At 43.1% G+C, this 56,075-nt stretch overlaps 1 protein-coding gene across 2 annotated transcripts; it reads left to right on the plus strand.

Moving 5' to 3' along the window:
• The first annotated feature begins 3,166 nt into the window (after window positions 1-3,166).
• NFKB2 (nuclear factor kappa B subunit 2) lies at window positions 3,167-54,953 on the plus strand. 2 transcript variants are annotated; one of them, XM_075258173.1, is made up of 22 exons: window positions 3,167-3,489; window positions 17,144-17,225; window positions 20,055-20,095; window positions 20,872-20,970; window positions 21,239-21,390; window positions 22,495-22,607; window positions 23,477-23,635; window positions 28,037-28,141; window positions 28,726-28,811; window positions 29,992-30,130; window positions 30,796-30,912; window positions 32,312-32,536; window positions 32,636-32,777; window positions 32,867-32,981; window positions 33,924-34,131; window positions 34,350-34,519; window positions 35,826-35,928; window positions 36,462-36,703; window positions 39,497-39,563; window positions 51,949-52,121; window positions 52,427-52,538; window positions 54,262-54,953. In XM_075258173.1, the coding sequence occupies exons 1-22, from the start codon at window positions 3,457-3,459 to the stop codon at window positions 54,420-54,422; spliced, it is 2,844 nt and encodes a 947-aa protein (XP_075114274.1). In that variant the 5' UTR covers window positions 3,167-3,456; the 3' UTR covers window positions 54,423-54,953. The 2 variants fall into 2 exon arrangements, with proteins under 2 accessions (XP_075114274.1, XP_075114275.1); XM_075258174.1 differs by having other exon boundaries at window positions 17,147-17,225.
• The last annotated feature ends 1,122 nt before the right edge of the window (window positions 54,954-56,075 follow it).

A 56,075-nucleotide genomic window follows, 5' to 3' on the forward strand; every position in this document is an offset into this window, starting at 1 on the left:
GGACGGCATGACACTGGGGGCAGATGAAGGAGTGGACGGCATGACACTGGGGGCAGAGATGGGGGGACATGAATCTGGGGGCAGAGATGGAGGGACATGAATCTGGGGGCAGAGATGGAGGGACATGAATCTGGGGGCAGAGATGGAGGGACATGAATCTGGGGGCAGAGATGGAGGGACATGAATCTAGGGGCAGAGATGGGGGCATGATACTGGGAGCAGAGATGTGGAGACATGAATCTGGGGGCAGAGATGGGGGGACATGAATCTGGGGGCAGAGATGGAGGGGACATGAATCTGGGGGCAGAGATGGAGGGGACATGAATCTGGGGGCAGAGATGGAGGGGACATAAATCCGGTGGCAGAGATGGAGGGGACATGAATCTGGGGGCAGAGATGGAGGGGGGACATGAAACCGGGGGCAGAGATGGAGGAGGGACATGAAACTGGGGGCAGATGAAGGGTGTATATGTAAACAGATAATTTTCTTTTGTGAAACTAACAAAATCTCAGAGAACAAGGCTGACTGATCACCACTTATCATCTAAAAAAATTTAAAAAAATTATAACAAATAAATGTTTAGTTTTTAATTGCTGTATTTTTGTTAAATATATTAGTTGCTGTTACATATTACTACTTCATATCTTGTTTTCATGACTGCTGTTAAAATACGTGTGTGACATTAGCTGCTGTGTGCGGCCCTCGCAACAACCTCTTGTTAATCATGTGGCCCTCGGGGTACCCTGAGTTTGACATGCCTGATGTACACAATGGACTCGGGGTTATCTGTGTCTTTATATAAATAGATACTTTTCTGACAGGCAAAAAACGTTCCATCAGTCAGATAACACATTATCACCCATTGACTGTCACAATAAACAAACCCAGTTTTTTTTTGTCATCTTTCAGATGGGCATAATAGTGCTTGGTTTTTTCATCCGTAGTAGAGACAAAACACCTGGACATGCAGTAGTCCCCAGATCTAGAATTATAGCTCAATAACTGCAGCAATGATGAACCACAGGAACTTCAGATATTGCATCCAGTGCCGCACCTCCCATGAGGCGACCTGACGTGACCGCTTCAGGCAGTGCTATACCAGGGCCACGGGAAGGGCGGCATTTTTGCTGACCCAAGCCAGTCCAGGACAAGCTGTCCTGGACTGTCTTAGGGTCACCGTCACTGAGCGGTGGGTTGGGGAGGCCGCTGGGGCAGCGCTGCTCCAGTGGCCACCCCTCACGCTCAGGCAGAGAGCAGGTCCTCTCTCTGCCTGCACTCTGCCTGCTAAAGACGATCGCTCCATTCGGCCCCGCCCCTTCCACTCGGCCCGCCCTGCCCCCTTGGATCCGGAGGGGGGGGGGGGGCGGTTATCTGACATCCGCTCCAGGCGGCGGGGGGGCTTTCTGACGTCCGCTTCGGGGGGGGGGGGCTTTCTGACGTCCACTTCAGGGGGGGGAAGGGCGGCTTTCTGACGTCCGCTTCAGGCGGCAGAAAGCCATGGTTCACCCCTGGTTGCGTCCATTACTTTTTTCACAACTAATATAATTTTATGTGCATTTTCTTTTACTATAAAACATGCAATTAAAATTGCATGAAGGTGCCTGTTTTTATACAGTGCCAAATGGCATTTTGCCAATGTTGCAGGTGTCTGCTTTCAGAAAATATATATGTATGGGGGGGTTAGTATGATTTTAGGTTTTAATTCAATTATCTCAAAGGTGTGAAAATTGTGCAAAATATCTGAAAACCCTTGGCAGCAAAGGGGTTAAAGGGGTGTCCTACAATCATGACTTATGACATAATCACAGGACAGGTTATAGTAATCTGATGGATGGGTATCCCATACTTCTGTCATTGGTTTTTAATGGGTGTGTGACTGTCCTGAGACTCAGGACTCCCCTTCTTATGACTGGTGATAGCCCAATGTAGCCCCATGTATCTATACTGTACATGGATGATCATCTGTGGTTATGGGAAGCCCCTTTTACTTGCAGCTGTGTCATTTCAGCTCTTCATGATGGTGGAGGAGTTCCAGCATGGTGGTCATGTACGTCAGTCAGTCTGCTTTCCCAGAAACAGATGTATGTGCTGGGAATGGCTGAGGAACATGAAGTGATGTTCCTTATTAATAGTAGTGATTCCGCCTGGAGCCCTGACAGCTATACAACAACAGTGTATATGACAACAGTGTATATAACTGTGTATCTGACAGATCTATGACAGTGTATATAACTGTGTATATGATGAGCAACACGGTGGCTCAGTGGTTAGCACTGCAGCCTTGCAGCACTGGACAGGGTTCGAATCCTTCCAGAACAACATCTGCAGAGAGTTTGTATGTTCTCCCTGTGTTTGTGTGGATTTCCTTCCTTTCTACAAAGACATACTGATAGGGGGGAAAAAAGTATGTTGTGATCCTTATATGGGGCTCACAGTCTACACAAAATAAGTAAGCATAATCAAAAAAAACAAAAACAAAAAAAACTGTGTATGTTAGTGTATGTGACTGTGTGTATGATATTGTATATGACAGTTTATGGCAGTATTGACAGACACTGTGTGACAGTATATATGACACTGTGTATATGACAGTGTGTGACAGTATAGATGACACTGTGTATATGACAGTATATGACAGTGTGTGACAGTATATATGACACTGTGTATATGACAGTATAGATGACACTGTGTATATGACAGTCTATGACAGACACTGTGTATATGACAGTCTATGACACTGTGTGACAGTATAGATGACACTGTGTGACAGTATAGATGACACTGTGTATATGACAGTATATGACAGTGTGTGACAGTATATATGACACTGTGTATATGACAGTATAGATGACACTGTGTATGTGACAGTATAGATGACACTGTGTATATGACAGTATATGACACTATGTGACAGTATATATGACACTGTGTATATGACAGTATATGACACTGTGACAGTATATATGACACTGTGTATATGACAGTATATGACACTATGTGACAGTATATATGACACTGTGTATATGACAGTATATGACACTATGTGACAGTATATATGACACTGTGTATATGACAGTCTATGACAGACACTGTGTGACGCCGCTCTCTGCTTCCTGCTCTGGGTGGATGCTGTGAGGGGCGGTCACGTGACCCGCCTACGTCACTTCTCAGAGATCTGGTATTTTAGGGACTTTCCTGAGGCTCCAACTTTTCCTCTCCCCTCCCCCTCTCGCTTTTCCCCGCTGTTCACATTGCCCTTTTACTCCTCTCTCGCAGTTGTTTTTCCCCTGTAATTTTCTTCAGAAACCCGTTGTGGCTGCTGTCCTGTCACGGAGGATCGTCATTGTTAGTCGGGCTCTTACACTGGCACACTGGAGGACGCACTCGGCTCTGGGAGACTACTACGCGAATAGTGCCCTGTACCTGTACACTGGAAGGGGGAAAGGAATTGCCTCATGTCTGTCTTTAAAATGGAGCCCTATGACCCCGTGAGTACTGGAAGAACATGGTTTCCGTATGGTGGATTAGGGGGTAACCGGCTGTGTGAGGCACTACGACTCCTTCAGCAGCAGCCATTGTGGGGGCAACAACTCTGTGCAGTAGTAACTGTGGGGGCAACAACTCTGTGCAGTAGTAACTGTGGGGGCAACAAGTCTGTGCAGTAGTAACTGTGGGGGCAACAACTCTGTGCAGTAGTAACTGTGGGGGCAACAAGTCTGTGCAGTAGTAACTGTGGGGGCAACAAGTCTGTGCAGTAGTAACTGTGGGGGCAACAAGTCTGTGCAGTAGTAACAGTGGGGGCAACAACTCTGTGCAGTAGTAACTGTGGGGGCAACAAGTCTGTGCAGTAGTAACTGTGGGGGCAACAACTCTGTGCAGTAGTAACTGTGGGGGCAACAACTCTGTGCAGTAGTAACTGTGGGGGCAACAAGTCTGTGCAGTAGTAACTGTGGGGGCAACAAGTCTGTGCAGTAGTAACTGTGGGGGCAACAAGTCTGTGCAGTAGTAACTGGGCAACAACTCTGTGCAGTAGTAAACTGTGGGGGCAACAAGTCTGTGCAGTAGTAACTGTGGAGGCAACAACTCTGTGCAGTAGTAACTGTGGGGGCAACAAGTCTGTGCAGTAGTAACTGTGGGGGCAACAAGTCTGTGCAGTAGTAACTGTGGGGGCAACAAGTCTGTGCAGTAGTAACTGTGGGGGCAACAAGTCTGTGCAGTAGTAACTGTGGGGGCAACAACTCTGTGCAGTAGTAACTGTGGGGGCAACAAGTCTGTGCAGTAGTAACTGTGGGGGCAACAAGTCTGTGCAGTAGTAACTGTGGGGGCAACAAGTCTGTGCAGTAGTAACTGTGGGGGCAACAAGTCTGTGCAGTAGTAACTGTGGGGGCAACAAGTCTGTGCAGTAGTAACTGTGGGGGCAACAAGTCTGTGCAGTAGTAACTGTGGGGGCAACAAGTCTGTGCAGTAGTAACTGTGGGGGCAACAAGTCTGTGCAGTAGTAACTGTGGGGGCAACAAGTCTGTGCAGTAGTAACTGTGGGGGCAACAAGTCTGTGCAGTAGTAACTGTGGGGGCAACAAGTCTGTGCAGTAGTAACTGGGCAACAACTCTGTGCAGTAGTAAACTGTGGGGGCAACAAGTCTGTGCAGTAGTAACTGTGGGGGCAACAAGTCTGTGCAGAAGTAACTGGGGGCAACAAGTCTGTGCAGAAGTAACTGTGGGGGCAACAAGTCTGTGCAGTAGCAACTGTGGGGGCAACAACTCTGTGCAGTAGTAACTGTGGGGGCAACAACTCTGTGCAGTAGTAACTGTGGGGGCAACAACTCTGTGCAGTAGTAACTGTGGGGGCAACAAGTCTGTGCAGAAGTAACTGTGGGGGCAACAAGTCTGTGCAGAAGTAACTGTGGGGGCAACAACTCTGTGCAGTAGTAACTGTGGGGGCAACAAGTCTGTGCAGAAGTAACTGTGGGGGCAACAAGTCTGTGCAGTAGTAACTGTGGGGGCAACAAGTCTGTGCAGTAGTAACTGTGGGGGCAACAAGTCTGTGCAGTAGTAACTGTGGGGGCAACAACTCTGTGCAGTAGTAACTGTGGGGGCAACAACTCTGTGCAGTAGTAACTGTGGGGGCAACAAGTCTGTGCAGAAGTAACTGTGGGGGCAACAAGTCTGTGCAGAAGTAACTGTGGGGGCAACAAGTCTGTGCAGTAGTAACTGTGGGGGCAACAAGTCTGTGCAGTAGTAACTGTGGGGGCAACAAGTCTGTGCAGTAGTAACTGTGGGGGCAACAAGTCTGTGCAGTAGTAACTGTGGGGGCAACAAGTCTGTGCAGTAGTAACTGGGGGCAACAAGTCTGTGCAGTAGTAACTGGGGGCAACAACTCTGTGCAGTAGTAACAGTGGGGGCAACAACTCTGTGCAGTAGTAACAGTGGGAGGCAAAGGCCTCCTCAGAATCCGGTCCAAAAAACGGCTAGCTGGGATTTGATGCCGCTGTAGTACATACAGTGCATCGACATCCAGTTGCGGCAGTCCGCTCCGGTTAGGCCCCAATGAATGGGCCTAGTCGGGAGGGAGTGTTTGCACTGCGTGAAGAAAAAGGGCATGTCACTTTTCTGCTTGCGGAAAAAGGAACCCATTGAATTCAATGGGAGGCGGTTATTTGAGCCGGATTTTGACTTGGATTCCGCCTCAAAATCCTGACTAAAAAACCCAGTGTGAACCCAGCTTTAAGGGTGTGAAGAACACAGCCAGATGCTAAACATTTGTTAACACCTTTTTATTACTAAAGGTCAACTCCTTTACATATCTGTGCCAGGCTACCTGCAGGACATGCTGGATATAATGTTATTAGTTTTGTTTTTTTTTTGTCTATCCAGCCATAGTTGACACTAGGAAAAAACATAATGAGAGAAAATGAGGGTGTCCTCCCCCTCACAAGCGAATGCTTACCGTCTGCACATATAGGAGGTTTACCCTTAAACTTACCCCCACCGCATGTCAATTATTACTGTAGATTTGGCCTTTGTGCAGTTGAAAAACTACTGCATGTCTCTCTGGACATTTGGTAGCATTTTTTCTGTGTGTAGCTTAGGCTTTGTTAACATATCTGTGTTGGAGTCGCAGATTCCACCGAAAATTGACAGAGAGAGAAGTCCTGCACAGAGAACTTTTTTCAGTATGAAAACAGCGGAAACCCGACTGACACCAGACGGACTCCTGTGGTTCAGTGCTGTTTTAGAAGACTGTCTCGCCGTCGTTCCGGTCCAATGGTGGATACGAGAGCATGGCACAAGTGTGAACCTAACCTTAGCCTCAAGGGATTTTCCAGCTTTAGGCGAAAAATAAAAAAAATAAAACAGATTTGGGGAAAGTCCCCTTACGCTTATGTGCATATGAGTATCTGGAGAGATCTGGTTGTTTCCATATCTCCCATACAATATAATGGAGAGTCCCTGCATATGCCCAGGCAGCTCTCCCCTGATAAGAAGGAAACAATCTTATAATCAGAATGGGGAAATCCCATCTAATCACTGTGTAATGAAATATCCTGCAGCTTTCTAATATTGTCTGTTTTTGATTTTTAGCTGCTACTTGTATTTTTTTTTTTATCAAAATGCAGAAAATCTAGCACAGGCCAGCTGCTTTATTAAGGGCTAGTTCACACGTGAACTGCCCGCGCGGGTTTTGACACAGAGAGAGACGCGGCAAGCCGCGTCTCTCTCGTCAAAACCCGCCCGCCGCGACCATCGCTGTCGCGGCTTAACCCTCTGCTGTCGGCTCGAATGAGCCGACATAGGAGGGAGCTGCCAGGGGCGAAAGCGCGGCTTCCGCCTGAAGAAAGGACATGTCCTTTCTTTTCTCCGCTAGCAGCAGCTCGCCGCTAGCGGAGAACAGAAGCCCGGCGGTCTCCATAGACCACCATTATAAGGGGAGGTTTTGGACGCGAAATCCGCTGTCAAAAACCTCCCCTAAGGGTGAATTCACACTGAGTAAACGCTAGCTTATTCTGAACGTAAAACACGTTCAGAATAAGCGGCGTCTAAAGCAGCTCCATTCATTTCTATGGGAGCGGGGATACGAGCGCTCCCCATAGAAATGAATGGGCTGCTTCTTTCACTCCGTGCAGTCCCATTGAAGTGAATGGGGAGTGCCGGCGTGTACGCTCCGGCATGAGCAGAGCTTGCCGTATACGATCGGCGTATACGGCAAGCTCTGCTCATGCCGGAGCGTACACGCCGGCACTCCCCATTCACTTCAATGGGACTGCACGGAGTGAAAGAAGCAGCCCATTCATTTCTATGGGGAGCGCTCGTATCCCCGCTCCCATAGAAATGAATGGAGCTGCTTTAGACGCCGCTTATTCTGAACGTGTTTTACGTTCAGAATAAGCTAGCGTTTACTCAGTGTGAATTCACCCTTATACTCACGTGTGAACTAGCCCTAAGACCGTCATCTTGTGCAATGTTCTTAATCTGTTTCTCTCCCGGTGTGAGTTGCACCAGAATAAGGAGGAAAAATAAGTCCAGCAGTCCGTTGCGGTTTTGGAAATTGCAGCATGTCAATTACACATTCTGTTTCCCTATAGGTATAATTTTTTTGGTTGCAGCCCACTACATGGGGCCTTAGCCTTAAAGGGATTTGTTGACCCTAATGTGTGTTTCATACTGATGACCTATTGTGTTGATAGATCAACCATATCTGATCTGAAGAAGTCTTAACACCTAGACCCCACACAGATCAGCTGTGCTGGCTGTCTCCAGGTGCTGGAAGCTACTGCAGTGGACAGGGAGTGAATGCAACTCCTCTATTCCAATAATAGAAGTGCAACTGCAGTTCCCTCAGTGTTGCCTCAGCATTTTACAGTGGATGGGAGCTGCAGCTCTGGCTCCAATTACTTAAATAGAAGTGGAGCTGCTTCCGTTCCTTGTTCACTGCTGTAACTTCCAGTAGACTAATGGAACAGCTGATCTGTGCAGGGTCTGGGTGCTGGACCCACATAGATCACATAGTTATCTATGGTGTGGAGAGGTCATTAATATTAAACAGACATTAGGGGCTTGAAAAATCCCATTAAGTTAAGGCTCCGCAGAAAAAAGCGTTAGGGGAAAAACCACGGCAGCAACGGATCGTGATTTCCCCACAGCGCCATTCACAGAAAGTCTATAGAGTTTTCCTTTGTGGACTTTGTGCTTCCATCATATCTATAGAGAGAGCGTTTCCACAGGTATAATTGACATGCTGCACTTTTCTGCTGCACTTTTCTGCAATGTGTGGATTTATAGTGACTGTAAAACACTGCGGTTTTTGCTGCGGCGTTTATGCTACGTGGGGCCTGGCCTTAGGGTAAGCCCCAAGTGGCAGAAAACCTGCTTTTTTGTTGCAGACTTTGTTGTAGTTTTTTGAACCCAACCCAGGAGTGAGTTTAGCAGGAAAAGTATTAATACTTTCTTAATATTTCCCACTTCTCTTCAAGGTCTCTTGACTTTGTCTCAAGAAACTGCAGCAAAATCAGCAACCAATAAAAAGCAGCTTTTCTGCAATCTTAAGCATCTCAAGAACTGCATTGAGCTTTTAATTGCAGTAATGAGTAGCACGATATTCTACATTTAGGCCGGCGCCCCTCATTGTAGAAACGCCGCAGCAAATATTGCAGCGGGAAAGCTGCATTTTCAAAAACTCGTTTTTGAAAATTGCAGCAAGTCAATTATACCTTTAGGCCGGAAATGCCACGGGAAAAATCGCGGCGTTATACAGTAACAGCAAAGTGGATGGGATTCATGCGAATCCCATGTCCACTTTGCGTTTAAAATCTGCAGCGTGGCACGATTTTGGAAATCGCAGCATGTTTATTATATCTACGGAAACGCCGGCGGCATTCCCGTAGATATAATGGTAACAGAGAGTCCGCAGAGGAAAACTCTGTGAACTTTCTGTTCAAAGCGCTGCAGGAAGAACCGTTCCTGCCGCTGTTGTTCCCGCAGCGCTGTAGCGCTGCATTTCCGGCCTGTGGGGCCTTAGGAAACACTGGTGTTTTCCATATGGGTAAAATAGGGGCAGAAAGTCCTCAAAAGCAAACTCTGTGGACTTTCAGTTCAAACTGCTGTGAAAAAAGAACAAGTGTTTCCACCGTGGACATTTCTGCAGAATTTTTTTTTTTTTGTTGTTGCCACTCACTACAAGGGGCTGTAACCATAAGCAGAGTCGAATATTTGAGGGATGTTCTAAAAACCAACATGTTTTTATTGTATATTTTATAAAAAGTCCAATAGCTGTACAGTCCTATAGCTGTGCATGTGATGCTGTGCCATGGGGGATCATGGGATTAATGGCAGAGCACGGAGAAAGTGACATCACGTAACCAAATGAGGAGGAGAATCCCATAAATTGTCAGAAAGAATGGTGCATGGTGACCACTACCATCCCAGTTCAGTGCCCACAGGGGAAGCAGCCCAACAGAACCCCCGCTGCCAGATCACACTACTGGCATCCAATACTGATTCAATATCTATTGTCACAACTTATCTAGAACTCTATTTTTGCAGGACAGGTTGTAGATTTTTTTGATACCATTTTATGGTATGTACAACTTTTTGATCACTTTTTATTGCTTTTTTTTGTTGGAGAGGTGAGGTGGTCAAAACACATCATTTTGCACATTACAGTATTTTTTTTTTTACAACACAGCCACGTAATCCTACTATTATAAAGGTGAAAGTTTGTGTGTTTGGATGTTTGTTCCTCGATCGCAACCAAACGGCTGAATGGAACCGACATATTGCCCAGGAAGGAAGGATAGGCTACTCTAAATGTTGGTCACTCACCCCAAATCACCACCGCGACCCTCAAAAGTTCACTCTGGCTCTGCTGTAGGAGCTGGCATTACGCCAGCCCAGGTCTTTCCACACACCTCCTATTGGTGCCTGGCAGGGTGTGAGCGGGCTATGGAGCCAGCGCTGTGGCACCATACGTTGCCGGTGAAGTGTGGGTGGGGCAATTGACCGGGGAGATGGTAGTCAACATGGCGGCAGCCCACATGTTCTGGCCACCGTTGCCATCCCAGGCTGCCTACACACCGCCGGCATGCCGGACGGCTACACAGGACCGCTCATGCCGGCAGATATTGCGGCCTAGACAGCATGCAAAAGGTGAGTCCAGGGGTGTGGCCGGTGTCCGCAATGATCGGCCCTATTAACCCTAACGGCGCCTCAGTCACAGCTGACCGAGGCGCCATGACCTCCGCCGGCGCGTGGGCGCTGCAATGTTCTTTCTCTGCTATGTTCCTTCTCCATGCCGGCACCCAGACCAAGCTTTGTGGCTGGTGTCATGTTGCTATGGCAGCCAGGAGCGTTGCGTAGGGTCCCTGGCCTATTGGTCTTTTGCTCCTACTGCAGCCTATGCTACGTAGCCTGCAATAGAAGCGTTGGTATTATGCAATGCATAGCATAAAACCGGCACTTCTACTGCAGGCTACGTAGCATAGGCTGCAGTAGGAGCGAAAGACCGACAGGCTGGGGACCCTGTGCAACGCTCCCGGCTGCCATAGCAACGTGACGCCGGCCCCAGAGCTTGGCCTGGGTGGCGGCACGGAGACGGAACATAGCAGCACCCATGCGCCAGCGGAGGAAATGGCGCCGCGATCAGCTGTGACTGAGGCGCTGGAAGGGTTAATGTGGACGATCATTGCGCCCACCGACCGGTATTATGCAAAGCATAGCATAAAACCCACGGTTCTATTGCAGCCTATGCATTGCATAACATCGGCGCTTCTATTGCACCCTATGCTACGTAACTTGCAATAAAACCACGGTATTATGCTACGTAGTCTGCAATTGAAGCGCCAGTATTGTGTAATGCATGGCATAAAACCGGCACTTTTATTGCAGGATATGGTACATAGCCTGCAATCGAAGCGCCGGTATTATGCAATGCATTCCCATTGTAATGCATTGCATTACTAATCACACACCCTGGGGTTCGAGACCACTAGAGAGTGCAATAAATGCAGAACCTAAATTTACAAAAAAATGTCCAAAAATAAAAACCTCCCCCCCCCAAAAAAAAAAAACAAACAAAAACAAAACGCCACTTTCCCTAGAACACATCAAAAACTCATTACATACTGTGAAACACATATATCTTAGGTAGGGACTAAGGGCAGCGCGGACGAAGTCGCGGGTAATGCTAGTAACATTATATTTTCATAGTTTGGAATTGCGCACACAATGAAACCTAATATGTTTATTTAAAACCAGTAATTTTTTAAAATTTTTTTTTTTTTTTTGCTTGATCCTGTACAATAAACTGCATTACTAATGTATTGCAGTATAAAGTATATTATTGTCTGTGCATGGTAAAGAGACTTTATTGACCTCCTGGTTGTCTCACCCTGCCGTCTCATAGTCTAACCATTGATTTGTAGCATTTGATAGATTAATCTATCAAAGTCCTTCAGTTTAAAATCAATGGGGTAGGGGGTCCGTCGGGCTTCGTACATGTCCATTGCTCTTCTTCTCCTATGGACCAGAACAACAGACAGTCCAACACTAGTGTGAATCTAGCGCGAAAAATGGTGTTTCTATTCTCAGTAAATTAATTTCAGTAAAGTATCTAACAAAGTTGGCAAACTTTCCATTAATAAGTAGGTTTCATTTACACAAAACTGGAAAATCCCTTAAAAGATAGAAAGTTCTAAAGAAATAGAAAGTTCAGTAAGGGTGAATTCACACTGAGTAAACGCTAGCTTATTCTGAACGTAAAACACGTTCAGAATAAGCGGCGTCTAAAGCAGCTCCATTCATTTCTATGGGTGCGGGGATACGAGCGCTCCCCATAGAAATGAATGGGCTGCTTCTTTCACTCCGTGCAGTCCCATTGAAGTGAATGGGGAGTGCCGGCGTATACGGCAAGCTCTGCTCATGCCGGAGCGTACACGCCGGCACTCCCCATTCACTTCAATGGGACTGCACGGAGTGAAAGAAGCAGCCCATTCATTTCTATGGGGAGCGCTCGTATCCCCGCTCCCATAGAAATGAATGGAGCTGCTTTAGACGCCGCTTATTCTGAACGTGTTTTACGTTCAGAATAAGCTAGCGTTTACTCAGTGTGAATTCACCCTTAGAGTGTATTCCTCTGCTTTATCTGCTGATGGTATCCACTGTTATAAAAGACAAGGCTCTAGTCATACTGGCACAATATCTGTCTGCAGGAATGGGTTTGTCAGATATTTTGGAATCCTCTTAGACCCTATTAGTTGTATGTTCTGGAATTGGTTATAGCAATCATTATGGGGAGGAGAAGAATTGGGCAGCTGGATTGCAACATGCCCCATCTCCATGCCCCAAGTGACTGTCAGGGGTGTCTAGCAGAAGTTTACTGCAGTTTCCCCTTTAAGAGCACTTGCAGAGCATGTCTAGTAGGGTGAGGAGGTTTAGCCAAGAGTTATCTAACGTACATGGCCAAGCTTAGTGATAATGGTAAAGTCCATAGAGCCCGTAATTAAAACAAAATACTAGAAAGTCCCAATCCCAGTGGAGCACACAGTGTATACTTTTATTGTAGGGGTGGGGGGGAATGTTATTTCCATAGACTCATATAATGATCACTTCCTCCACAGCTGCATTTGAGGAAGTGAGATACAGGCTGACTGTATAGGTAGTGTTTATTTCTCTGCATGTACTATATGAATCTGTGTGGATTTAGGCCGTGTAGTAAGTACAAGTGAAGAACATAAAGCCATGTGCTTGCCATGTTACAGTAAAACATGTGGGCACCATTATTGCTGCGATACTTCAATTTGTCATGTCTCTAGATTCCCCCTAGTGCTGGTGTCTATTCCTCTGGTCTGTCAGATGAAGGGCTCATTGAATAATATGAATAATATGGGATCCTTTGGTAGGACAAGGAAGCTACATCACTGTATCTGACTCCTCCTCACTGTGACAGCTCATTTCTTATAGTTTCTTTTAGCAAAAGCAAAATTTTAGAATAACCCACAAACACGAAAAAAAAAGTGAGATTTTATTTTTAGGCACAATTGGCGAGCCCTGGTGTGTGTGTGGTCATGTATATGTAGCTTGTCCTCTGCTCTATAACCAGCCCTGGTGTGTGCGGTTATGTATATGTAGCTTGTCCTCTGCTCTCTAACAAGCCCTGGTGTGTGCGGTTATGTATATGTAGCTTGTCCTCTGCTCTCTAACAAGCCCTGGTGTGTGCGGTTATGTATATGTAGCTTGTTCTCTACTCTCTAACAAGCCCTGGTGTGTGTGGTCATGTATATGTAGCTTGTCCTCTGCTCTCTAACAAGCCCTGGTGTGTGTGTGTGTGTGTGTGTGTGTATGTGTGTGTGTGTGTGTGTTCATGTATATGTAGCTTGTCCTCTGCTCTCTAACCAGCCCTGGTGTGTGCGGTTATGTATATGTAGCTTGTCCTCTGCTCTCTAACAAGCCCTGGTGTGTGCGGTTATGTATATGTAGCTTGTCCTCTGCTCTCTAACAAGCCCTGGTGTGTGCGGTTATGTATATGTAGCTTGTTCTCTACTCTCTAACAAGCCCTGGTGTGTGTGGTCATGTATATGTAGCTTGTCCTCTGCTCTCTAACAAGCCCTGGTGTGTGTGTGTGTGTGTGTGTGTGTGTGTGTGTGTGTTCATGTATATGTAGCTTGTCCTCTGCTCTCTAACCAGCCCTGGTGTGTGTGGTCATGTATATGTAGCTTGTCCTCTGCTCTCTAACCATCCCTAGTGTGTGCGGTTATGTATATGTAGCTTGTCCTCTGCTCTCTAACCATCCCTAGTGTGTGCGGTCATGTATATGTAGCTTGGCCTCTGCACTGTTTGTTTCACCTCCATGTATTGCTGCTCCCATCTACATATCTTTATAGGGCTGACACTAGCCAGCATGGCTTCTCTCACATCCATGTCTCTGCTTCTGCTGCCCTTGTATATATGTACACTGACTTGGAGGTTGAGGTGAGCTTGATGGGCTGTTCACTCGTAGGAATTTGACACTAGGTTCACACCTGTGTTCAGTTTTGCATTCAGGGGTCCCGAACAGAAACCAAATCTGCTTAAGGCTAAGGCCACACATTGCGGAAATGCAGCTTTTTTTTGTTGCAGATTTTGTTGTGGTGTTTTGAGCCAAAGCCAAAAATGGCTACAGAAGGAATGGAGAATATATAGGAAGTTCTTATACTTTTCCCTTATACTCAATCCACTCCTGAGTTTGGCTCAAAAACCGCAACAAAATCTGCCACAAAAGAAGCTGCGTTTCTGCACTGTGGGGCCTCAGCCTTAAAAAAGTCATTATCCAAAAAGGGCAAAAAGTGCGTAGACAAAAGCATTGCTTGCAGCAGGTTCTGGGACGGAAACCCCGAACAGAGTTCAAGCGCTTGTGTGACCCCAGCCTAATTTGGGCTGGATTTCGCCCCCAAATCAGTGGCATATTACACCCAAACTCTGTGTCCCATTGTTTTTATCGCAGTAGGATGCAAATAATAAGCTTCCTGCTCAGTCTTGTCACGGATGCTGGGGCTGATCCAACTACCACGTCCACAGCCCGTGACTCCCAAGCGATTAGGCCTAACAGAAAGCCGTGATACAATGCATTCTGCTGTGGCTAACAGTCAGAAAATGAAGAGGAATTCCTATTTTTCTGCCGAGTGAACGGTCCCTTAGAACAGTTTCACACATTTTTTATATTTTTTGAAATTTTTTTTTTTTTTTTGCAAAAATCAGGAGGCTTCAAAGCTGTGCGTACGAAAAACTGTGGGTACAGGACGTTTTCGCCTGCCGATTTCAGGCAGACATTGCGACATATGAACTTAGCTTTCATATCACTGAAGGGCTTACAAGTAGTTATAGACATCCTGTTGTGTTGGGGAAGTCATATTACTAGGTATAGATCCTTGTACACATGAGAGTTCATCCTGTGCTGCTGCACCTCATTTTATAAGAATTTAAGTCATTCCTGATTGTTTTTTTTTTTTTTAATAACTGCTTTAATAAGAATACTGATCTTAGTCTCATGTCTTTATGTTGTTTTATGTCTATATGGTCATGCTCTCTCTGTTTTCTTGTATTGTTACTGGTGATTCCTGTAATTTGTTCCGCTCTGAATCACAGCTACAGAAATCCTTGGGCTGCACCCTTTCCCCTGCTCATATTACTGTACTGGAGATCTTTACTTGGAATGTTCCTCAAAGCTACACTTTCACTATTATCAGCTGGTTTCTTGTGTACTTTGGCTGAAAATATATTTTCTATTGTTTTTGTGTCCAAGCTTGCCAAGTGGAACTATTTCTGAGGCTGCACAAAACTAATGAGTCTTGTAATGCCCAATTCAATTCTGCGTTTGGGTTTCCGTTTGGGGAGCCCCTGAATGGAAACCTATCGGATAAAAAAAAGTGGTTACCTAAGGAAATCCGCGGACCCCATAGACTATAATGGGGTTCGTGTGGTTAGTGCTCCGGTTTCCGCATGAAAAACGTGGAGAGAAAAGTGCTGCTCGTAGGACTTTATTCTCTGCATATCTTATGTGGATAGGGGAACGGAATGGCCCGAATGCAGATGTGAATCGGGCCTAAGCAGCAAACGCCATGGGGAACCTGTCACGTTAAAAATGAAGTCAGGTTTGCGGGTAGCACGTTATAGAGCTGGAGGCCAGGAATGCAGTAAATCCCTGTTCTGGTCTTTAGGAGTCCAGTGGGCGCTCCTATTCAGGGATTGACAGCCTTTCCTGTATGAGTGTTCATAGAGCTAGATGCCAGTCACTGGATTGGACCAACCACTGGACACCTAAGCACAGAAGGAGCATGTATATAAATGAAGAAGTGACAGGTTATACTGGCCCTCCTCTGGGGATGACACTGGTTGTGTGAGCGGCTGCACACCAGGCTTAGCCTTGAGTTTGTGAATGATTAAGGCTGGTCTTACACCACCGTAATGATTCTACAGTCCGCATATTGCTGATCAGCAACATAGACTTCACAGACACCCATGAACTGCCGCACTGGCCCATAGAGTGCCATGAATTCACGGCCATTATGGACCTGCTCTATAAATTGCGGACCTCGGTCACGTCCCGACACACCACAGTTAAAATATCCGGTGGAAAACCCTCAATTGTGGACTTGCCGTGTCAGAGCAGCCTTATTACTTACCACTTGTGAGCCCTTACTAGCAGTATAGTAACCCACAAAACCATGCTGCTAATAACATGTCACAGGGAGTAACAAACAAGCCTTGCCCTAAGGTAAAACTAGCAGCCTGGCCCTGGCCTGTGTCTTTACATTAGCAAAACTAGATCTCAATCTGCCGTACTCCGGTTATATCCCATGCGTCCTGCAGATAGGACTTGCGTGTACAATCAGAACGGTTCCCTTCAAGCCTGTGGAATCTGAGTTGGGGCTTAATAAAAAGTTACCGGCTTCAAAATAAAAAAACTAATTATTGTAAATGATTGTATTAATGTTATTAGTGATATTGTCTAATATTAGATTAATACTTTGTTATATTATATATTTCATAAGAAAGCGTTCAGAAATTGAGGAGCTTTTCTGCTTATCTCTGACCATGACTGTCAGGCTATTCTGAAGGAATCTGAGCTTTGGCCTACTGACTCCACAGCTCCGTTCTCCACACCCACAATCCATGGCAGGTGCATAGCGCCCTCTAAGGAGGGCCTGTGCCGGTTTACATAGATGAGATCTACCAGCAGTGTCAGTGATCAGAGACAACACTTATCATGGACATTTAGGTCTCTTGTCTGCCGGGTCAAATCTGACCACACTAGTAAAGAGGTTGGCTTGAGAGGGTGAATGGCCAGCTGCATGGTCACACAAAATCACTGTTTTCACCACTTTGCCTAGCATAACATAAAGTAATAAAAAGTGCTAAATCCCTGTGTGCTTCCCAGAGTGGCATCAATAAAAATGTCAATTTGTCCTGCAAAAAGGGCCCTTACAGTGATGGATGTAAAAAGCAAATTGCTGTGTGAACAGAAAAATCTAATGGTTTTTGGAAAGTGGGGAGTAAAAAGCCAAAATGGAAAATGGCTTTGGCAGGAAGGGGTTAAATACAGTGGCTGGGAGGTAAACTTCATTTTTTTGTGATAATGTTGTGTATTTAATGTGCTCTGTTATGTCTCCCCAAGCAGCTCATTCTTAATGGGGATCTTGATGAAAATGGCTTTGGCTATTCACCAATAAACCACCATGATCCTGATTCGGAAATCCGTAAGTTACCCTGGGAAATTGTAATGCTATGAAATTGTTCTGCCTGCGTCTTCTTTATCGACTCTTGTCATGTTAGTCATAAAACGCCACCCAGCCTCCATAAGCGTGGCCCCAATTCCTGGACAACCCCTTTAACCAATTTCAGTTCACAGTTTATTCTTTCTTGAAATTGAAAATTCACACAATTTCCCATATCTGAATTGTATTCACTGTATATGTTACCTAAGTTATCAGAGATTGGATTAGAGAGAAACTGAAATTGGGTATGTCCACATTGGGCGGATACCTTGCAGATTTAGCATTTACGCTACCAGATGTTGTCCACGTACTGCAGAAAAGATCTGCCCAGAAGAAAGGGCAGGTCAGGTTTTTTTTTTTTCCGCTAGTGGGAACAAACCGATAGCAGTAAAAAGAATGCTAGCGGGTCATTCCATATCAAGTGATCCAAATAGGAATATTTTTTTACCTGACGTCTTTAGATTTTTTATTTTTTATGAAGTACAACTTAAGTTGATTACAAATAAAAAGTTTTGAATTTTTTTCTTCATCAGTTAATTTTTTATAGACTTCTAAAGTTTTGAAAAAGTGTGAATTTTGGCCTGGTATGGCTTTACATTTTTTTAACATATCTTGGGTTAGAATTAAGATAAATAGGTGGGAGAGGCATCATTTTTCTCAGAGCGGTACCGGCTTTCATTTGATATGTCGCAAGACGATGTTTGTTTATATTTTGTTTTGGAGAAATCAAATTCAAAATTTTGATGCGCAATTGTGAAAAAAACGTATGTTTTAAAATTGTAAAAAAAAATGCATTTGTGTTACTTGTGTTCTTGGTTATATTTGTACAGGTTTTCAACTTGGGCCCAAATTGGGATCAATTTTTTTTTTTTTTTTTTTTTTTTTTAAAGCCTTGAATCATCTTATTTTATGTTTGTGTGGCTTCTTCCTTTTTTCTTTTCAAATTACAACTTGCTGAATTCAACATTTATATGCAACAATAAAAAAAATAAAAAACAAATACTGTAAGTGCCAGAACAAATACATCTTATCATCAGAACACAGCTTGTTCAGCATTTTCAACCTGAATGCATTGAACAAACCGAAAGAAAAACGCTGCTCATATCCTCAAGTGCGATTTTCGAAATAGTCTCATGCTAATTATATGTTAACAAGAGTACAAGAACCAATATTCATAACACCTATTTCTACATGTAACAATTGTTCTTTATTATATCACTAAACATGTAATTTATTAAGAAAAATAGTCCAGTAGATAAATCCTCATTGTATAAAATATGAACTAATCAAACAATTAATAGGACATTTTTAAACTATTGGCCTTTTATCATCAATTTGTCCTTTCTAGTGAGTGAAATGTAATCTTGTCCATAAGCGCTTACTAGCAATGGCCATTTCCTTTTGTGTCAAAGAGTATGTACGGCCTGTCATGGTGTTCGGCTCCACCTGAGTTATCTAATTTTTGTTGACTTGTAAAATGTCTGGTTTTCGTGGATACACAAAGGATGGTGCTGGACCAGAAAGATGCAAAAAAGTCAATTTTATGTCTTCATTTTCACAATCTTTGGAGAGTACAGTAGCCGGCCACCAGCGCCGATCATATTCACAGGTCACATAACCAGTTATGTCATCCATTGCCAATCTTGTGCCGCCTTCTACCACTTCATGGACTTCACTGTCCACAGGCTGAACAGATCTGAATTCAAGATTTTCGGAATGACACTGTAATAGTTATAGTTTAAAATATTATCCCATCGCGATCCCAACTTGAATTTTGGTACAGATGTGGCTAAGGGCATAGCAGGCCCATGTGCATTTTTTTGAAATTTTTAAATAAAACGTTATTTTTTCGGAAATGCGTTTTAAAATTTTGCGTTTGCGTTCACATGGGTAAAATATTAACAAAGATACTCTTGTGACATATTTGGTGAAAGCCTGTATAGTTCTGAGTAGAATGGCGTTTATTTTGTTTCTCTATCTTTTTTCTAGCCTAAGTTATGAGGAGAAATGTAAAGGCAGGCAACACAGAAATTCGCACTTTTTCTGAACTTTGAAAATCAATAAAAAATCCAAAAAAAAATGCTAGAATTTTATCATAAATGCTAGAAAAAAAATCAATGGTTCACTTGACACTGAATGACCCTAGCGGTCTACATAGACCTGTATTATGAGGGGGTGGATTCCACACCAAAATCCGCCCCCTCTTGCCCCGTGTGAACTAGCCCTTATACACATCCAAGATGGTTCACACCTTACTTGTCTGACACAGAGGATCTTGTGTACAGTAATTCTATTTAGAAGTGGTTCTCGCTATCCACCCACTATCTATTCACACATCTAGTTCCAATGGCTCCCATGCTAGTCATCAGTATATGGGTCCCAGTGGATAGGTGATACATGTTTGTGGCTGGAATACCACTTTAAATTTCTTTTCCATCTTCTCCTTTATTGACACTCTGGCATCTAATATCCACCCACCAGCTTAGAAAGAAATGCCATCTACAGATAGTGTGCAGAGGGGAAAACTGCTAAATAGTATGAAATAGAAGCCATGTAATGGCCAGAAATATTCTTACTCCTCATGTGCACACTGTACTACGGTAGTCATATATATAAAGTGTGACAAGAGTTAGGTCTGCCTTTGGTTCCAAGCTAGTATACTATGAGTCAGGTATTGCCAGACAGCCTTATGGTTTTCTGAATATTTATCTCTACCATCTAGGTGACAAATGGCTTTACATTTACATTTGGAAGACAGTACATATTTTTTATACATTTGTGTGACTCATACGCCATCTTATGTCATTCCAGAAACTGGTCCATATTTGTCAATCATCGAACAACCCAAACAGGTAAGTACATTATATCCCAAACATGAATGGTGTTACAGGGGTTGGCCCACCGTAACTACTTCTTAGCTATCCATGGTATAGGTGATGTGTATGAACAGGGGGTGTCCAGCCCCCTCTGGTCCTGAGAATGGTGTCCTGTGTTCATTGTGTGAGTAAAGTGGCAGTCACACCTGCATTCTGCCAGTCCATTCACGTTTAGTGTAAGTTCACAAGGGGGATTTTTTGTCTGGATTTTGAGGCCGTATCTGCCTCAAAATCCTGACCAAAAAGGCGGCTCCCATTGAAATCAATGGGAGCCGCTCAGGTCTTTTTTCCGGGAGCCGGTTTGTTCCCGCACCCGGAAAAAGAGGGGAGCTGCTCATTCTTCAGGCCAAGTCTCCTTGCAATTTGGCCTGAAGACACTCCCTCGGAGGACTAGGCCCATTCATTGGTCTTAATCGGGAGCGGAGTGCCCAGCTGGAAGCTTTGTCATGGCTACCCAGTTTTTTGATTAAAAAACCCCGTATGAACTTACCCTTATGGGACTGCCAAAGAGAAGCCATGTACAGCAGTCTGCAATCTCCAGGGCTTCATTCACACAGGTGCACAGATCTATATTCTAGTCTTAGCTAGAGATCGGGACAATCAAGCTCTTCTCTCTTCATGGATGATGAGAAGAATTCATGATTTAGATTAATGCATTTCTCTATAATTAGTGGCTATTATATTATATTATATATTATTCATTCTCAGACATTCTATTGATTAATATTTTTTTTTTTTTTTTTATAAAACAGCGTGGCTTTCGCTTCCGCTATGTATGTGAGGGGCCTTCTCATGGAGGACTACCCGGAGCATCAAGTGAGAAGGGAAAGAAAACCTATCCTACTGTTAAAGTAAGTGCATTACAAGCTACTCTTGGTATGACATTATGAGCTTCGTGTTCAGTGCTTGTGATTTTAGTGATCTAATATTTAGTTTTTGTAATATTGATAAATAAAGTTAGAACATCTAACTAAAGATTTATCTGTGTAAGCCATTTTGTGATGCTCATTGTACCCGACTGGTCCTGTTTGTACACCAGATAACTTCATTCTGCAGACGTATACTATGTATTCTTTTTTTTTTGTTAATTTTGCAATACTGATGTATGTTTGATTTCAGATCTTCAATTATGTCGGTATGGCCAAAATCGAGGTAGATTTGGTAACTCACACTGACCCCCCTCGAGTCCACGCACACAGTTTGGTAGGAAAGCATGCCAGCGAAATGGGAAATTGTGTGGTGACTGTAGGACCTAAAGATATGACAGCTCAGTAAGTATTTTAGGATTGGGTTTTCCACTTGTATGTTGAAAACCGCATTAACAGAATTGGATGTGTATTGGATGTCTAAGCTCATATTCCTTCATCTCAGTGTCATATGAGCAGATGGCTAAAGGTAAATGCACACTACAAGCTACTGCATTAGTGTATAGTGTGTGATCAGGGCCCAAGTATGTTCTCCTTAGATATTGTCAGTCTCTGCTGTTTTTCTTTGGCACTATACATAAACCTATTACTATTCTTAGGGCTAGTTCACACGTGGGCAAAGGGGCGGATTTTGACTGCGGATTTTTCTTCAAAATCCGCCCCTTTACAATGGTGGTCTATGTAGACCGCCGGGCTTTTTTTTTCCGCTAGCGGCGGGCTGCCGCTAGCGGAGAAAAGAAGCGACCTGCGGCAGCACCCTCCTATGTCGGCTCATTCATTTGAGCCGACAGCGGAGGGGAAAGCCGCGACCGCGATGGTCGCGGCAGGCGGGTTTTGACAAGAGAGAGAAGCGGCTCGCCGCGTCTCTCTCGGTGTCAAAACCCATGCGGCCAGTTCACATGTGAACTGACCCTTAGGCTGTTTGTACTTGTATATTGTGTACTAGAACCTGCTTTTTTCCAGTGCACAATATAAATGTACAAACCAAAGGAGCTGAGACAGAGAGTAAGATAAACATTAGATACAAGCAGAGAAAGAAGGCAATGTGTGGGACCAAAATACCATCTTAATCTTTGGTGCAAATTTTTCCCCACGACTTTAGATTTTCTGACATTTCTGTCATTACATAAATGTAATCTACTTTAACTGCTTCCTGACATGTGCTGTGCTATTACGACAGATGCCAAATCTTTTAAGATGGACAGCTGAGACCTAGAGCTAATGAACTTTGATCACAGGCATTACTCTGCACTGTGTCCGTACGGTGAATGTAGCAGGGGAATTTTTCCAGCTTCCTAGTACATTGTACAGAATAATAAATGGTACCAATGGTACCCATTGATCTGATCCATCACAGAATGGCACTCTTTATTTTATTTTATTTTTTTTTTTTTTTTATTAAACACATTGTAGCATCTTTCAGTGTAACTATTTTTCTCATGTATTCAGATTTAATAACTTGGGCATTGTTCATGTCACGAAAAAGAGCCAAGTTGACATTTTAAAAGAGAAGATTAGACGGCAGCTACTGAGAAATTGCAGAGGGCCGCGCACACTCACAGGTGAGGTATAGCTCTGTCGAACTGGGGAAGCATTGTTTATTCTTATTCAGTTTTCCACTCCATGTTAGGCTCATTGACATACAACTGCTATAGGGTGCCAGGATAGCTCAAACATATCAATTGGCCCACAAAATAGGCCAAAACGGAGACCTTTTGTTGTTGTAAGGAACACTACAGTCTGCTATTATTTTCCATACAAAGACTTCCCACAGTATAAATGTATGTTTTGTTGTAGAAGTGAACTATTCTTACTCTGGGGTGGGTTTTGGGTGGAAGGTGGATGTCTTGTTGATTTAAGATGTTTCACCCTGGTGACAGACCCAGCTGGTTGCTGTTAGCAATGATCCAATTTGTTCTCCTGAGTCTCGCCTCTATAGATCAGAATAGATGAGCGGAGTAGCCTAAAGGTGTTGTCTCACCATATATATCTCTGCTACAGAGGAACCCACTTGTCCACCACGTGTCTGTTCTCTGAAACTATTAGAGTTCAGCAATTATCATCTGGGGAAGTTGGAGTAACCCATGTAATACACCCATGCAGTATAAGCCAGATCCTTCCAAGACTCTATAGATACATTTCACTGCATCCAAAAATGTAGATAGTAAAAATTTGCAGCAGAATTAGCGGAACATGTTAGTATTTCTTTAGATAACGTTGGAGTTACAGGTAACTTAGTTTCATTGGCTGCATTATTAGTTTGCTGGCAAATACATTGTCCCTAGGTCTCACCAGAACACCAAAGGGTTGTGTAACCCTGCGAAGACCCCATACTTACATAATAAATATATATGTCTGTGTGTGTGTGTGTGTGTGTGTGTGTATATGTAATATATATATAAAAAATACTGTTGTACTGTTCCCCCTTCAGAACACGACGAGAAGAAGATTGATGCAGATGTTAAGGAGCTGAAGAAAGTTACAGACTTAAGTATTGTACGCCTCCGCTTCACAGCCTATTTGCCGGATAGCACAGGAGCGTATACGCTGCCTTTAAAACCGGTTATTTCAGACCCCATTCATGACAGCAGTAAGTATACTCCTTATACAGGACTTATTTCACATTTATTGTACGATTTATTTAGCCTTTATTAGGTAAAACGAACAAAATTATAAATAATAAACTATGGTAGAACTAACAGGTTTTTGCACATTTCACCTAAACTAAATACAAATTTTATGTCAAATTTTGTCTATGAAAATAATATGCTAAACAAATAGACCCCGAAATGCAGACCCCCCCCCCCCCCAAAAAAAAAAAAAAGAACTAACGCAGCAAAATCAGCTAAAACATGACGGCTGGTTTAATGCAGTGATATATATGTTGTATAATTCTGCAATATTCTTTCTATTACAATACAAACCAGCGGTATATAGTGGGTTGTGATCTGAGGCTTACAAGGAAAGGTCCTATGAAATGATTGCAAGCAGAGTTGGGGGGATAATATTGTAAAAAGAAAAAGGCAATGACAGGAAAATCTTGGGAAAAAAAAAAAAAAAAAAAAGGACTTTAGATAAGTTTTGCTTTGAGAATGTGTTCTATGTAGTTGTTGAGTGTCGGGTGTGTGGTGAGCGATTCAGTGTCAGACATGATTTGATAGCGCCCTGTATAGTGAACAAGGAAGTCGTGTACTTTCCAATATAAAGCAGGGAATTACATTTTTGTTGAATGAGCTGGCAGGGAAGATTTCTCTTAAAGTGACGATGTTACCTTTTAATTTTACGCAGAGAAACAAATCTTCAGAAATTAGTCAGTGTTGTAGAAACGTCTTTGCTGACAGTAAGCTGCCCGAGATAAAAGAAACTGGTACGAATCACTTGCTGGGTTTTACATTATTTGTGTCTGGGTTTCTTTTTGACATGATAAATATCTTGTGCTTTGATGTTCTTGTTTTTGATATGTGTTTATTCTGAAATGAATAATGTATACTGTACATGGAAATCCAATTTCTGCACAAGAGAGGAAATTCACTTTGTGTATCAACTAAAAGAGGATGGATTCAAGAGTACACACAGTTTCTCTGTCCCCGTAGATGCCAAATAATGAGAATCTTACCTATCTAATGCTTTATGCTGAACTAGTTTATATGAAAGGATTCTCCACTCCTGGTAGGTTTGTGTTGGTTCTCCCTTTGAGGAGAGGCCCGTTAAATGTTGTTTTTTTTTTTTTTTTTAATCAGTACTGTAGAAAATGTATTAGAAATAACTAGTTTCTAAGAATAATATCCTACCACGTTGTGTGTACAGCTGTTCTACAAGCTAGTGTTTCTCTACGGTTATAGACACCCTGTGTGCAGTCACATATTGTAGTTATCTGACTTTTTTTTGTTTCCTCCTGATATCTTACAGACAGGGATTAGAGGTAAAACAACCTGCAGGATCACGTTACTTAGTGGGTTATTAGTCTGAAGTGATGGAGACCCGTTGGACTGTAACAGTACTGTGCACACAAAACTGTGCAAGGTTGCTTTATTTTGGTGTTATGAGATTCATCAGAGTGATAAAGAGAACCTGTCAGGTCAGTTTGGGCCACTAAACAATCCACATGTTCTTATGGACTAGGGAACAACCTTTATACTTATGAGGCTCATGGGATTCCTCTCTGGTGCCCCTGGCGTCTACACAGTTCTACAGTGTAGGCAGGGTCGTACACCCTGGTTTCTATGCACAAGTCCCAAAGTGTACGTTTCTGCTTTAGTGCCCCAGATCATCCTGATGGGTTCCCTTTAAGTGGTTGCAAAGGTATATGTACTCTTTAAAAGGAACCTGTCACTTCTGTAGTCAGAAGCCAGCAGGAGGAGCCCAGCAGATGAATGTATAGGTTTGTGGTGTAACTTGTCATTTATAAATAGAAACCTCTGCTCTTTCTTTTCTATTAGGTGGAGTAGGTGGTCCTATCAGTGACTGCCTGCTCTCTATGACAGTGCATACACAGAGAGCTGTCAATCCATGATAGGGCAACCTCATTGACTTACTAGGAAAGTCAGAGCAGAGGTTTAATGAATATGTTTTACTGATTTTTCCTACAATTTTCTGTCTTACACCGCACTGCTCCTCCTGTTCTATAACATACTGCTGGCAGATTGCACTCAATTTCCTGGTGTTTGGACACTTTTGAAATGGTCTAACAATGGGTTAAAAACACAAAAAATAGAAGCGCTTGCTCCATTGATCCCCTGCTGATCCCATTGTGACACTGGCCAGGTCCCTTGGTCTTTACTTTCTGGTTCCATTGTGATACCCTGGAAATGGCTGCTCATCCAGTCTCTGCCTAGAACAAGGCTCTGCTGACCATCACTAATAACACATAGACCTTTCTGGTAGGTGCAGGAGATCCGAGGACTAGAGGAGAGACTTTCCCCTGTCCTTGTGACACTTCTTAGGATATTGAATTCCCTGCCATTGGTTGGATGTGGCAGTGGATCAGTCGTCAATCAATAACTATGAAGCTCAGTTGACATTGATCTACACAACTAGACTGACTGCTATGTTTTGTGTTAGGAAGGAATTCCCCGACCCTCCTCCTTCCTTAAATTGACTGATGACTCACTGGGGTTTTTTGTTCTGCTTTATGCTAGTCATTGTAATAGTTTTCAGTTGTTCTCAGGAAAATGTTGAAGGACCTTTGTCTTGCGTAAGCTTTATTTCGTAACCGTATCCTACACATACGGCTGTGAGTAATATTCATGTTTGTGAGCACCTTCTATGGCATAAAATAAGGGATATTTCTTTCTACGTTGGCAAAAGAGTGTTTGGGCTGGAAGATTGCCACCATTGCAGGGTAACATTTTAGGGTGCTCTGTGTTGCCTTGTTTGCTTATTCTGCTGGCTGTTGTTTATTAATGTTGATATACAGCAATGTGCAGAGATGTCATAGGAAACCAGTTAAAGGGGTTGTCCGGGGTTAGGGATTATATGGTCTTTCCTTAGCATAGGCCATAAATACTTTGAGAAAATCCACCAAAGCACATAGAGAACATACAAACTGCACTCAGATGTCATCCTGAGCTACTGCACTGTTGCTTCTTTTCTTTATGCGCTTTCATATACCAAAGCGGTTCTCTAATGAATCAGTATAATAATAACAATAGTTTCATCTGAAAACTACTCTAAAAGGGGATTTCTATGTTCGAGACCTTTTTTTGATACCGATGACCTGTCCTGAGGATAGAATATGAGTGTGAAGTTGGTCCCTCCCAATCTGATGTTCCAGTCCTCTTGCAGCACCAGAACCTATAAAGGGAATGGAGCCATAGTGACTGTGCCGGAGTCCTGCAGCACTGCCCATGTTCCCTTAAGCCATGTCGCACTACTCCAGAATGGCTGCTACACTGGACAGAGTCTCCATGCCCTGTATAGGTTGTTGTGGTGCTGGAGGCTTCCTTGAAACAACTGCTCACCTTCACCACTTTGATAGTAATGACATTTTTTGAGGATAGGATATCAGCCTGGACACCTGATGGATGGCTGTGCCATGTATGAATGCAATGTAGTGCTTCCGCACTCATAAGGTCAATAAGGTTTCTCCAAGGAATTTCTGCCTTAAAAATAACCATGGTTATCTTAAATAAAGTCACATAATTTTGGAAATCCTTGTTTGTTTTGTGCCATGATAGAAATGAATCCTGTGCAGTCAGGGTCACTTATTGCTTTTGGTAACATAGTGATGAAAATAATCAATCAATGAAATGGTAAGGTCCATCAATTCGACCATTGTGTCACCCTTGTAATGTCGCATAAGGGGTAGAAGACTGCTGTAGTGAACTAGTGATAATCTTTCCTTATTGTAGATATAAGACATCCCGGGGCTTTAGGGTTAGCTCACACATAAATAACGTATGGCTTATTTTGGGCCAGGAAAAAAAGCTTCCTAATTATGAAGCTTTTTTTGGACCTTGGCAAGCTATTTTTTTTTTTTTTTTTTTAAACCAGCTTTAAAACAAACCCACCAAAAAAAACCAAGGCTGTTTTCCCCTCCTGTAAAATGAATGAGCTTAAAAACCGCGTTGCGGTTTTTTGTTTTTTTTTGGCCAAAAAACACGCGTTTTTTGCCTCCCATTCACTTCTATTGCTTTCTTCAGACGGCAAACGCCTGAAGAAAGGTCATGTCGCTTCTTTTTCTCTGCTAGCAGAAAAAAATAAGCTAGCAGTCTACATAGACTAACATTGTATGGAGGAGGATTATGACGTGGATTCCGCTGTCAAAATCCTCCTCCATGTCCCCTTGTGAACTAGCCCTTATATTGTTTTTACATGTCTGCCCTCTAGTGGCTGTTTAGGTTACAGCACCTTACTGCAGATTATTCTGTAAATCACACTCCGAAAAAATGTTACTGTAGTTGGAAATAAAGAGATTTGTATTTACATTTTTCAAACTGGTACTGCTTTTACCCTTGGACTGGATTATCCTCATGTTATTGATATTTGACAGAATCTCCCGGTGCCTCAAACCTGCGCATTTCCAGAATGGACAAAATCTCTGGTTCTGTACAAGGAGGAGATGAGGTGTACCTGCTGTGTGATAAAGTGCAAAAAGGTAAGTGGCTGTAACCAAGAAGGTTGATCTCCCTTTTTAGGATCATCTTGTCCTTAAACCTAACTAAGTTCTCGTCTAACCATCTTTATTGCAGTCTAAGCTCCGTTGTTCTGATACCGAGCTCCAAATCCCCTCGACCAGGGAATGAAGAGACTCGCATATTCTCTGTCCTCTCTTTCACTTGCAGCCATGAACTTATCTTATAGACATAGCCATAAAAGGCAATAAAAACAAACAAACCAAAAAAAAACTTTAACAATGGCCTGTATCTGCCACTAGTGGTCAGTGCAGGAGTCACCAGATGTCTTGTAAATGCATGTCTATGCAAGTGATGTTGCTCTCTGTATATGTATCCCAAAAAAGTTGAGTCCTGACCACTGTAGAGAAATATTAAGAAATTATTTACTATGGATCTGGACCATAACCCAGCATGAAGCTAAATCTGGGGATTTCCTCTAAAAGCTGTGCATAGACTATTGTGATGTTTAGTACATTTGTTTTTGCAGGGTGCTTGACATACATTAGGACATTTTGTGCATAGTGCGTTGTGTATATGTACTCTTATAACCTCCTGCCTGTTATAGATGACATAGAAGTGCGATTTTATGAAGATGACGAAAATGGATGGCAAGCCTTTGGGGATTTCTCACCTACAGATGTCCACAAACAGGTGAGAATGTCTGAATATATCTATATATATCTATATATCTATATATATATATATATATATATATAATATATATAATATATATCTCTCTCTCTCTCTCTCTCTCTCTCTCTCTCTCTCTCTCTCTCTCTCTCTCTCTCTATATATCTATATATATCTATATATATATATATATATATATATAATGTACATGTATATACACATATACAGTACATATATAACCTGATTACTTGCTGTAGGTATAGCGGATGAATGTAATTTTTGTTAAGTGTAATAGAACTAAAAATGGTTTGTAAAGCTTCCTATGTGGTCCTAGCTGCATGGAGCCATAGAAGTGTCTGTATAACTGATGGGTGTTCTGACACACATGTGGTTCTGCTGATATAGTTGCACAGCATCACAGGGATGTATTATGTTGTCAGTTCTGGTCAGTATACACACATTTGGGACTGGATGAATGTCTGTGTTCCAGATGATACAGGGGCGTTATGCTCTTCTATTAGAGGCCTTAGAGCAGGGGTGCTCACACTTTGTCTGCATGTGAGCTACTTTCTTACATGACAAGTCGAAAGATGTACTACCCACTTCTTGTGGGTGGGGCCAGGGCAGGCCTGTGGGCGGGGTGAGGCATGTCTGTGGGCGGGGCCAGGCATGTGGGCGGGGCTGTGTGGAGCAGGAGACAGCGGCATTCTGTGGCCGCCCAGGGATCCCCGCTGTCTGTCTGTTCACAGCGCAGGCTGAGAGTTATCTCTGGACACTGGCAGGCTGGGACTGTGGCAGCCCCGCCTGCCAGTGTCTGTAGATGACTCTCAGCCTGCACTGTGAACAAGCAGCACCCCGGCCCCCTCCATCCCTAAGAGTGGCCTGCAAGTGTCCGGAGTGCTTGTTCACAGCGCAGGCTGAGAGTCGACTTTCAGCCTGCACTGTGAACAAGCAGACACCGGGGATCCGCTGCATCCCGCGATTGACCCATATGTCCATTGCTATCAACCAAGTAGATCGCGATCGACCTATTGGGCACCCCTGCCTTAGAGTATCTATATGTTGCACAAGGGATTTGGCCTCTTGGGACCATAAAATCTGAGAGATCTTTATTGAGTAACCAACTTAGAAAATCTAATTTTGTATACATTGTAACATCATAATTTAGCCCGAGAATGACCAGTCCCTCTTATCCCTTCAGTACGCCATTGTTTTCCGGACTCCACCATACCACAATAAGAAAATTGATCGTCCAGTGACCGTGTTCTTGCAGCTGAAGAGGAAACGTGGCGGAGATGTCAGTGACTCCAAACAGTTTACTTACTACCCAGTGGAACAAGGTAGCGTGCTTTTATTTGTAATAGTCAATAGCAGTGGTTCTTAACCTTGTTTGAGGTACCGAACCCACCAGTTTCATATGCACATTCATTGAACCCTTCTTTAGTGATAAATCAAATATGATTTATTTCCAAATTCAAGACATAGGTATATATATATTTTGTGTTACTGGTACACAAAATGAACCGTGCATGGGGCCTAGGGTCCGATCGAACCCTGGTTAAGAACCACTGGCTTAAAGAGAATCAGTATTGGTAGTTCATTTGTAGCTCTGAATAAGATAATGTGGCTGGGTAAGGTTGCAGAGTTGGGGACAGCAGAGTTGATGACTGGCTCGGTGGGATTATGGGATACATGACTGCAGAACCAGGAAGTGCTTTCTATATTGACCTTCTGAACCTTCTGTGTGGCTGGTTTTTTGGTTATTTCCTGGTCCTTTTGTGTAGTGACAATGTGCCTGTGTCATCTGACCACTGCAGTAGTGACCTTTGTGGTCGAAATATCATTACTGGAGGCCAGCTTAGCTAAATTGGGAAGGGTGGAGGTCCATAAAGTGAGTGTACCAAATATTTATTGCTCATTGCCAATTCTTTTAGATTTGTAAAAATGGAGAACTATCGGAATCCTCAACATAGCCTCCAGTTGACTCTGTCTTGTTTATTTGCAGACAAAGAAGAAGTTGAAAGGAAACGAAGGAAAGACTTACCATCGCTCAATCATTATGGAGGTGGAGCACCCATGGGTGGCGCAGGAGGAGGATCAGGAGGATTTGGACATGGAGGCGGTAAGTGTACTTTTAGTGAATTAGGCCTCGTCTCTTCATAGTAACGGACATGTGTTATAGTTGTCTGTAAGCATGTGCAGACCTAGAAGCAGTTTTTGCTGTTTGTTTTATTCTGTTGACATATTACACTCATTGCCCTCCCAAAAAATTCACCAAGGAGGAGTTTTTAGAATAAGATGGAACTCTATAGGTGTGAGATGTAATGGTGATAAAGTTAAGTGGTCACAATATCAGGGCGAAAGGAGATGTGTATGTGGAACATTGTGCAATTGAAGGGAGGCCATAACACCCTGTTGGGCCACCTCTAGCCAGGATACAGGTTCAGTCTAGTATTTTGCAGCAGGTTTGCCTACACTTGTAGCTGGGCCTGAAGATCTTGCATACTGATGAGTTGTTGAAGCTGGCATCCCGGCTGTCACATAAATACTCAGTAGGCAATTAATCTGGCGACTGGGCAGGCCATGAAAGTGTTGCAATCTGGAAGTGACGTTCCTGGGAAACCCTTGCAGTGTGTGGGTGAGCATTATCCTGCTGAAAAATGGCATTTGAAAGCCCTGCCACGAGAGGAACAAGAGAAGAAGAAAAAGACGGCACCGAGCTGACCCTAGTGTAGTAAATTCAGCACAAGTATGAGTAAAGGTAAGCAAATGGAAAGCCGCTCACCTTAGGGGGTTGTGTAGGACACAACAACCCCAACATTTAAAAAGATGTTAGAAACCGAGAGGGAAGCAGCTGGAAGACACGTCACTGGGACGTAGAGGCATCGACAGACTGGGACCAAACTCTTCAGAAGGTTTGGGTGAGCGCTTCTCCTTGCCAAACCTGAAGATTTTGGTCCCAGTCTGTTGCTGCCATGAGAGGAGGCCTGCACAAATGGATGAAATGTTGATGTCCCTCGTATGAATGTTAGGGGCATCCAGCTGTCATACACGACGGCTCCCTAGATCATTACACCAGCCATCAGGGCAGCATGTCACGAGACCTCTCTACCATCATTGCATTCCAAACAGAACCTAGATTTATCACAATACACTTCCAGACCAGTTTTTCATTCACTTTACCTATTCAAAAGAAGATAACACCAAATTTCCTTCTGTTTAAGTGCCTTAATATAGGCTGGGCAGAGACAGAGAAGTGTGTAATGAAGGTGCATGGTGGACAAGGCAACGGTGGGAGCTTCTTGTGCCTGTCACCAGGAACTTGTCACACTGAAAATTTAGAACAGGAGGAGATGAGACTAACCTAGCTTTGTGGGAATAGATTGTGCATAAGTGATGTAATATTCATCCTGGGTTTCGGAGTCCCGTAGGCGGTCTTTCGCAGTGATTGACAGCTCTGTATCCATCCATATTACTGGCAGCCCTCCCTGTATAACATTATCTAATTGGTTACTTGCTAGGAAACAATATGAACTTTACCTATGGAGGAATGCACACTGGATTTTACACACCTTCTGGTGGGGTCTACCCGGGAGTAGGGTACACGGTGAGCAATGCACCATCTGACTCTTCTCCTCAATCACAACCATTACCAAACGTGAAGAAAGAAGAGCCCCCAGCCAGCCCATCACAAGAAGGCTCCACATCACAGTCCAGAGATTCTCAGAGGGGGGATGCACAGCAAGGTATGGCGTGGCGGCTAAGCTTTTACCATTAGTTGCTGCCTATGTTTAGCATTACTTTGCATTCCAGGAACTGATCGATTCACTGTTTTGCCTTCACAGCTCATATCTGCGACATAAGAATGCTGACGCTTGCGCAACGCACTTCCAAAGCCTTAATGGGCTATGCGATCACTGCAGACCCTCGCATGTTGTTGGCTATACAGAGACCCTTAGTGGCTACACGGGATCAGAATGGGGACACGTAAGAGTTTGACCGCACTTGTTTAAATACCACTCGACTGTTCTCCTGACTGTATGAAGAGTTAGTAACAACTCTATTACTTCTACCAGGCCGCTTCATCTAGCCATCATACATGGGCAGACCACAGTCATTCAGCAGCTGGTCGATGTCCTTCAAGACGTGCCAAATCAACACATCTTCAATCTATGTAACAACCTTCACCAGGTATTGTTTGTCTTTCCATATATTTTTATCTGAACTGTTCCTATTCCTGAACAAGAGAGGGGGGTGGTTTTAGAGATGAATTAAAATGCACCAGATTTATGAATGCAATGTGCAATATACTGGAATGCAGACTGGGATACAATATATTCCCAATCACCATATAGTAACACGTGCTCATGTGGTGTAATGGGTGGGTGATAGATGAATAAGTATGAGCCTATACCCAAATATCCATGTACAATAAATGTTAATATTTTAAGGCCAAATATGTTTGAATTTCGCATAGTTTATTAATACACCCATAAATCTCTGCATCACTTCATAAAAATGGGGTTAGTGATATAATGTGGATATTAGAGCAACCCTCAGCATTCCAGCTGTTGTATAACTACAACTCCCAGCATGGAAACCTGCTCTGCTGTTCTTGGAATTCCCATGGAAGAGAATGGAGCATGATGGGAGCTGTCCAGCAGCTGGTGGGCTTAAGGTTTGCGATCCCTGCGTATTAGAGTAAAAAGTAGCCAGTTAGTAAGTGATAGTAAGGCCTTATTCACACATGAGTATTGTGGTCAGTGTTTGGTTATACACCGTGTCACAGTACATTGTGGAAGGGATTTGATTATTTCCATCTATGCCTCTGTTATGCAGGTTTGAGAACCAATTTGAATGCTGTTCAGCACCTATACAAATGCGGCAGAAATGCTTTGGGGGCATCTTAGTACCTTGCCTCGGATTTTATATACGAGCATTGCACGTTTTTCTTGTTTATATATGATTGAAACGTCTGAACTTGTAATAGAATCTGTTTCTTTTACCATCTGCTAAATCCACCTTGGGAAAACCTTTAAATGTGTTCCAGATCTCGAGCTTCCATTTAATATAATGTATGTAATGGGATCGGGATACAGGAGTTTTATATATGTCCTATCTGTTGTTAAACAGACTCCTCTGCACCTCGGGGTGATCACTAAGCAGTACCAGACAGTTTGTCTTCTGCTAAGAGCCGGAGCGGACCCCACCATTCTTGATCGCTATGGGAACTCAGTGCTTCACCTGGCGGTTCAGACCGGAGATGTTAAAATGCTGGAAGTCCTCTTGGAATATACATATCCTAAATACCAGAATCTCCTCAACATGCCGGACTACAACGGTGAGCAGTGGAATCTGTGTCATTTGTCTATGTATGTCTTTATTAAAAGCTCTCAAATGTACCAAAATCTTACATCAGATATTTACATCAGCACGTGCTGGAATGTGTCATGAATCTCATCACATGCAGTACTAGTATCTATAGGGAATGTAAATATCCTAAAATCTGATCATACGGTATGGTGGCGCGCTTGGCATTAACCTCATATTTGCATTCAGGTTTATACCCAGTTCACTGGGCCGTAAAAGCTAAAAATGAGAAATGTCTGGAGCAGCTGGTGAGAAGCGGAGCCGATGTGAACGCTGCAGAACGCAAGAGCGGACGATCTCCCCTGCATATCGCTGTGGAGATGGACAACCTCAATATGGCCATTTCTCTAGTTAAGAAAGTAAGAATGAATGTTGTCTATTAATGGCATACATTTATCTTGCACCCTTTCCTTTTTGAGGTTTTCATGCTTGTGCATATACCTAGGATGTAGGCTCTGAACATGATGCAAAAGGGGGCCTAGCATATATTGTGAATCCCAAAATGTTTAAATATTAGTACTAGAGATGAGCGAGCAGTATTTGATGGAATACCTCCCCTGCATAGTTATTGGTGTAATCTGTCGAATACCATGTGGTAAACACAGTAAAAATGTGATGCCCCTCCCACCTTCCCTGGTGCTTTTTTACACCAATATCTATGCAGAGGAGGTATTTGAGCGAATACTACTCGCTCATCTCTAATTAGTACTAAGCGCTTATTCACACAACGGGCTTTCGTGGCCAGCAAATGGCCCCATCGCCAAAAATGGATTTATTGATATTGCCTGATGTGTTAAATAATGTAACTTGCTATTACTCAGACATTTTTCATGGATTCTTCGAGAGACAGAAATCTGAGGGATTCATGTAAATGGATTACCCTAGGATAACTTCACTTTTTCATGGCCGAGTGCATAGCCCTGTCTGAACTCTAACCATGACATTTTCCAGTGACACCCTCATGAGCCGGATCAGACGTCCTGTGACATAGTGTGCACACGGGGTTGTCTTTTCTGCACATCATCCCACAGTACTAATTGTCAATGCAGTGTTAAGTGTGACTCTCATAAAGGTTCCACTGTATATCTGAATATGATTGGTAAGAGTACTTGGCTGTGTCTAGTGATGTGGAGCCCTGCCTAGAGGGGCAATCTACTTAAAGAAAAGGGTAACCTTTGTTTAGAGTTTCTGTTCTTCCATTCTGGTGACTTCCAAGATCTCAGATTACTGCCTGGGAAGGAAACCGAGCTTGTTTACATCTAGAGACTGAAGCCCTCTGCAAATGTAACACCTGTAGGTGTAAGGTAGATAAAGTGAGCACACACATCTCTCCTGTCCTGATAGCTTACTGTAATGTGGATACAAGTTTTATAGGCCAAGTGTCAGGAAGGTAATGAAGAATAGCCCGGAGCTTTTCACGGTCTATTCTCATTTCTAAATGACACTTCACCATCCAATGATCACATGGATTTCCTAACTGTAGATAGGTTTTTAATGTGAAAATCCGATTTGAACACCGCTTTTAACTTGTCCTAATATTTTGGGGGTAGATGACACCTTACACCTTGTGTGCTGTCTTTTGATTATGATGGTATTGCAAGGCCCTGATACCTATAGTCACATGTAACATGGCGCTCCATTCATTCTTTATGTATGTTCTTTCAGCTGGGGGCAGATGTCAATGCTCAAACATTTGGAGGAAATACTCCTTTACATCTGGCTGCCAGTCTTGGGTCTCCAGTCCTTACAAGGATGCTTATCAATGCAGGTAATGACATTGTATTTAGTAGCGGATGAAGGCAATGAGACAGAACCTGCGCTATAACAGTATACGGGCTGCTTGATCTTCAGTGAACTTTGTTACGGTCCATACCATATGTCCACCTCTGGGCTTAGCTGATACAAATCCTTTTTATTCTGCTACTGTTGATATGATAAAAGTTAAGTTGTCTCAGCAGTTTACTTATGTGAAGTCTCAGCAGTTCCCCAAGTTAAACCCATTTGTGATTTAGCAGTTTACCCAACTCCTAGTTATTTGTCATGTCCCAGCAATTTAGCCAGGGGCAGGTTACCCAAAAGATGTCTGTGATGTCACAGGAGGTCACTTATAGGGAGACTCCATGAACAGAAGAGCCATTGCATTTGCCAGAAATGTGAAAAAAAACCCAACCCAACCAAACCAAAAACCATTGAGCCGGTTAAGCTTTATTTGTGTAATGTTTCCCATCTGGAAGTTCGTTGATGACGGTTTGCCTTCTGCTCTATGTGGTGTTTGAGTAAGTTCTTGTTTCTGGTTGTCAGGTGCAAATGCACTGTTGGAAAACGATGAACCTGTGCGTTCGGCGACAGCGGTGTACAGCGACAGCGACGATACAGACAACGATTCAGATGTGCAGATGGATATAGATTCTGACCAGCAGGGGGACAACAGTTCTGAAGAGGAAGAGACCATAGACACAGATCAAGATAACAGAAGAATATCCTGTGGTGTTAAGAGGCGGTATTCCGGCCACACACCGTTAGACTTAACCCAAAGTCAGAAGGTAAGAGTCTCTGAATGTCAGGAACAGTGAAATGATTGGTTAGCTGTAATAATTCTGGTCTGGACCACCCAGCGCATTTGCCTCATCACACCTCTTTTTCTATCAAATCTGCACTTTGGCTCAAATATCTGTTTGATAAGAATATAATGAATATGTTGAGGACTGGGTCCCATCTTGCAGGTTTCCAAAACCATACCCACTTGCAGCCCACTTTATATAGACTGTAAAACATGTGCACAGTTTTGTAGGTAATCCTACTAAAATCATCTAGGTCTGTTAAAGGGCTTCTCCAGAGTCTGTGAATATTATCTTCCTGCAAGGATTATAGGCACCCGGCTTCTGAGATGCTCCATCTTCTCTCCAGTGTTCACCGGTACCTCTTTACCTGCGCTATGGGGTTGGCCGAGTAGATTATTTTAATAATGAAGTCAGCCCTCGTATCTGCAGGTAAGTAGTAGTGAACATGGAGATGGGGTAATGTGAGGTTAGGACAAGACCTGAACCCATTTCTGTGGTGCCTAAAAGTGCTTTCCAGAGGATGTCAAAGTTTACATACACCCTGAAGAGCCTCTCTAACAGTGTATCAGAAAACTCTAACCAACCACTGCATGCTATATCATACTTTTAGTCCTAAATATATTTGAGCATGTGACTCACAGGTGGGCTTCATCTTCTGTCTGTGTCAACTATTTGTGTCATTATTTAGTGTCATGTATTGTGAAAGAGTTTGGATTGTGTCCCCCAACCTGTTAGTTACATGATGCAAGTCTGCTTTATGCAATCTGCTATTTGAATGGAAGGGCTCAGAAGGAAGTGTTGTGACCATGTAAATGGAATAGTACAGCTGAGTCTGCTTTATGTGCTTGGTTGTCACTGAAAGGAGTGAAGAAAATTGAACTTTTTATTTAAATAGGTGAAAAAAGTTTCAGCACTATGTTAATGTCACAAACAACCCAAAAATATATAAGATAAGATATGAAATCCTGTGGTGACATTAGCAGGCTTAGACTCTCTAGGTGTTTTAGCTAACCACACCCATAGCCTCCAGTCACTTAGGGTATGTTCACACATCAGTATGCCATCCGTCCGTTTGAATTCAGTTTGACACTTCAAAACGGACTGATACAAATACTGATTGTATACTGACACCTTTTTATGCTGATAGCAAACGTTCTCCATCCCCTAGAGGACAGATAAGGGGATTAAAAGTCGAAATTGTAAACAAAGTAGAGATAAGGAGGACACAGGGACATTTATTATATCTCCTTATCTTTACTTTGTTTACAATTGCTACTTTTAATCCCCTTATCTGTCCTCTAGGCGACGGACAGCGTTTGCTATCAGCATAAAAAGGTGTCAGTATACAATCAGTATGTGCATCAGTCCGTTTTGAAGTGTCAAACTGAATTCAAACTGACGGATGGCATACTGATGTGTGAACACAACATTACAGTGTATGATAGAAATCTGCTCAGAATTGTATTCAAACTCCCCTACTGTAAGTTGATAAGTAAAGGGAGGGGTTTGAGTTGGGACTATAGTATAGGGTAGCACTATATGCTATATATGATATGCTATATATGATATGATATCCTGACCTGTGCTGCTATACATAGTTATTGGGTGTAATACTCAGGTGTCAAGTATTGCAGGGATTCGGCAGAGTTGTGGTGTGATAGCCCTCCTATCATATTAGAGTATTGGAGCATTTCATTAGCCTTGATACTCGCAGTCCTGTTAATTCCCAACTATCCACTCCTCCTTTTATTTATCTACTTACAGTAGCGGGTTTGTGAGACCATTTTGAGCCGATTTCTATCATACATTGTGTAAGTGACTGGAGGCTACGGGTGTGGTTAGCTAACACACCTAGAGTGCCTGAGACTGCTAATGTCACCACTGGATTTTTTTTCTCCTATGTTTTTGTTTGGGGCATTAACCTAGTGCAGATATGTTTTGAGATATTGAAGTTTAAAGTTCTATTTCCATCCCTCCATTCAGTGACTAGTTTGTATTTGGGTGATGAGCCTTGTGTGAATTTGCTTTATGTGCTTAGAACAAATTGTGCCCTTGAAATCCTGGCATGCAGAGTCTGCTCAATGCTGAACATGGTAGTCACAGATAGGTACGCACCTGTTGGCTTCTTGCTATTCCCTTTCTCTGCAATGGGGCTTTTTTTCATTGAAGAGCTGCAGTAAAGAGTAACACGTGTACTACTGCAGAGTTTGTAGTGTAATGGTTGTTAGCATGTAGGTGAGATGTAGAGTAATGTGTATTAGGGATTACCATGTAGTAAAATGAAGCTCTGGTCTTATTCTGACGAAAACACTGGTACCAGCACCAAATGAAGATGAGAATCTTATTATAGATTAGGACATAACTTTTAATAAAGAATTCAAAACACATCATGTGTCCCCAAAAAAACAAAAAGAAAAGCAGCCTACATGTCTTGGGAGTAACCCTCTCTTACTCGTGGCATTTGGTATGGGGGTGATAACACTCACTTGTCAATCTATGTTATGTCTTGTGGAAGGGGATAAAAATATTCTGGAATGATTTGTTCATGGGACAAGTATTTTTTGAAAATGGACATCTTGGGATGGGTGATGGCTCCTCTCTGTAGAGTAAACTCCAAAATGACACACTTCCTAAACAACCAGTCTGTATTGTGTCTTGTAATTATTCTAGTTCTTACTAAGTTTTGATATAAACAAACCGTAATAATCAAATGGGCAATGCTGCAAATGTAGGCCAATATTTCTGATTGTTTCTCTGTATACCTTTGTGTTTCAGGTGAGAGATATCTTGTCTAAACATTCATCTGGAGGAATTGCAAGAAATCCAGCCAAACACGAGCCAGGTTAGTCTAGCACATGTGCTGCGGTTTATCTTGTTTCAATATATTGTCCATTACTTTAACCCATTCCTGACATCTACAGTAACAGTATAGTGGCTGCTCTATACAACCTGTAATACAAGTGTTGTCAGCTTATAGTGCATGAGTGATTGGAGCTCCTGGGGTTGCAGGCTCTGTCTAGGGGGTATGGTTATTATAATAAACCAAAGGTTTAAATACTGTATATACTAGAGAATATGCCGACTTTTTCCTGCTGAAAAAGGTCTTCTTGGCTTCTACATGAGTCAGGGTCCACGGAGCACCGAAAACTGGAAGGACCTGGAAGAGGGAGGTCCTTTTGGGCTACTGCTCTGTGATTGGCTTGTCATGAGGTCACATGAGTGTGATGTTTTCAAAGGTCCTGTAGCCAATGGTATGTACCATCTGCAGATAAGGTTGAGTCTAATAACATGGTCATGACGTGATAAGAGGTCCTTTAGTCCCCTAGGATTTTGCATCTACCCTGCACATGAGTGGGCAGGATTCATTGTGTCTTCTGGAAGATGTCTGTTGTATGGAGGAGATGAAGCTACTGTAAAGTGACACACACAGGTCCCTTCCTTTAGTTACTCTGCCTGTTAATGTCAGGCATTTGGGGTTATTAATTTAGTTTCAGTAACTCCTTGTGTCTCACATTAATAACAGTTAACACCCTCATACCCCTCATATTAACCCCTGTGTGCCCCATATAGGGGTTACTAATTTGTGAGACATGAGGGTACTAATGAAGGAACTTAATAATGAAGATACCTAATTATTACCTCCATATGTCCCACATATCAGTAACTCTTATGTGAGGCACACATGGGGTTAATGTGAGGGGCATGATGGGGTTAACTGCTATTACTATGATCCCCATGGAGTGATTAAGCTGCAATGCACATGACCAGACTTTTTATCTGCAATGGTGGATTTCCCCCTTGGCTTATACTTGAGTCAATAAGTTTTCTCAGTGTTTTTTGTGGTAAAATTCGGTGTCTGGGCTTATATTGAGGTCGGCTTAGACTCGAGTATATACGGTAATAAAAATAGTAACCAACCAACCAATCAACCGCCTGTGTGTGAAGATGCTTATTCTCCCAACTTGTAAAAATCTGTCTAAAGTGAACATTATATGAGGAAAAATTAAGTAGAGTGTTTCTGTGAATGTAAGTCTATGGCAGGTCTTACTGCTAAACAGTGTTTGGTAGATAACAAAGGGTCAGCCTCAAATTTATTTGGTTTAAATTCTGTGTCTGGAAAAAAAGAAGCACATGAATTAGGTTTTGAAATGAACACTTCTCTGGTTATCTGTTTGTCTGTCTATCCATCTATCTATCTGTCTGTCTTAATGTACATTTGTACATTTAATAATATAGTGTGAAGTTAGGTAGTCTCAAAATGTGCCATATCTATCACAGTGGCTGGTGATAAAGCAGTCTGTCTCGAGATACACAAGGTGTAAGTGTTTATCATGTATTTGTCTTAGTTTGGTTATTTCGTGCCACAGTTTAAAGCTGGGTGTGGTTCCTCCCTGTCAGGAGCTCTGAGACACCTGCTTCCTTTTCTTGCCATCTTTGTTGGTCTAATGTAATTTTATTGTATTTTGATTAAGTTTTCGAAGGCATTTGGGTAAATTTTTCAATATTGTCTATGTATCTTTGCAGTGAAACTATGAATCCTATGTGTAGTATTTATTAGACATATTTATGAATGCGTTAGAGACCTTCTTAAATATGGAGTATTTGAGGTTTCAAAAAGGAGACTGACCATGAAATATTTGGTGTCCAAATGGAGGCAGTTTTTTGTTGGCTAAGATGCCATGTAGCTGAAACACTTAACTTGCAGGCTGTTTGTTTGAAATGTGGCCAATTTGTGTGTATGTGGCGTCTTGTATTGTTTGCTTTTCAGATCAGATCCTTCCATGTTTCTGATTGTTTTTCCATGTTTTGCCTCCAACCCATTGACAACTGTTCAACATTGTGCTGTGATTAGGGCAGGAAGTAAGTCTAAATGTAAGCGAGACAAGGGCAGTTCTGGCCTTGGTCTGTGTGATGTTGAAAGTGTGACACAAAGAATTAGGACAGAAGGGGAACAGCCACAATACTTAACTTCATGTAGAAAAAAACAAGCACTATACTAGGAAACCCAATATTGCTAAAAGAAACTCCAAAGAAGCCAGCCTAAACAATAACTACTAACAAGCTAAAGAAACATTTTGAACACTCGCTCCCAAACCTCCTCAGGATTAAAGCTACATGCCTTGCAACAACAAACCAAAAAGCCAAAAAGAATAGCAAACAAGATAAAGGTCTCACCATCCTCCTGACAACTGTTGTTTTGAAACATTCTACAAATGCACCTGCTCCCGTCCTTGTCCAGACATTACCAAGAGCTTCATCAACCATTTCACCACCTGCCTCACACACTTCCTATCTACAACAACACTATCATATGTCAATTCAATATCCCCAACAACAAAAACCAGCCCTCCACTTCCAGACTTCTGTCCTCCTACTTTCATATCTCTCAACAATCCCCCTCTACCACTCACTCTGGACCCCTACTTCAGCCACCTCTGCTTCATATACAGCCTTTCCAACTCTCAAAGCATAAACTACTATAACATTGTTTGTCCTCTCCCCTCTACAGACCCCCAAAACCAAGATATTCACAAACATATCCTAAATCTAGGACACAGATGCCACCACTGCTGCCTTCTACAATACCACCATTACTTTAGCCATAGTCTCTGTGGCCTCCTTCACAAGCAAACATCAGAGCCAAATCCATCAACAAACAACCCTGCCATACAAACCAACCAAAAAAATAACATGCTTCACATGTTCCAAAACACAACACTTCTGAAACAAAAAGCACCGCCAGGAGAACTTCTTCAGGTACACAGAGGTGGCTTTTACCTTCCAAAACACATTCACCTCTAGAAAACAATGCAACTTTACCACACTTGTATCTTCCCAATCCAGCACACACTGCCATTCACTACCATTAACTTCAGTTTCCAGCCTCCAGTGCCCCCTTCAACACTGCTTCTCTCAGAAGAAGACTTTACTATCAATCACCCCAGCTCACTGCTGCCATGTGTCAAAATTGCTTAAACACATTCACTTTGAACTCCATACCTCCAACTTACTCTTTCAGACTACATCCAGACTTCATACCCCATTACTGTATGGAACTTGCCCTAACCAAAGTAACCCAAGTACTGCAAAATCCAAACATCACTACTCTGTACTCCTCCTAGAGGGGGACATTAAACTTGGGCAGCTATAAGCAGATATGAAACTGTAGGGGTAGCTGGTTGGTGACAATAAACTGTGGACCTCCAGCTACCTTCATGGTTTAATTTCCCCTCCAGTTGTTCTTAGTTTAAGTGCCCCCCTTCATCTGGCCCGTTTTATCTCCCGTCTCCATCTGTCCCCATTTTCATGTTCCCCTTGCATCTGTGGCCCTAGGTTACTGAGAGACACACAGACTTGCACAGACTTAGACAGACAGACACACACACTCTCCATCCTGCATCTCATGTTCCACTCCCCTTGCAGTACCTTTAGATGGCACATCCCTTCATCTTCTGGCTATCAATCACACTAAGATACACCTCCCTAGTCAGGTAATGTCACATGCAGGTCCTTCAGTTACAGTAGTGCAAGTTTTCCACTGATCACCCATTGCTTGTATCACTGTTTTAAGAGTGGGGGGGTGATTGGAGGAAAGTTTGGTAAGTAAAACACTAAAGAGACATTGTGGGACATGCAGGGAGCTATGTGTGGGCTGCGAGTTTGAGCCCCCCTGATCTACATGCTCAGCCAACTCTTACAATCTCATGCTTTTCATGACCATTTCTATGTCACCCAAACTGACATATATCAGGGCTCCCAATCCCACCATACCGGTCAATCACTGTTAGTATTGCATTTGTTTAGCATAGTTTGTGTACTGTATGTAAACCCACAAAACACAGGATCTTGACACACCAAAATCTCTGCCCCTTTTTTTACAAGGTGACCAATGTTTTGACACATGCACATTAGATATGCCATGTTGTACTACAGTGTTTTCATCCCCAGACGGAAAATCTGTCCTCTTGTCCAACTATTATCTGCAAAGCTTCTAACAATTTGCTAGACAGGACACATACTCAGTCTGTGATTGGAAATTGTAAAAGAAGCCATTAACAAGTGGAGACTTTGATGGAGCTGAAGAGTTTGCATGGTGTTTGCTGTTAGTATTTGTCATAAACTATTTTCTGTTTGATAAGATGCCAGGTTTGCTCCATACTATAGTAAAGTATATGTGTACAGAGTCATGTGCATTAAGTAGGTACAGGTGACTGAGTACCTGCAGCCACATACTAGAGAGCTGGGGGCAGTGTGGGCTACTATTATTTAGTATAAAGTCTCCTGTCCACTTCACTGTGGTTTTGTGTGCCGAAAATGTGCAGACTAAGATTTGAATACGTCTTGGCCACATGATGTGGAGCTTGTATGCCGAACTTAAATCCCTTAAAGGTGTTCTGTGGGCAGAAATCAAGCTTACCAGGGCATTCCCTGTGCTGGATAATCTTTATTACTAATATACACATATGGACAAAGTTGGGTAGTCTTAATTTAATGACAAAAGAAAAAAAAGCAATGAAAAAGAACAAATGAGAGTCAGATATTAGACATTGCTTTTAACTTCAACAGAATTGTGAACAAATCAAACTCATGACACAGGCCTGGACAGAAATGATGGTTCTCATAACTTCAGATTTTGTTGCACAACCCCTTTGAGGCAATGAAATGATTCTTTGAATTAGACTTGTGCCCCTCTCAGCAGGTATATTGGTTTCTTCTCATGAGTAAATTGTTCATGTTGTCTTGGGTTTGAAGGCTGCTTTTTCCAGATGACATGTTTTAGCTCCTTCCAAAGATGGTCAATTGGATTTAGGTGTGGGCTCCTAGAAGGCCTCTTCAGAATAGTCCAATGTTTTCCTCTTATGTGTTCTTGGGTGTTTTTAGCTGTCTGTTTTTGCTTATTATCCTGTTGCAAGACCCATGACTTGTGACTGTGATGAAGCTTTTTGATACTGGGCAGCACATTTCTCTCTAGAATTTCTTTGTAGTCTTGAGATTTCATTGCACCCTTGACAGATTCAAGACACCCTGAGCCAGATGCAGCAAAGTAGTCTCAGAACATAACAGAGCTTCCTCCATAGAAACTCTTTGCAGAAGTCTCATTCCTCAACCTCCTGTGCTGATGCTACAAGTCTTATACTGCATTATGAATATGCAGTTGAAGTAGGGTGAGGTGTGTTTGGGTATATGGCAGCACAGTCAGACACAGTCTCCCAGCACCATGCAATACTCTTGAAAGGCAATCATGGAGTTTCTGGGGGACCTGCTTATGTAGTGGAAATAAAGTGTAGGCACTGTTATGTTTGCTATGCTAAGCTTAGCAGCTCCTTTAAAGAGTCACATTGTGTGTTTCACTATCTTGAATGCAAAATGTGCTCCACATACAGGGATCCTAAAGGCTAAAGAAGAGCTTTCAGTAGCTATGTGTTTATCACATGAACATATCATTGCAGCCTCACTCCTGTGTCAAGTGTAACTGTATTCCTACTTGCTATTATTATCAATTAATCAGTGTGCTAGTATGTGTCTAAGCACTTAGTAGCCATGATATCTGTAGTGCTACCTGTCTGGACAGCGTGCTGTGCTCCCCCTTGTCTCTTTTCCTTGTGTGTGTGTGTGTGTGTGGGCTGAATGTAACTGCTTATATACACACCCCCATTCACACCTGATTGACATCTTACAAACCGTGGTTAGTTTAAAAGTAAGGGCTCCGGTCATTTGACCGAGGTCATTTGTGCCATCCAGTGTGCAATCCAAGTGTGAAATCTAAGTGTAGCATGAAGAATTACACCAGAATTGAACCAGAAGGGAACGGAAGGTAACGTAGACAGAATGCTGCTCACTTATGTACATGAACAGCTTTTTGCTTCAATCTCTGCCATTCACCAAAACATTGTAACAACCACTTTTCCATCCCAAACCAGCCTTGTCTGTAAAGATCTCCTATCTCCACCATATAACTTTCTCTGCACAGCTCCTCACAAACCTACAGCCTTTCAACTCCACGCACATACAACCCCCCCCCCCCCCCCCACAACCTCTCCCACCTACACCTACTGTCACTATCACTACTCCTCCTTACTTCTGGTGACAGATCTCCTAACCCTGAACCTCCCCAACAAATCCCTGCCATTAGCACACAGAACCCCCAAAATCTTTCACCAATAACACTCACTCCTACCCCTGCCCTCCCTGCTACACTATGAAATACCCACTCCATATGTAATAAACTTGCCTACATCCACAACCTTTTTATTCTTCACATGAAAAAAATAGAAAAGAAAAATAGGGCACTCACCAGTCAACAGATCTGAAAACAGCAAACTTTTCTTTCATCCTTACAAAACAAGGTCAGCCATTTCCACCATCAGAACAGAGAAAACAGAATGATACAAAAAAGGAAAAACCAACAATCATTTCATGCACCTAGCACTTTGTCAGGCTTCCTACAAACTAACACCCTTATTTAACTACACATCAGCCAGTTGACCCACCTATTCATGACCTATTACCTTAAATGCACAAAAAAACATTACAAAGTTTCAAATACTCCTTTAAAATCCATTTGCATCATTCCAACATTGGCCTTCAGTTCAACTTTCAATGATACTGATTTTATACTATAATCTCTTCACTCCAATTCTCAAGATTTTTAGTTATTTTTACTTGCAGGCCAAAGGCACTCAACCTCCTTCGTGTCTATACACACCCGATCCCCTGTTCAAACCAGTCTCTCAGAACATATTACTGTGTACAACAGAACCAGATCTTTTAAAGAGACATGCTCACATCCAATGCCAAGATGGTAATAAACTCATTCCCTTTCAACATTCATTATAGTTAACCTAGTAATGATGTCTATAACAACACACTCATGTCAACCCTATCATTAAGTCCAAGGACTCCCATTGCTTCTGTACGTAGGATTAGTTTGGCTTCCTCCTGCAGGAGTTTCCTCCCCCTATCCCAGCCCACATAATAACGACAAACATTCGACTTTCCCTTCATGCACCTCCTTGACATGTTCTATTAACCAAAGTGATCCTTTACCTCTACTCACAGATCATAGGTGTTCCCTGAATCTATGACACATTGGGCAAATTGTTTAACCTACCTAAAATCACTTGCAAGGACATTTAATTGCATAGACTACAAAGGGTGTTCTGCAAGTGATAAATTATCTAATGTTGAAGTCTACACTTCCCAGATTTATAGATTTGGCCTGATTGTTAAATTGGCAATAACAGCAGTTCTTACAGCAGAAATTACCTTTCAGTTTGCATTTTTCAAGCCATGTCTCCTCTTGAGATACAAAGTTACTTGGCAGAATATGATCCTTAATAGTTCAACATTTTTTGAAACCGATCAAACATCTACAGCTCACTATCTTTGCCAACAAACAATCTTTTTCAAGGAGATGCCAATTTTTAGGGATCACACTTTTTAGACAGTTAGCCAATGGGTTAAATTTAAAAGAAGAGACAAACCTATTCAAATCTCCATTTTTCTCTTTCTTTTGAAATTAACTACTCCTATCCACATTATTGGCCTTTTTAGACACCTTTTCAACAGTTTTTTTCAGATATCCTCTTTCCCCTAGTCTAGCTTTAAGTTCTTTTGCCTGTATCTCATATTGATCCACCTAGTTGTTAATTGTTTGAAGCCTAATGAATTGTCCATATGGTACAACCTCTTTTACGTGAAAGGGGTGAAAACTTTGAAAATGTAACAAACAATTATTTAGTTAGTATTTAACACTCCATCTTTTTTAACACTGATTTGAACATCTAAAAATTCTAACGACATGCCTCCAATACTATACATAAATTTCATGTTAAATTGATTGTCAGTTCAATAGTCTACAAAGTGAACAAAATCCTCATCCGACACCAACCATATGACAAAAATGTCATCCACGTATCTTAGATATGTCTTTATATATCCTGCATATTTGTTCTTTACTGAAAATAATTTCTGTTCCTCAAATGCTGCTAGATATATGTTAGCATAAGTACAGGAGACAGATGTCCCCATTGCAGTTCCTGTCTTCTGACTGTACCACTGACCATCAAAAGTGAAACAATTATTATTCAAAATTAGATCCAAACCCTCATATACAAATTTTATTCAGTCCGTCCTCACCAGCTACCTTTAAAGTCCCTGTAACTGCCTCAATTCCCTTTTGGTGGGGGATTCGTGAATACAGGGACTCCACATCTATTGACATTAACTTATAGTTGTCTTCGCAGTTCACCTCTTTAATTAAGAAAAGCCTTCATATCCTGGACATACAAAGGGATATTCTTAAGAACTGGTCTAAGTAGCCATTCAATAAACTGGGAAATAGGCTCTGTTACTGACCCTATGCCAGCCAGAATAGGGCAGCCAGGCGGCTCTACCAGCAACTTATGAACTTTAGGTAGGAAATACCAACATGGTCAAACAGGATGCTCAACCACGAGTTTTTCAGCCTTTATAAAGCAGTTCTGCCTCAGTTGCAGTAGTGCCACTTTTTTGCTCTTTTACATGCACTATAGACTTTTTATTCTGAAAACATTTACATTTCTCAGTCTCACAGAAACATGGCTGACACCCTCAGACACCATCTCCCCCACCACCCTCTCCTATGAAGGTCTGCACTTCTCACATACTCCCCACCCCAACAACAAACCTGGTGGAGGTGTAGGCTGCCTCCTGTCAGACAAGTGCTCATTTGCCCCTATCCAGCCATTACCTGCCCCCCCTCCTTTGAAGTGCACTCTGTTCATATCTACTCACCCTCCAACCCCAACTAGCCATCATATATCAACCACCTGGAACCACCACTGCCTCTATCAACCACTTCACCACCTGCCTCAAACACTTCCGAGCCACAGACACCCCCACCATCATCGTGGGTGACGTCAACATCCCCATTAACACAGACCACCCTCCAGTCTCCTGTCCCTCACCACCTTTGGTCTCTCCCAATGGTCCACCTTTTCCACCCAAATAAAGGGAGGCACACTAGACCTCATATTCACCCGCCTCTGCTCCATATGCAACCTCTCTAAATCTCCATCCACGCTCTCTGACCGCAACCTGCTGACATTCCCTGCCCTCTCCGATAGACACCCCAACCTCTAAACCGACACCCCCCACAGGAACCTCAACCGCCTTGACACCTGCACCCTCTCAGACTCTCTCCTACCGCTCGCTAACATATCCTCACTCCAGGACACAGATGCCGCTGCTGCCTTCTACAATATCACCGTTACCTCAGCCCTTGATTCAGTGGCCCCCTACACATACATCAGAGCCCGACCCATCGATAGACAACCCTGGCACACTGACCTGACTAAAAAAAAATGAGACGTGCCTCGCGGGTTGCAGAACATCTCTGAAAGAAAAGCCACTCCAAGGAGGATTTCCTCAGGTACAAAGAAGCAGTTCTCTCATTTAAGAATGCACTCATCTCCACAAAGCAGGTCTACTTCACCACACTCATATCTGCACTCTCTCACAACCCCAAACAGCTATTCTCCCCCTTCAACTCCATCCTCCCACCCCCCTCCAACATCACTTACTTTAAAACGAAAAATGACACCATCACAGACAGTCTCAACCTACTCCCTCAACAACCCCTCTACCCAACTACTTACTGTTCCTCATCCCTAACCTGTTTCTCCTCCATCACTGATGAAAAACTCTCCTCCCTAATCTCAAAATCCCACCTCACCTCCTACATGCGCAACCTGATCCAGTCACATCTCATCCCCAAACTCACTGAAGTCATTACTCCAGTTCTAACCCATCTCTTCAATCTATCCCTGACCAATGGATCCTTCCCCTCCACCTTAAAAAAACACCACAGTCACACCTAGACTTAAGAAACCGTCCCTCATCTCATCCTCTCCTGCCAACTATCATCCCATCTCTCTGCTCCCGTACACCGCTAAACTTCTTGAGCGGCATGTCCACTCCAAACTCTCCTACTATCTCTCGTCCAACCTGCTCTTTGACAGACTACAGTCAGGCTTCAGAGCCCGGCACTCCACTGAAACTGGCCTAACAAAAATCACCAATGACCTGCTAACTGACAAAGCCAAGCGTCATTACTCTGTCCTCCTCCTCCTCCTCGACCTCTCCTCTGCCTTTGACACAGTTGACCACTCCCTCCTCTTAGAAATTCTCTCATCCCTTGGGATCTCACACCTGACCCATTCCTGGATCTCCTCATACCTCACCGACCGCACATTCAGCGTCTCCCACTCGCACGCCACCTCCTCACCTCGCCCTCTCTCTGTAGGTGTCCCCCCAAAGCTCCATCCTAGGACCCCTCCTGTTCTCCATCTACACCCTTGGCCTGGGCCAACTCATAGAATCTCATGGCTTTCGGTACCACTGCTAAGCCGACGACACACAAATCTACATCTCTGAACCACACATTACCTCCCTACTGGCCACAATTCCAATTGTTTAACGCCCATAGCCTCCTTCCTCTCCTCCCGCTTTCTCAAACTCAACATGGACAAAACTAAGTTTATCATCTTCAGCCCTTCCCGTATGGCCCCTCCACCTGACCCATCTATCAAAGTTAATGGAACCCCACTTACCCCTGTCCCACAGACCCGATGCCTCGGGGTAACCTTGGACTCTGACCTATCCTTCAAGCCACAGATTCAAACCCTCAACACCTCCTGTCGCCTCCAGCTCAAGAACATCCACCAAATCCGCCCCTTCCTCACCCAGGAAACTACCAAGATGCTCATCCATGCCCTCATAATCTCAAACATAGACTACTGCAACACCCTTCTCTATGGACTCCCAGCTAACACCCTCGCCCACCTTCAGTCCACCTTAAATTGCGCTGCTCACTTAATCCACCTCACCCCCCCAATCTTCATCGGCTGCTCCCCTCTGCCACTCCCTCCACTGGCTACCCATAGCCCAGGGAATTGAATTCAAGCTACTAACACAAACCTACTAAGCCATCCACAACCTGTCCCCGCCATATATCTCTGACCTAATCTCCCACTACCTGCCCACATGTAACCTCAGATCAACCAACAATCTCCTACTCCGCTCTTCTCTCATCCACTCCTAACACAACCATCTCCAAGATTTATCCCATGCTTCCCCCATACTCTGGAACTCAGGAGTCAGGAAGACCTACAACCCCCAATAACACTATCACCACACCACCATCCATACAGTCTCCCCCCCCCCCCCCTCATAGATTGTAAGCCCTCACGTGCAGGGCCCTCTACCCCACTGTGCCAGTCAGTCATTGCTAGTATTATATCTACCTGTATATTTTATGCATTGTATGTAAACCCTCAAATTTAAAGCACCATGGAATTAATGGTGCTATATAAAGAATAAGAATAATTATGCATGCTGTCAGGATACTTCTCTGCTGTAGAATGGTTATAGTACAAATAAAGGGAAACCCTACTGCAGTCCCAAACAAAAAAGACACAACTTTGGATTAAAACAATATTAGGCTCCATTCACACGGAGTAACGCCAGCGTGTATCACAGCCGTACACGCCGGCGTTACAGCAGGGCTGCCGAACACTTCCCATTCATTTCTATGGGAGCCGGCATGCGAGCGCTCCCCATAGAAATGAATGGCCTGCTTCTTTCACTGCGAGCAATCCCATTGAAGTGAATGGGAAGTGCCGGCATATACGGCAAGCTCTGCTCATGCCGTGCGCGCCGGCACTTCCCATTCACTTCAATGGGACTACTCGCAGTGAAAGAAGCAGCCCATTCATTTCTATGGGGAGCGCTCGCATGCCGGCTCCCATAGAAAGGAATGGGAAGTGTTCGGCAGCCCTGCTGTAACGCCGGCGTGTACGGCTGTGATACACGCTGGCGTTACTCCGTGTGAATGCACCCTTAGGGTGCATTCAGACTATGTAACGCCGGGCGTGTATGAGAGCCGTAAACGCTGCTGTTACGAGCGCTCCCATTGAAGTGAATGGGAAGTGTTCGGCAGTCTGCCGTAACGCCGGCGTGTACGGCTCTCATACACGCCCGGCGTTACGTAGTGTGAATGCACCCTTACTGCTCAGAGTTAGCCAAGTCCACGATTTGAGATTTAGTGGACTGAGACTAGCTAGACACCAGTCACAGTACTGTGCATATTGTTATTTACAGGTTATACTACAGACCCAACAAAGACTTACCTTAGGTAGAAATGGCAGCCACATCTTAACAGAAACCTTTACTTTCCTATGTTTTAGTTAATGTCCTGTCCCTGGAAACTAACACTGTCAAGCGTCTTGAGAGACTGTTAAATGAGGGTCAGACGGGATCCGATTGGACTGAACTCGCTTCACGTCTAAGACTTCACAGCTTAGTTGACACTTACAGAAACACTTCCTCCCCGACGGAAAGTCTTCTGCGCTGTTACGAGGTAGGTTCTTATTTAGTTTGTTATTCCTTTAATAGATCTGTTTAATGCTTGTGGCAGAAAATCACCAAGCACATATTCTGAATTGACCCGCACGTCATGATATATCTGATTACTCTGCCGTTTCATTTGGCAAACAAAAAACACTAATATCTGAACAGAGACTAAGAAGGTCAAGATCAGATCTATTTGGCCCAACACTACTGCAAATGTGGAGGATTTGCTGGCCACAATTCAGAGCCAGAAAATCCCCAGCATATAGACGCCGTATGAACATACCCTAAACGTGTGACATTTTATTTCTTTAGTTTGCTGGAGGAAGTCTACATGAGCTAATCCAGACTCTACAGGCCATGGGATTAAATGAAGGAGTGGAGCTGCTACGAAAATCGGAGACCTATATCAAGCAGGAGAATCAAGGTAGGCCATGTTATAACCACAATGTAGACAACTGTATTAAGTCCTCACAAGAGATGCAACTCTCAAGCTATTAAATATACACTTCTTAAAGTTTTAAAGTCAGGCTAGGTTCACACTACAGTTACTCAAGCTCCATTACTCTCATGGACTGAGCACTCCCATTGGGCATCTATTAGAGATGAGCGAGTTGTATTCCATCAAATACCTCCGTTTGCATAGTTATTGGTGTACTCGGTTGAATACTACACAGTAAACATTTGATTCCCCTCCCACCGCTTTTTTTTTTTTTTTTTAAAACACCAAAAACTATGCAGGGGAGGTATTTGATCTAATATACTCGCTCATCTCTAGTGTCTATCTGCATTCAGCCCAACATAAAAAAAAAACAACAAACAAAAACGCACATGACAGAAGTTTTCAGTGTCCATCATGCTGTTTACATTAGAGTCAATGAGGAGTCTGATACCTGTTAGAATGGTTTGCATTAGGCTCTTTGTACTATCAAGTTCAGAACATTTGGTGCCTACTAAAAAGTGTGTTTCTAGTGAAAACCCATTAATGGCTGAATGGAGCGGAAATAACTTGGTACAAATTACAAAACCACAATATATAGTGATTCTAGGACTTCTTCCCATCCACAGTAGTGGCCACACAGGCTAACACAGATTACGTATTATGTCTATTTGGAGGAGGCTACATGGATACAAGCTCGAAACCGTGTTCATCTATAGCTGCTTTATGATTTAGGATAGCACACGAGGTCAGGACTAAACAGGAACAAGTAATTGCAGTCATATTTTTAGTGTAGACTAGACTATCGTCCAGACGCGAGAGGCAGGGTTGTTTGCGTGATAAATATCAGGAGCGGATTCTCCTCTGTGGTATTGATCGGCTTCATTAGAATATGTTGCTATTCCCCAATGGCGAGCTACTTGCCTGCTTCTGTGATAGCGCAACAGCCAGATACAAGTTTTCTCCACCTCTGAGTGTAAGCTACACAATAGACATGAACTATTCCTGGAATCAAAGATCTTCAAAGGAATCTATTTCTTCAACTAAACTACCACCCTATCGGTATACCCCAGAAATTGTCTTATTTATCATTATGTATATAATCTCAATAATATACAGCATGGCCCAAGTATTCCTCATACCCTTGTAGTATCCTCCCTCACCTCCCTCCTTATAAGACATATTCTTCAATACTCTTGTGTATTGTTCACCCTGCTCACCTCTACTGAGGTCCAGTCCCTCTTGTTGCCTGCTGCACCTCTTTTGTTTTGAGCCCTGGTAAAGGGATTATCTGGGATTAGAAAACATGGCTGCTTTCATTCAGAAAGAGTACCGCATCCTATTCTCAGATAATGTCCTCGCATCCCATTCAGCTCCCTCTCCTCCTATAGGACATTGTGTGTTTACCTTGTGTTGTCCGTCCTGCGCAGAAGGAGAGGTAAAGCCATAGACGTGGCCCAATAACATCTTATCTCCTCTGCAAGTCACTATCCTCTTCTACTCCCTAAAAGGACACAATGACTCTTAAGCCCTTACATGCTGGGTTTTCATCTACTTTCTAATATAGAGGGGCCCAAGGATAAAAGTCATCAATGTTCTACTTCTGCACAACGCCTTTAAGTTGAGCATTGCAACCTTTTGGTAGTCACGTGAGGCACACGAGGTGCATACTAGTCTGGTGGTGACTGTACATATTTATTTTCACTCGCAGAGCCAAAGGTTGACAGTGCATATGGAAGCCAGTCTGTGGATAATGGATATGAAAGCCAGTCTACGACTTCGGAACCTCAGAAACCTTCCCCCGCGGGATCTACAAGATTGTCTCCCACGCACGAACTTACGCCAAGGACAGAACCCGCCAGTGGACAGTAAAGCTGTGAATTGATAATGATAAACTCTGATACAGGAGATCTATTAATGAAACCTTAAACTTGGTGGCTGGTGGGATGAAGAGGTCTTTCCAAGTGATGAAGGGGGTTATAATCTAGAATATATTCTAAAATCACAATCTCTATGATTCTGCATTGTCCTACCCCGTAATAAACGTGCTGCGCCGTCGCATTCAGAAGTGCCGTGAATGAGGAGTCTGGAGTTCTGTGCGTAGACTGAAAACAATGAAACATATTTGAACGCTTTCTTCAAAACACTGACAAGTAAATAGCAGGCAAGTAAACTGGCAAATTAAGTCCAAGTTAACAGAAAATATATTACTCAACAGAGTAGTCAGAAAATTTCGGAGGAAATCCAACGTACATAGTTCATGTTATTCCTAAGTACTAGTTCACATTATCTTCTAAACTCGTGGTCTCAGTTGTGAGGCTCAGACAGCCATGGCCTGCTGGGAATGCGCAGGTAGGAGACCGCTATTGTAAACTCTATGTTGTTCGCTCTTATTGCTGTTATTTAAAGGTTTGTTTTTACTACAAATAAATATAATTTTATATGTGGAATACTTTCTAGTTTCATTTATCAGTTTTCTGGCTAGACTTTCTGGAAGAACGAGACAGACAATGTGCTGACGTCAGAGGACCCTGAAGATGACGGATCTCAGACTGCAGCTGGGACATGTGACAGATGTTACTTCAGTTTTTAGCTTTGCAGCTGGAGCCCCATATTTATCAGTGTCATGGTGGAATTGTAGCTTAGAAAGCCCCTTTCATATTAAGGCCCATCCAGCTATTTAATGTATATGATGGGAAAGCTGTTGGGGCAGGGCATGTATTTCATGTAATAGCCTGTTACTGCTAGCACAGGCTTTGGGCCTGTATGGCAACAGGCTGCTACTGCTACCATAAGGCTTTGGGCCTTATGCCAGACTGGGGCATTATCATACAGGCCCAAAGCCTGTGCTAGCAGTAAAAGGCTATTACTACTACCACAGACTTTGGGCCTGTATGGTAATATCCCAGACCACGTGACATGCGGGATATTACCATATAGGCCTGAAGCAGTTTAGGAGTAACATGAGCACAAACAGAATGTCATGCATTCCTCCCCCCCCCCCCCCCCCCCCATCTCATACTCAAGTCAATTTTTTCCCCATTTTTTGGGTGGTAAAATTAGGGGGGGTCGGCTTATATTCGGGTCAACTTATACTCAAGCGTATACGGTATATATAGTATACCCACAGCATACACTTACCAGCAGATACAGTATGACAAGTAAGACAAATGGACACTTACCTGTGTAAAGGTTTCAGTTCGACATCTCCTAGCTGTTGGCTTTACTTCAGTGTGTTAGCAAATATCAAATAAACACACGGCATGAACAAAATGTAAAGTGTGAACTTGGTCCTACGAAATCCACAATGCGTTTCAGAATGTAACTATATCAAAGACAGCCCTGTTGGAAATAAACACTTTACACGTGACATGTGAAGAATCCTTTTAATTTAATAAATGTATGGAAAATAAAACCGAACACAGATCCTTTACGCAGAAAGCAGTTTGGCATATCTCGGGTGCGTGACTTGCAATCAACCAGAATTACAGAAGGGAAATAGAAAACATTGAAAGATTGGATTAA

This window comes from Leptodactylus fuscus, chromosome 10 (assembly GCF_031893055.1).
Source record: "Leptodactylus fuscus isolate aLepFus1 chromosome 10, aLepFus1.hap2, whole genome shotgun sequence".
Classification (NCBI taxonomy): Eukaryota; Metazoa; Chordata; class Amphibia; order Anura; family Leptodactylidae; genus Leptodactylus; species Leptodactylus fuscus.

What these genes read in the sequence shown, in the direction of transcription:
- NFKB2 (XM_075258173.1), top strand. Translation starts at nt 3,457, where the DNA reads ATGTCTGTCTTTAAAATGGAGCCCTATGACCCC. An exon ending in TATGTAACAACCTTCACCAG is followed by an intron (nt 32,982 to 33,923) that starts GTATTGTTTGTC and finishes GTTGTTAAACAG; the next exon opens with ACTCCTCTGCACCTCGGGGT. An exon ending in CCATTTCTCTAGTTAAGAAA is followed by an intron (nt 34,520 to 35,825) that starts GTAAGAATGAAT and finishes ATGTTCTTTCAG; the next exon opens with CTGGGGGCAGATGTCAATGC.